General features: G+C 40.0%; 1 protein-coding gene across 2 annotated transcripts; it reads left to right on the top strand.

The window, feature by feature from the left end:
- The first annotated feature begins 31748 nt into the window (after positions 1–31748).
- On the top strand, positions 31749–40987 carry TGIF1 (TGFB induced factor homeobox 1). 2 transcript variants are annotated; one of them, XM_036742314.1, is made up of 4 exons: positions 31749–31840; positions 32622–32997; positions 38972–39198; positions 39914–40987. In XM_036742314.1, exons 2-4 carry the CDS (start codon positions 32982–32984, stop codon positions 40487–40489), a joined length of 819 nt encoding a protein of 272 aa, XP_036598209.1. In that variant the 5' UTR covers positions 31749–31840; positions 32622–32981; the 3' UTR covers positions 40490–40987. The 2 variants fall into 2 exon arrangements, with proteins under 2 accessions (XP_036598209.1, XP_036598208.1); XM_036742313.1 differs by having other exon boundaries at positions 31794–31964.
- The last annotated feature ends 31102 nt before the right edge of the window (positions 40988–72089 follow it).

Here is a 72089-nt window from a genome sequence, read left to right as displayed (position 1 = left end):
CCAATTGCCTCAAAAATTATAAATAAATAAAAGAAAAAAAAGAAAAATGCTAATGAAGAGTGTCTACCTTAGTGTTCCTGGAAAGCTCCATCCTTGCTAACAAAAAGCCATAGTGTAGTAGAAAGAACACTAGATTTGGAGCAAATGGACCTGGATTTGCATCCCAGCTCTTCTACTTGCTACTTGCATGCAACCTTCTTATTAGAGACTTTCATATCACGCAAAGGACCTGGGCACACTACAGGAAATCTAGTTTTTCTGGTCCATTGTCCCCACTCAGAAAGTATGAGAACTTTATGATCTGGCACCATCCAGTGTATATTGTCATCAATTCCCCTTGTGAGCACATATTCACAAAACTCAGAGAATGAAAATGAGCATATGCCCCAAGAATTCATGGCCAAAAAAAGGGTAAGACCCTCCTCCCTCCCCTCCAATAGATGTCTCAATTGTGCCTCCTCCATATCTCCTACTACAGTTTCCCAAAGCTCCAGCAGGTGGCATCTGTGAGTGCTTCCTGTCACGATTCTCTGGGATCCAATTGGTTCTCCCTCTGATTGAAGGTAGTCACAACTGGCACCTAAAATCCTCCCCCTGAGCTTTCCTGGTGATGACGACCCAGTACTGAAGCACTTCAGATGCAGTCTCCCCTCAGGAGCCCATACCATAGTTGTGGAAAAGAAGAGGAAGAAATACTCCAGAGAGATTCTTTTCTTTGATCAGAGACACTTGTTTGAATCTAGCTCTAACATATGACCTAATATGAGATCCCACTCACTTCTTCCCTATACTTCGGTTCCTGTTGACTCTGGCCTCACAAAAACTTGCCAATAATCAGGAATACCCCAATCTTCTAATCTTCCAAACAAATCTTTGTTCCCCAAACCAGATCAGGTCAGGGTGACTTTCACAGTCTAATGCCTTTCCCTCCTATATCCCCAACTTGTCACCCACTTGTGTCGGCACCTACCATGGGTCTAGAACAGGAGTTCTTATCCTGGGGTCCAAGAACTTAAAAACTTTTTTGATAACTGAATTTTAATACAATTGGTTTCCTTTATAATCCTCTGTATTTTATTTTATGCTTTTAAAAAACATTCTAAGAAAGAGTTCCACAGGATTTGCCAGACTGGTGAAGGAATCCATAACACAAAAAGCCTTGAGAACCCTTGGCCTAGAGACTTGGCAGTGTCCCCAAATCCCTCCCTACTACCCACAGCCTAATTCTCCTTTGGTCCCATGCATCCCTCTAATGCCAACTGGGTGATATTTTTCAAATTACCTCAGGCTGCTTTCCTTGATATCTAGGACAGGAATGGGACTGCTTGGTGGGCAAGGGAGGGGAGCCAAGTATATAATCAGCCTTCCAGCATCACTCCACAACAGGTAGATGAAACATTTTACTTTTCTTATTAATGTATGACCTTGGCCAAATCTCTCTCTTTAGACCTTTAGAAGAAGAAGCTTACACCACATGATCTCTAAGGTCACTTGCGGCTCTAAATTCTAGGATTCTTTGAACCACTTGTAGCTCTATAGACAGCAAAGCCAAAGAAATAATAATAATAATAATAATAATCACGATAGATAGCATTTACTTTACTTATCTTGTTTGATTGAATAAGTGACTTCAGGGGCCCAAAAGCCAATGACTGGCCTGTGACAGATATAGCCAATATGGTTAGGTTCTCAAAGTATATAATTCCTATCAAAGATGCTAATTATAACATATGAACTTCTAGGGATCTGGAAATAAAAATGTAAGACAAAATTTATTAGGTTCTAATGAAAATCCTTTTTTAAAAAAAAACAGCAAAGAGTAGGGTTTTTGAAACTTAAATAATCCAGTTTAAAAGACAATATATCTGACTAAATATATGTTTTATAGTTTGGTTTATAGACTAGTTATTTTTAAAAAATAATTTCAGAAGGCTGCCACCTTTCTTCCTCCAATGAGGGAATCTAGTGTTCAGCTTATAGACACTGATTGGTGCTTGCTCTCTCATCATGATGATTGTTATCAGTGTTGTTATTAAGAATAATGGCTGAGATTTCTATAGCACTTCATGTCTACAGGGCACTTTACATTCATGACCTCATTTGGTCCATACTACAACTCTAAAATAGGTGCCATATATGAAGATGAATATGCCACATAAAGTTAGTTTCTCTAGCTTCAAATTCCATAAGATTTGAGAAACTCTTCTGACGTAAGTCAAATTTGTACATTCTTTGAATATTGGATTTATAACATCCCTTAACAGAAATTATTTCAGATATCAACAGTTGGTTCTTTTGCATTATACTTAAAAATTCTTATGTACAGCTAGATCTCTAGGCAGATTTGCGTGGGACTTCATTAGACTGATGACTCTTCTCAAGGCAGGTACTCCTGGTGATTCTGTACATCATTGCCTTCCCATCTTGTGTGACTCTTTTCCATGTCTATAAACCCTTCACAGGAGGTGGAACCAAACATGCTGGGGGCCTTCCCCTGGATCTCTTCACATTAATGGGACCAATACAGCCCATGTGCTATCCATCTGTTATCTCTAACTCTTCCTACACTACCAACCCACCTCCTTTTCCGGCCATACATCTCTTTGATGATATCTCTTGCACTGCCTTTTGCATGCAACTCGTCATTATTAATATACTACAATTTATTTATACTGACCATATGTGTCTCCTTTGTTCTTCACATAATCTATAATTTTGATTCTTCAGAGATTGTGGTATTACATGACTCGTGGCTATAGAACATCACCAAAGATGAGCAGGGAGAAATCTGGCATCACTGAAAGCCCTGCTCAGTTTCCCAAATGCAATCCAGCCTGCTCATTTTCTCTTTTTAAATTCTAGGCCCTAATTATTATCCATATTTTGCATCTGTTCGAGATATATGTGATGATGGACCAGCTCAATGGGTTTTCTATCCAACAGTACATGATAATCTGGACCCTAATTAGTCTTCATCCACTTGGTTTTGCCTTTGTGGGTTTGTAGGCCAAACTCCTTTGGGCATTTGGGATTTTGTTTAAGAGGTTCTGTGGTTTTCTTGGACTTGATACAATTAACAAAATGATGTTCAACAAAAAGAACATCTAAAGACTCTCACATCTAAAGGGAATTACTCTTATATTTGGATTCTATGCTGGACATATTCTAAGGCAGTGGCAAATAACTTTGGTAAATATATGCCTTCCTGTTCATGCCTCATTAAACACTAATCAGAGGATAATCAACTAAAGCTACCTCTGTTGTACCTAGTCAGCTACGATCTTACTGGATGCATGAAAGACACCTTTTAGAAGGAGAGCCTTTAAGAAGGCATTTTGTTCAACCAAATCAGATGCTTTTTATAGTCAACAAATATTAAGCACAGTGGAATCTTGTATTTTCTGTACCCTTCAGCCAGTTGCATGACTGTTATAAGATACTGTTAACAAAGCCATCTCATATTTTCTTCAAGGATGTTCTGGATATGTCAAATCAACAAGTATTTATTAAGTGCCTTCTATGTGCCAGGTAGCGTGCTAAGCACTGGGAATATAAAGAAAGGCAAAAACAATCTCTGTTGTCCCTTGCTTACAATCCAATGAGGGAAACAACAGATAAACAATTATGTACCAAAAAAGATATGTACAGGATAAATGGGAGATAATCTCAGAGGGAAGGCGCTGTTAAAGAGGATTAGAAATGGCCTCTTTCAGAAAGTACAATTTTACCTGGGACTTAAAAGCAGACAGGAAGGCCAGGAGGCAGAAATGAGGATGGAGTGAATTCCAGACATGGGGATGACCACTAATAATGCAGAGAGTCTGAAGATAGAGGGTCTTGTGTAAGGAACAGCATGGAAACAAGTGTCACTCAATGGTACAGTAGGTAGAGGAGAGTAAGGTATAAGAAGACTGGGAAGGGGAGGGGAGCCAAGTTATGAAGGGCTTTAAAAGTCAAAATGCCTGGTTGTGATGGCGAGTGTCTGTAATCACTACTACTGAAGGAGTCTGTACATTTTTTTTTTGACAGCCAATGTGGAAATTTGTCTCAACTGTCTTTATGACACTTTTTTTTGCAAATGCTTTTCCTAAACCCTGCAAGACAAAATGACAAAAGGTTCCATGAAATCTTTTTTGTTGCAATATGATGAAACCAAGTCCCTCCCATCCTTTATTTACCTCTTCAAGGAGAACCTGTGAATCATCCTTCCATCCAGCTGCAACTTCCTTACATCTTCTGGTTTTACTTATTTATACTGAGAATGTCAAGATGGAAGTGGGTCACTTCCTCAAGGAGTATGTCAACTTCTTGCCTGGAGGATAAAGACAACTCATTTAGCATTAAATCAGTGGTATAGGCAGTCTAAAAACTTTGTGATTCTTAATAGCTTCTATCTTCATTACCATCACTCAGTCTTTGACACTACAGGAGCAAAAAGACACATGGGACTGAGGGTCAATGTGTGTCTTTGTTTCATTGGTTGCTGTGGACAAATAATCCCAGCTTACTGGTGGTGAGTCTCCTCATGCTTATCTAGAGAATAGACACAGCCTGATTGCTGAGACCATGACGCTTAACTTGCATTTCACTCACATAGTGTTTAAGAAGCCACAGTCAACTCTATACCATGATGAGGTATAGTAGCAATTAGATTTGAAGATCTTCCCCACCCATTAATAGGCCATGTGACCTGCTTATGTCACAGGAAGCCTAAGACACATATGTTGGGAGGAGCTTCCTGACAGGAAAAGGAAGTTATGTCACAGAAAATGGTGTGAGAGAGAGAGAGAGAGAGAGAGAGAGAGAGAGAGAGAGAGAAAGATGTTATGGCTGCTGGTGGCTGCTAATGGTTGCCCTCATTATTGTTAGAACTGAACAGGCTGACTTAGCTGTACTGTGAGTTTGTTTTGGGGGGGACCCCAGCAGGGGGTCAGAGAGGTTTTGAGATGTTGAGGCTCCATGTTGTGATATTCTGTATTGAATGTTTTGGGTTCCTTGCTGTTATGATGAAGTGGACTGACTGGCTGTGGAAGCTGAGCATTTGGTTATGGGATCTGGTTCTCTGGTGTCTGAATAAATGGTTTACTTCTTCTAACTTCTATGTGGAGAGTCTGATATACTTTGCGACATAGAACTACATAGGCATTTTGACAATTATCATCTACATTGTTATTACTGCCTTACTGTTTCATTTGGCAACTAGGAGGATGGTATCGCAAGGTATAGGATCTCTATTTAGAGGTAGAAGGGCTTTAGAAGAAGAAATGGTTGTCCCAGGATGGGAGGATGTAACTTATTGCTCCCTTGCAAAGGAATGGTCTAAGGGCACTGGTCTCTGTGAGGACTGGAAGCAGAAGCTACAGGGTGGAGGACCCATAGATTTGGAGTTATGTCTCAGAAAGGTTACTGTTGAGACAGGAATGGGGATCCCAAGAGCGATCTCTAGATGAGGCTGGATTTTACTCACAGCTTATCATATTGTATGTGAACACAGAGACAGATTATCAGGAGAGAGAGTTCAGGCTCAAACATTCTGAAATGTCTGAAAATACTCAGCCTATACCACAGCAAAATGGAGAAACTCAGATGGCAGAACAGCAGGAAGCTAACACCCTTGTAAATTCAGCTAGGAGGCAGAGGGAGCTAAGGAGGTCAAGAGTGCACCTCAGCTCAGCTAAGATTGAGCCTAGCAGTCAGTCTGGTTACCATGGTAACAGGGGCAGAGAAGCTAGACAGGAAGATACAATGTCAAAACCTCTGGTACAAAGCAATACTTTGTTGCATGCTACTTCTCACAGAGACAATGAGACGGTATTACACCAGACTTCCCAAAGAGAAGTGGGCTCCATAGAGCAGAGGAGATAGGAAACAGAAGGCAATACTACTCAATTTAGACTGGTTTTCAAGGATTTTACACAGCAGGAAATCACAGGTATCTTGAGTAGGTTCACCCAGAGAATGGGAGAATCATTAATATCTTGGATGGTGAGAATCAGCGAGGAAGAGGCCCCAGGAGTATCTGTAGATTCTGTGGATTGTATAAGATTCTTAAGTATTAGTCAGAACTCTTTCGTACAGCAAGCTTTTAGAGATTATTATTTGAAAAGAACTAATCAAGCAACCAATTTGTTGGCTTTAGCTGTGACAGGCTGTAAAGAGGAATATCTTGCTGATACCATGGCCTACTCTGGATAGACCCTGGTATTCAATTAGGGACTGTACAAGAAAGTTAAAGGAGGAGGTGATGAAGACTGCTTTTATACTGGGGAACACTGAAGTTTATTATGAAACTTCCTTTGGAGTCTCTCATAGGAATTTGATAGTTAAAATGGCACCCCACACTTATAAACATGTGATTCTGACTCTGCTGATTGCAGAAGTAGGGAACCCTCTTTCAGAGATGCTGGATAAGATTTCATAGTTAAGTGACTTAGGAGACTGGGGAAGAGATAAGTTTCCTTGGGGAAGAAGGGTACGTAGCCAACGGATTGAATATCCAATGAATAGAGTAACAAGGAAAGAAATGTTTACTACTCTACTGAAAGCAGGGGTAGATTTTAGAAGACTAGATAGTATTCCAACTAATGAGCTATACAAAATGTACCAAGATAAGGGGCTTACCAGCAAATGGAATAGAGAAGTAAGAACTGCCCCTACAAATCCTACAGATCTTGAATCCTTGTATCCAAGTGAGCCACACCTTCAAGGAGACTAGGGAATAGGCTGAGTCCCAGTTCAGATTAAAGAAACACACAGACGGGATTACACACCCCATATTAATCTGACTATATATTGGAAGAATGGATCAAATACTGTAACTACAGCATTGATTGACACTGGGGCAGAGGCCAGCTTGATTTATGGAAATCCTGACAAATTTAAGCATGGAACTCCTATTACCATTACAGGACTAGGAGGGGCTGAAATATCGACCAAACAAGGGAAACTGATGATGGAAATTGGACAATTACCTAAGAAAGAATATATTGTGGTCACTGTACCCATTCCTGAATATATCATTGGAATAGATGTATTGAAAGGCATGACTCTGAATTTGCCTGAGGGGACATATCAATTTTCAGTAAGGAAGATAGGAATTAATACAGTTTTAGTGGGAAAAAGTAAATATGGACCCAATCACTTTACCTGAACCTTCTAAAGTAATTACTTTGAAGCAGTATCATGTGTCAGGTGGGCAAGATGAAATTGCCAATACTATAAAGAAATATGTTGAAGCAGGAGTGTTAATACCTACAACCACTCAATGGAATAATCCTGTACGGCCAGTATGAAAATCAGATGGAAGGTGGAGAATGACAGTGGATTACAGACAATTGAATAAAGTGACTCCTCCCTTGTATGCTGCTGTTCTGGTTACTGTTACCTTAATAGAAAGGATCCAGAAATATGATGGGACTTGGTATGCAGTTATTGATTTGGCCAATGCTTTCTTTACCATCCCAATAGACTCTAAACAATGGATGGGCGGGGCCAACAATATACCTTTACATGATTGCCACAAGGATATTTGCACAGTCCAATTATTTGTCATAGGATTGTGACTGAACATTTATTTAGATGAATTGAAGTTACCTGGTATACAGCTTACCCACTACATAGATGATATTTTGATACAGGGAGAAACTGTAAAAGAAGTGGAGAAGAGTTTGATACTTTTAATTGAGCATATGAAAAGCAAAGGATGGGAAATTAACCCTGCAAAGATTCAAGGACCAGCTCAAACTGTAAAGTTTTGGGGTATGCAGTAGAATAAAGGACTGCAAGGAATTCTCCCACAAGCTTGACAGAAGATATGAGATTTTCCTATCCCCACCAACAAGAAAGAGGCACAAAAGTTCATAGGACTGTTTGGATATTGAAGGCATCACATACCACATCTTGGACAAATTTTGAAACCTTTATATAAAGTTACCAGGAAAAAATATGAATTTGATCAGGGACTTGAACAGAGTAAAGCTTTTGAAGAAGCTAAAACTTCTATAAAATTGGCTCTGGTTTATGGCCTATGCAAAGTGGACCAGTGGAATTACAAGTGACTGTATAACATGACTATGTGAATTGTAGTTTATGGCAGAAACAACAAAGCTGAAATGTACCCTTAGGATTTTGGTCAAGGAAACTACCTTCATCTGGATTACAATATACACCTTTTGAAAAGCAATTGTTAGCTACATATTGGGCTTTGGTAGAGACTGAACAACTGACTCTGGGCCATGAAGTGATATTAAGACCTGGAATCCTGATTATGACTTGGGTAATAAGTACCTCAGCATCCCACAGAATTGGACATGTGCAAGAGGCTAGCATAATTAAATGGAAATGGTATATTCAGAATAGATCAAAAACAGGCAAAAGTGGAGTTTCTGCTCTACATGAATCTATTGCAAGCATTGACATTGATGGAAGAGACAAAACCCCTGAACCAAGGCAACAGTTGGTACAATCGTCATTTTACCAATGGAATGATGGATATAATGGACTAACTGAAGAAGAGAAGAAACATGCATGGTTTACTGATAGGACAGCAAAATATTTGGGACATAAAAGACACTGGAAAGCAGTAGCTTATAACCCATATACTAAGAGAACTTTGCAAAGTACTGGGATAGGTGGAAGTAGTCAATATTCTGAAATTATGGCAGTACATCAAGCTATTAAAACAGAGAAAGGAAGACAGTGTCATATATTCACTGATTCATGGGCAGTAGCTAATGGGTTAGCTACGTGGATACCAATGTGGAAAAATAAAAATTGGGAAATTCATGGTAAACAAGTTTGGAGCAAAGAACTATGGGAAGATATATGGGACATGTCTTTGGTTATTAATTTGTCAATTTTTCATGTAGATGCTCATGTGCCCCTCACCATGCCAGAACATGAGTACAATGCACACACTGATTGACTAGCAAAGATTGCTACTGAACATATTGTCCCTACTCTGACACCAACTGATGATCCAGTACTAGCAAAATGGGTCCATCAAACAGATGGACACTTAGGAGATCAGGCCACACACCGGTGGACACAAGATCAAGGTATTAGTATCTCTTATTCATTGTTAAAGCAAGTAACAGAGAAATGTTATATATGTCAATTGGAAAAGGAACAAACTGTTCCTCCGGTAGTAACTGGAGAAATAGCAAGGGGAAAAGTTCCAGCCCAGTTATGGCAGATAGATTATATTGGACCACCACCCTAAGATAAAGGATGCAAATTTATATGTACTTGTGTTGACACCTATTCAGGTGTACTAGTGGCTTGTCCTTATAAGAATGCAACCCAGAAAACACCTGTAAAACTCTAGATATTATAAGTCTATACTATGGAACCCCAATGCAGATTCAAAGTAACAATGGGTCACATTTCAAAGGTAATGAAATGAAGAGATATTGTGTATTGAACAATACAGAATGGATATACCATATTCCATATTATCCACAAGCATCTGGATTGATAGAAAGAATCAATGAATTGTTGAAAGAACAGTTAAGAAAGTTAAGTTCTAATAATTCATATCAACATTGGAAGGATAGTTTGTTCACTGCTTTGTGTAATTTGAGTAATAGACCATTAGGAGGAAGTACACTTCTAGCCAGAATGATGATCCCGAATCTGCAAATTAGAAAACAACAAACACATAAGATCCAAAATACTGAGTATTGGTCTGTGAAGGAAGATGTCCCACCACCATATCCAGGAATACCTGGTTCGGCAGGATATGTTTAGAGAACTTTTGGATAGAAAAGAGATAGGAAAAATGTCTACTGGGATATGTATGAGAATCCCTAAGAATCATTTTGGACAGATATTACCTAAATCAAGATTAGCAGCTCAAGGAATACATGTATTGGCTGGAGTGATAGATTCTAGTTATCAAGGAGAAATTGACACTTCAGAATTTAGGTGAAGAACCTATACAGTTGTGTAAAACTGACAGAATAATTCAATTGATTATTATTCCTTGTGAAACAATACCCCTGATGAAAACTGACCATCCTTCCAAAATAATTGTCAGAGGAAAGGAAGGATTTGGTTCTACTGACAGAATAAAATAGGAGCTAAAGTACGGGTAAAGCGGAAGCCAGACAATGTTCCAAAGGCTGCAGAAATTATAGCACATGGGAAAGACAATACTGTAACAGTAGCCTACCCAGGAGAAAATGGTTATGAAACTGTATCTTTGACTCATGTATTCTATCATGAACGAAGCTATGATAGTCTCTTTGTTTCTTTTTGGCTTCTATTAAATTTTTTGTGAGATTTGTTTCCTGCAGGCTTAGTGCCATCCACCTGGAGATGCCTGATTGCTTAAGCCAGATGTCACCTTCCAATGTGTTCAGATGTCACCTCTGGACCTGTCCATGACTGTGATGTGTCATCCCTGGACCTGGCGTCAACTGAGTTCCAGATGCCAGCTTGCTAAAGAACTGACCTCTCGAATAGGACTCTTAATCTCTTGGGGCAGGGACAGCTCTATGTCCAATTTCAGCAGGAAGAAGCTTTGGAGGATGAGACCTTTGCTCCTTACCCCAAGATTTTGAGACCCATTCATTCAAGTGGGGAATGATGACATTGTTTTATATACTTATCTTGTGTTATCCCTGTTATATTGTTGTGTAAAGTTTTGTTGACACCACTCATCCCAGAATTCCCATTGCCCTATGTAATGGGTAAGAAAAATCTCGGGGCCAATTTGAAGATCTTTCCCACCCATTAATAGTCCATGTGACCTGCTTATGTCACAGGAAGCCTAAGACACATATGTTCGGAGGAGCTTCCTGACAAGAAAAGGAAGTTATGTCACAGAAAATGCTGAGAGAGAGAAAGATGTTATGGCTGCTGGTGGCTGCTAATGGCTGCCCTCATTATTGTTAGAACTGAACAGGCTGACTTAGCTGTATTGTGAGTTTGTTTTGGGGAAGACCCCAGCAGGAGGTTAGAGAGTTTTGGGGAGGTTGGCTCCATGTTGTGATATTGTTGTGATATTCTGTATTGAATGTTTTGGGTTCCTTGCTGTTATGATGAAGTGGACTGACTGGCTGTTATGGGATATGGTTCTCTGGTGTCTGAATAAGTGGTTTACTTCTTCTAACTTCTATGTGGAGAGTCTGATATACTTTGCAATATAGAATTACATAGGCATTTTGACAATTATCATCTGCATTGTTATTATTACCTTACTGCTTCATTAGGCAATAGATTTGTACAGAAAAAAGTGAAATCAAAATAAAATTATTGATGGAAATATGGATAAAAGTTCTTTTGTGTGTTATATGTTTGTTACATGAGAGACAGCATGGAATAACAAATAGAGAATCTGCCTTGGAGACAGGAAGACCTTGGTTCAGATTCTCCCTCTGACATATACAAGCTATATGATTCTGGGCAAGTTACTTAACCTCTCAGTGCCCCAAGCAAATCTGAGATTATAAATTGTAGAGCCTATACTGATAAGCATTGGAAGGGAGTAAGTACATTTAAAAATGTTCATTGTGACAGCATACATACAACACCTAGTACTGTTCCCAAATAGCTAGACCCATGTATCTACCTAGGTGTTCATAGTACCTCAAACTCAACTTCTCAGAGAGAATTATGGGATAGTGGAAAGAGTACTTGCTTTAGAATTAGAGGACCAAATCCTGCCTCTGCCATTTACCATCTGTTTGGCCTTTGGCAAGTAACTTACCTCTTCGAGCCTGTTTCTTCATTTGCAAAACAGATGAGAGGGCAAGGGAAATGAGAGGCCATCTAACTCTAATCTATGATCCTATGATTCTGTGATCCTGAGGCAGACAAGTGGTATAATTAATAGAAAACAGGAAGTTAGGAAGAGCTGAGTTTGAATCCTGTCTCAGACACATACTAGCTGTGTGACTGGGCAAATCAATGAACTATTCTTGGCCTCAATTTCCTCATCTGGACAACAGGGATAGTAATAGCACCTACCCCACAGAGTTGTTGCAAAAACTGAATGAGACAAGGCTTTGCAAACCTTAATATCTTACATAAATGTTAATATTATTATTACTATCCTATGAAAAATGAGCTTCTCAACTAATTTAATCAAATTCAGCAATTATTTGGGTTTTTTTAATTATATCTGTGCAGATGGCTACACTACGTGCTTAGTTAGATCAAACAGGGAACCACTGAATGATGTTGAGTGACATGATCAGAATTTTGCATAAAGAAAATTAATCTGGCAATAGAGTACAGGATGAATTGGAGCTTAGGAAAGAAGGGAGGCGAGGGGACATACTGTACAATGCTACTATCATAGTCCAGAAGAATGTGTAATAGGGTGATGGCAGTTTGAATATAGAGAAGTGGTTGGACAGGAACATGGAATCAATAACTGAATGGATGTGGGAGGCAAGCCTATGTTTGAATGGGTAAATAGTGGCACTATTAACATAAACAGGAAAGGGTAACTGGGAGATTAGTGTTCCCACTAGGAGAAATAAAATAGACCACTCAGGAGGAAAAGTATATTTGGAGGCACAGTAACAAGTTCAGTTTTGAACACAGTAAGTCAGAGATGCCAATGAGATATTGAGGTGGAGATAGACAGAAGGACTTCCAGGCTCAGCAGGACATATTGTTGTTGTTAAGTCATTTCTTCATGTGTCCAGCTCTTCATGACCCTATTTGGGGTTTTTTTTTTGGCAAAGATACTGAAGTGGTTTTACAGATGAGGAATTGAGGCAAACAGGGTTAAGTGACTTGCCCAGGGCACACAGCTATTAAGTGTCTGAGGCCATATTTAAACTCACTTAGATGAGTCTTCCTGACTCCAGGCCAGGCACTCTATCTACTGTGCCACGTATCAGGACATATGCCTCCTAATTAATTTCTGCCTCTACTAATGGTATTAGAATCAGAATCACACCATCTCAAAATTTCTGTGTTGGAAGAAACCCCAGTGGCATTCTATTCCAATTCATATTTGAAAATGAATCCCTTCGGTACACCTGACAAATCCATCCTTGACCTGAAGTCTTCCAATGAAAGAGAATCCCTGAGGCAGCTCAGCTCACTTTTAAGTGATCCATATTGTTAGGAAATATTTCCTTATATCAAGTCTTAATTTGCCTCTTTGCAACTCCCGTTCCCCATTCCTAGTTCTTCCGTAAGACAGAAAGCAGAACACCTCAAATGGCTCCTTCAGAAATTTCCCAAGTTATTCTTCCTTTTCTCTGGCCCACCACATTCTTTCAGACACCAAGTCCCATCAGTTCTTCCTTTTCAAGTATCTCTTGGATTTGTCCCTTCTTTTCCATTCATATCATCACTATTGTAGGGCAACCCTTTCCCCATATTTCTTTATATCTAGGAAATTCTTATAGCCTACCAGGGGTGGGGAATCTGTGACCTCAAGACCACATGTGACCCTCTAGGTCCTCAAGTGCAACCCTTTGATGGAATCCAAACTTCACTCTGTGTGCCACACTTGAGGATCTAGAGGGCCACATGTGGGCTTGAGGCTGCAAGTTCCCCACCCCTGGAACTGATCTCCAAGCCTCCAATCTCTTCTTCCAATTCAAACTACCTCTCATGCTTCCTACCTGTGTGACCTTGGACATGCTAACTGAACCTCCTTGGGCCTCATTTTCCTTACATGTAAGATTAGGAGGATGGATTACAGAGATCTCCTCTAGCTCTAGAGCCAGGATTCTATGATCCTACACCTACATGTGAGACTAATCTTCTCAGAGCACTGCTTTAAACCCTTCAACACCACTCAAAACCCTTCAAAGGCTCCCCATTGCCTAGTAAATGAACTCTTTAATTTGGTATTTCAAGGTCCATCAAAATGTTTTAACACCATGCATAGTCTTTTCAATAGCACATAGGGAAAGTGGTTCCCAACCACTCACAGAAACCATCAGAATATGGTAGCCCTTTGGGAGAGGAGACATCCCTTCTGTTGCAAACCCTGTCACCCAGTCTTTTCCACATATAGACTCTGGAGACTATAAATGACCCTGTGATAACAAGTGCTATAACATTTGGGGGAAAACCATTTATAGCCATTTTTCCTACATGTTAGGAGTTGCCTTTTGCTGACAATCAACTGCATCATGGAAAATATTTATTAAATGTTAAAAAGCCCTTTGTTCTTGGGTAAAGTTGGGTGGGGGATCCTTTAGGTAAGGGGAGGGGTCCTTTGACAACACGGAATGGAATATGCCATCCATGGTTACATTCTAAAGGTAAGTGAGGGTATGATTGCATTTACTGTGACCGATTTTTAGGTCTGAGCCATTGTTTGCATAATATATAAGACCTATGGCATATATGAAGGTTCCCTGGATATGACTATTTTGGTTTCCTAAAGATCACAGATTTCACACCAGGAGACATTTGTGCCTAAGTTAGTATAGACCCTGGAGAAGTCTAAGATTTGCTAGTGTATACCAATTAAGTCATTTCAACTCTCACTAGGAGAATTTGTACATGGATTCAACAATAGGAGATGATAGGTTTTTTTTTTTTCCTGAGATAATTTACCACAGCTAGAAGGTATTGGTCAGATTCTTAGGTGGCGAGTGATAGTCAGATTAATGTGATTGTGTGGAGCATCTGTTAGTCATGTAGAAGGACCCACAGAGCCCCAGTTGTAGGTGATAACAGGGAGATAGAAGTGAATCATTTTTGTGGCCCCAAAACTTAGCCGGATATGGAGGTGTGGCAGCAAGCTTACAATTCAACATGTGGATAAAGGAGGTGATTTAGGACACCTTTACTACAGTCATGGAAGTAAATAAAATCTAATGTGTCCCTCCAGCGGGGTTGGGGGCAGTTTTTCCTCTGGAACCCTTTGATGAGGATACCATCACCTGATTGAAGATCATAAGGGGGATCTACCTCATGGAGAGGAGAGGTTTCTTTGACTTATGTAGAGATAGAGTTCAAAATCGAGTTCTTGCCATGTGTTGCTATTGTAGACAGCTGGTCAGACCCAAGACATCATCTGAGATTGTAAATCTCAGAAGAAGTGTAAGATATTCCATAACAATTTCCAAAAGTATAAGCTGAAATGGTCTAGGAGGTGTTTTGGATATGTATTTTTTAATTACATTTTTGGGGGATTACATTTTAAGTTCTCAGTTATCTCCCTCCCTCCCCACCCCACATTAGAGAAGGTCACCATTTAACACAGATTTATGTAAAACCGTACTATGCATACTTCTATTTATCAGTTCTTTCTCTGGAGGTAGATAGTATCTTCCTTCATAGGACTTTTGCAGTTGATTTGAGTATTTATAATACTCAGAATAGCTTAATAATTCACAGTTATTCTTTGAATGACATTTTTTAGGGTATATTCTTATTTAGTTATTTAGTTAGTTATGTTTTAGGTTCCAAACTGTCTTCCTCCCTCCATCCCTATCCACCTCGCATGAAAGAAGGCCACCAATTGGACACAGATTATAAACATATGTAAAACCATACTATGCGTACTTCTATTTATCAGTTCTTTCTCTGGAGGTGGATAGCATCTTCCTTCAAAGGTCTTTTATATTTGATTTGAGTATTTCTAGTACTCTGAATAACTTAGCTGTTCACAATTATTCTTCCAACAACATTGCTGTTACTGTATACAGTGTTCTCTTGGTTCTGCTCATTTCACTCTTCATCATTTCATGCAAGCCTTTCCATGTTTTTCTAAAATCAACCACCTCATCATTTCTTACAATGCAGTAGTATTCCATCACAACCATATCCCACAACTTGTTCAGCCGTTCCCCAATGGATGGGCATCCCTTCAATTTCTGGTTCTTTGCCACCATAAAGAGAGCTGCTATAAATATTTCCCTGACCACCTTGGGAAATAGACCTAATAGTGGCATTTCTTGGTCAAAGGGCATACGTAGTTTTATAACTCTTTGGACATAATTCCAGATTGCTCTTCTAAATGTTCAGATCCCAACAGTGTATTAATGAACCAATGTTTTGACATCTCCTCTAACATTTGTTATTTTCCCTTCCTAGGATTCTAGCCTATCTGATAGGTGAGAGATGGCATCTTAAAGTTGTTTTAATTTGTACTTCTCTCATCAGTAATGATTTAGAGCATTTTTTCACATGACTATATATAATTTTGATTTTTTCTTTGAAGGATTGTCTGTTCGTATCTTTTGACCAGTTATCAACAGGGGAATGATTTTTAATAAATTTGACAAAGTTCTCTATATATTTGAATTATGAGACCTTTATCTGAGAAACTGTCTATAAAAATTTTTTTTCCCTGATCTTCTGCTTTCCCTCCAATCTTGGCTACATTGGTTTTATTTGTACAAAACCCTTTTTAAGTTAATATAATCAAAATTATCCATTTTACATCTTGCAATTCTCTCTTGTTTATTCATAAATTCTTCTCCTATCTATAAATCTGATAGGTAATGTGTTCCATGTACCTTCTAATTTTCTTATGATATCTCTCTTTATATTTAGGTCATGTATCCATTTTGACCTTATCTTGGTAAATGGTGTAAGGTATTGATCTATACCCAATTTGTGCCAGGCTGCATTCCAGTTTTCCCAATTTTTTTTTTACCAAATGGTATATTCTTATCCCAAAAGCTTCAATCTTTACATTTGTCGAACACAAGGTTACTATAATCATTTACTATGGTGTATTGTATGTCTACTCCATTCTATTGATCCACCTTTCTATTTCTTAGCCAGTATCAGATACTTTTGTTAATTCTGCCTTATAATATAGTTTAAGATCCAGTACTGCTAAACCTCCTTCCTTCGGATATCCATTTCTATCAGGCAGAGTGCATCTGGATGACTTAAGTCTTGTTTTTGTGTATACTGTGGCCAGTCTATTTTTTTTTACTCTGGTTGGTTTTCTCAACTTTGCTACTGTTCTGTGAGTGGTATAATGTATATAACCTTTAAGGGATACACAGAGCACCACACACTTTTTTAGAATATTTAACCCACAAAATGGGACCCCATTCACTATTTCTTTAACCAAATTCAAAGCATGGAATGATTCTATGGAACATAGCAAAGTACCATCTATTTTCTGGCAAGGAAAAATTTCTAGACACTGATTAAAGAAGAAGGCCATAACTAGTACTTATTTGTATCCTTGATCCAGGAATCAATCAATAGAATCTATTCGGAGGTGGGGAAAGGGCCAAGGACCCTTGATAAAATATGATTCTACGGAAACAGATTTCCTAGGGCTGGGCTATTGACAGCTGTGGAAAACAGCAAATTTTTGCTGTGAGGGAAGAAAAACCTTGGGCAAACCAAGAGTTTTAATGTCACAGAGCATTCCTGATTTGGTAGTATATACAACATAGTGACCAGTAACTGCCAAAGTGGGAAGGGCTGAATGATACGCCAGTTGGAAACCGAGATTTTCAGAAGGAATCTGATTAAAGGGTAGTGCTCAATTTGGACCAAAGTTCTTTCCTGGTCTCAGGTGCATCATCCTGGAGGAAGGGTTGAGAAAAAAGGGAAAGGGAAGGCAAAGAGGATAATGGGGACCAAAAAGTCACAGCAGCTTTTGCCACAGCGTTAGCACATGCATTCATTTTCAGTGGTGACACTGTCAATGCCAGTGGTATGGGCTTGGCATCAAGTAACTGAAATGGCAGAAGGCAAGAGATGAACAGAAAGTTGTTCATTCATGAGAAGAACATAGAAGAGAGAAATCCCTCCAGCTATAAGAAGCCTCATTGTTTCTAGATATGGCAGACACCAAAGGCATAATGGCTATCAGTATAGATTACAGTTAACCAGAGGCCCTTCAGGGTGCAAGTACAGGGTAATGCAAAAATTTCTGTGGCTTGGGCACTGATAGTAGGAATGCAGTAGGACTTAGCAACAGTGTGTGGGGAGAAAACAGTATAAGCACTAATCAGGGTCCCAAATAGGTCAAATTTGTAAGACCCGTAAAAAAAAAGAGACATTAGCAAGGCGAGTATCAGTGAGGTGAAGGTAACTGGAGAAGGAGGCACACAATGAGACACCCCAATCTTGGAAGTAAGGAGTCATGAACTATTTTGATACTAGGGTGTACAAGAAGGCATTTTTTATCTCTAGATAGTCATGAGGTAAAAAAGTGCTGAATCCTCTTACGGTTTGAGAGACAGTGCATGAGGAACTACCATATACAAAGGTTATCTAAGACTAGATATCTACCGTTTTGTCTGCAAGCAAAGTTATAACTGCAACATCTAAAAGACATGGAGATCCAGCAGCACTGGATCCAGGAGTAGACTAAAATAAGCAATCAATTAAGGGGATTCCTACAAGGACTGTGTTCCTCTGAGGCATGAACCAGGTGTCTATGACTAAAAAAAAATGTAAGAGGCTTCTTTAACTCATACACGGACAAAACAAGCACAGAGGAGATATGAGTCATAAGGGAGACAAAGGACTCCTTGTGTATATCAAGCAACAATATAGGGTCAAAGAAATCAAATCTGTGAGTGGTCTAGTAAGGACTAAAACGTTAGGGAACTCATTGCCTAAAGTAGCTCAGAGTTTCCCAGAACATGAGTAACTGGTTTTTGTTTTGAAGCCTACGCACACATACGATCTATGGCTAGGATCTTAAGACCTTCCAAAATAACACTGAACAGTGTAGACAATTTGAGTTTGGCAGAACTGAAGTTTGGATTTGGAGGCCTTATGTCCCAAACAGACAAGGTGGTCCGTCAGAGAATCACTAGCACAACCTTCGAATGAGAAGCAACAATAATATCTATATACTGCACCATGACAGGTTATCCTATAACAATACAAAGCCTTGCCCAGTACCTGGTTATATACGGAAGGATTTCAGTAGAACTCCTAGGGAAGTCAGGTCCAAGTTAGAAAAAAGGAACCAAACTGGAAGGCAAAGAGATACTGAAAGTCTTAATGAACAGGCACAGGGGGAAAAAAAGACATTAGATAGGTCCAGGTAAATGAAATACTTGGTAGTTTGAGATAGAAAAGAGAGAATTATGGCTGGGTTCTGAACTGTTACGTGGCTGTAAATAACAAAATTAGTAATATCACAGAAGTCTTGGACAAATCTATCAACGGAACTGTCAGCATGACTTAGCTGTTCTCACTACAGGCAGAATAGAAGTATTACACAGTGACAGTAGAAAGATGTCTTGGACCCTAAGTTCATTAATGACAATCCCAATATCATCCAGAGACTGTCAGAAAGGAAGATATTGGGCAAAAGAGGTAGGGGATATCCCAGGTTTGGAAGAAATACGGTTTGCATTTTTCAAAAGGCCTGAACCCACAGGTGCTTTTAAGCAAAATGACTCTAGGACCTGGCTCAGCTAAGTCTGTTACAACAACGGAGGGCTATCGTACAAGTATACTGAGAGTAACATGGCCATCAAGGTAAATCAAGGAAGACCTTTTCAGAATTGTACATTATCATAACATTTAATTTGTATAAGAGGTCTCCTCCCAATAAATTCAGGCCAGCATGATCAGAGAAGAGAAAAGCATTTTTATTTACAAAGAGATCCACTTGTACTGAGACAGGACAAGAGAAAGGACATGTGAAAATCTTGCCTTCATCATCCACAGCCCATACCTTGTCTGCTATGATGGGGACCCAGGAATGAAAATCAGAGGAAAGTATAAAATGAGCCACCCTAATATCTCTAAGGAAATTTCCATGTATCCCAGGTATAACAGCAGATATGTAGGACCAAGAAAGAGTGCCAAAAAAAAAGGCAAAAGACCAAGTGGGTCCCAGATTCCAAAATAAATGTGCACTGGGTCATTGCAGGAAGAAAGGAACTCAATTTTCCAGTGGCTAGGTTGTTTTCAGTAGTTCCATGCATCACATTTATAATGATGGTGGGCTTTTAGAATTATGACTGGGTTGGGAAAGATTTCCTCGTACAAAGTTTTTCAGTTTGAATTGGCAGAGCCAATTGTGCCTTGTCCTGTGTTGAACTTTTTACTTGTTTGTTGTAAAAGTACGCTGTTGCCACCACGACCTTGGCAATGCCTTTCGCTTCCCATCATGTAAGAGCACTCTGAATAGCCTGGGAAACAGTCTTTTAGAGCCCAGTGACAAAGCTTTGCAACAGTATTGGTTCTAATGAATTCTCTGGGTCTGGACTATTGAAAAGTGTTGTTGTTTTTGAATGGTAAGCATTCTACCGTAGTAAGTCAGATGGATATTGTGCTTTTGTTTACAGCCTGCTATCTGGTCCTGATCAATTGGGGAAAGAGACTAGATACAATAAGACTGTGTCAAGGAGAGGTTGGCATGTATCTTGAAGACCCTGATCAGCATCATTGTGTAGTACTTGGCCAATTTGCAGTCATGCTGAGGTCTAAGAGTTGTTCTCTGGGCAGCAAGCCTGACAGCAATTGTTTTATATCTTCCAAGGTGGGTTGGCACACTGCAAAAAATTATTCTAACCTTTTTCTAAATGCACCTGTGTTTTCAGATTACAGGAAACTGGAATAGGTGATGATATCTGAAAGTGACCAAGACACATGGACTAAAGCAACCCCTCCCCACCTTTAACCTGTCATTGAGGGTTTGGACAATGTCAGAGAAGCGCTTGGATTGGCTGGGTTGATCCTTGTCAAAGTAGTCATCAGGAGCACTGAATGACCTTGGCTTCTTGTGGGGTAGCTCATTTTCTTATTGTTAATTTCAATGGGGTGCCCCAGGAGTCATAGTTCCATTGATTACCTCCAAGCTTTGTGCTTCTCTGCAGTCAGGGTCATATCAATTGGTGAAAAAGTCCTATTCCAGTTTGGCTTGGCTTAGCTCCTAGGTATATAGCCATTGGACATACAAAAAACAGGCAGAGAATCTGGGGTCCAAATCCAAAAGCTTCTCATTAGGCATAGCAGAGGCTAATGCGAGAGGTTTTAGGGAGTTATGGATATATGAAGCTCTGATAAGATAGACTGGGAAGTGGCAACTTTTGGATCTTTGTTCTTAATTTCTCTTCATTATCTTGAAGGCTGACAATAATCCTTTGCTGCTTTCATTTCTCTGATTCAGCCTCTCAGAAAACCCACATCTTCATGTCTGGAGTGATGTATTTCCAAATATTTATGGAGGTGTTTAAAGATTTCAAGATTTCAAGGGGGAAACTGCACTGGGGATATGTTAAGTATAAAAATTCTATTTCATTAAAAATCTAGTGGATTGGGGCCCATAATGATTATACAATCAATTTTGAGGGGTCCCCTTTGGGCAATCCCGATCCAATAAACTGGAAAAACTTCCTCCCTTACTTAACAGGGACCCTAAAAGGGGAAGCTATTATGTTGTTCTTGATAAATCTAACAGATAGAGGTTTTCATAGGACTGGAAGAATCAATTGGAATTATAGTACAAAAGCATGCTCACCAGCGTTCTGTCTCCTGGGGTCCTGTCATTGCTCTCACTTCTGATACCTAGATAAGGAAATAGGACTTGATCTAATACCAGGAACAATTCAGAAATCAGGGAATTGTGTCAGCAATAAGCTTTACTACCTACACAGAGAGAACCAGAATACTGAGTCTTTCTTTGATTAAGGGAGTACAGACTTTTTAAATAGAAAAAGTTAGACATATGCAATGGAAAACTACTGATTAAAAATGGCTACATGTTAGTAAATTCCTAGCTAGATAAGTTTGTTGACTGAGCAGTTCTTCAGTTGCAGAAGCCTCCTGAGATTTATAATGGTCTGCTCTGGGTGTCCTGATTAGTTTTATCTATGTAGACAAGAATAAGACTTTTTTTTTTCAAAAATAAATTTTTTTAACTTTGATAACACCCAAAAGGGACACACAGGAAATTCTGTCTGAAATCATGACTCTCCATGCCATACTGCTTGCTAAAAAAATCTATCATATATATCATAATTTATGAAACTGAAGGTGCAAAGAAGATAAAAGATAATAATGATGTGACATGGGCTCTCTTCTCAAGCATCTTACATTTTTTTCGGTGCCAACAAATCCTTTTATTTTATTTAGCATCTTACATTCTTAAAGGGTTAAAGACATATACATAACTATGATTCAAGGAACAGTAAGATAAGTGTAAAGGAGAGGGTCAGACAAAGTGCTATGAGAAGGGGAGATAACTTTCATTAAGGAAATGGGAGTAGGGGTGGGAGGGATAACAGAGAAAGCTTCAAGGAGGAGGTGGCACTTGAAATGGGCTTTGAGGAAAAGGACTGACTTTATAGATGAAGCTGGATTAGGAGGAAGGGTTCATCCTAGGTATGAGTGATGGTATGAGCAAAAGCACAGAGACAGGAGAAGACAGCTTGGGGACAGTAAACAGAATATAAGTCCAGTTTGGCTTGAACACATTAAACAGGAAGGGAAGTAGTATGAGATAAAACTGGAAATCTTAGGTTGAAGTTGGATTGTGGACTGCCTTGATTACCAGCATCAGAAGTTTCGGCTTTATTCTGAAGGCAAAAGGGAACTATGGGGAAAGCAGGATTTTTAATAGAGGAATGAGATGATCGGTTTGGTGTATTATTAGGTTACTTCTCAAAGAACAGATTTGGAGAATAGAATAAAGACAGACATACTAATCAGGTAGCTTTTTCTAGTACTTTAAGGGGAAAAAAAGAGATCAGGACCTGAAGAGTAAGAAGTGAAAATTAAGGCTGGATGGAAGATAGAGAGGTAGAATTCAAAGGATTTAGCACTTGGTTAGGGGAAAAGGAAGAGGGAAAGAGAACAGTTTAAGATGACCCCAAGGCTATTAGCCTGGATAACTGAAAACCTGTAATGAAGTTAAGAGGAGGTTAGACAGGTTTTAGGGAGAATACAAATTCAGTTTGGGGAATATTGTTTGAGTTTCAGCAGAGAATTATCTAGCAGACAGAGATATGGATGGAGCTCTGGGGAGAGGCTGGAGCAGAGAGATTTGATAGTAATCTTTATGTTAATAGATTTTTTTTTTGGACTGGATTTTGACATCATCCTTGTAGGGAGGTTCTGGTGAAGAAATTTCTTCTACTCATCCTAATCAGCACTTGCTCTATAACTTCTAGTTATATCAAGTTGTCTGAGGGCACTAAGAGGGTGCAGAGTCACACAGCTAGCATGTATCAGAGGCAGATAGTGAATCTAGGTCATTCTGACTCCAAGGTAAGCTCTTCATTCACTTGTGCTATGGCTTCCTCTCAATAAGTAGGAATTGATATAGTATAAATTGAATACAAAGATATGACTTTAATACTTCAAAATTTCTGTGATTTTATCCAAAATATACTTCCTCCAGAGATGGACATCACAACTCCTCTGGACTTAATAGACGATTTTCATGAGATGCTATGGTCCCATGACAATTATCACCGGTATCTGACTTGGAGCAACAGGCTTCCCCAAATTTCACTCCTGGTCCTTGCGAAGCACTTTGCTGACTTACGATCAAAGTTCTTTTTAGTTTGGTAGGAAGGTTTTTCTGGCCAGAGCTGGAACTAGGGCAGGGAAACCACTAGTCCCAGTATTGTCTCAAAGGAGAGAAATGTCCCCCAAGACAGGAAATTTATAGGGTTTTTGACAGTGTGTATCCTCTTCTAAGGAAAAAGAGAAGTACTTGGGTGGGGAGGGAAGGAATTGTACTATTTGTCCCTATGAACAGAATGGTGAAAGTAGTGGCTCCTTCTGGGAGAGCAACTTGACTGCATCTTATTCTCCAGAGGCTGCTGGGGAAGTAGGGTGAGACATTGTTGAGAAGGGGAAATTATTTCCAATGTAGCTTGAAGTGCATGATATTTTAGCAAGGCCTTGAAGGATGGATAGGAATTAGAAAAGTAGAATTAAAGGAAAGAAAGTGTCTTGAGGGGATGAAGGCCAAGTGAAATTCAGAAAGATTAAAAAAAAAAAGAACTAGAACAGTGTAGCATAATCCACAGGAAGAGAGTTTCAAGAATGTAGTAGTGGGCAACGGGGTCCAATGTTTCAAAGAAATAAAGAACAAAGACCGAGGAATTGGACTTTACAATTGTTGACCTTCCACAGTACAGCATTAGTAGAGCGATGGGGGTGGAAGCCAAACTGCAAAAGGTTAAGCAGTAAGTGATGGTGAATTAGATTTGAAGTTAGGATATGAATTTGAATCTCCCCTCAGCTACTCATTACTTATATTACCTTGGGCAAATCATTTCATCTCCATGGGCTTCAATCTCCTTATCTGTAAAACGAAGGGATTGGTTTCAATGATTCCTTTGAGATGAATGTATATATGAAACGGACATACAATTCAAGAGAGATCAGCTCTTCTTCTCCACCTCCTTTGGGTCCCAGCTAACATCCCACCTTTTTTAGGAAAGCTTTCCCGATCCTGCTTTGTGCTAGTAACATCCTCTGTCTATTGTCTCCAGTTTAACCTGTCCAGGTCTTATTTGTATGCTGCTGTCTGCATGTTGTCTCCTCCTTGGTTTGGTTTTGGTTGATCTTCTTTGCATCCCCAGGACTTAGCACTGTGCCTGGCACAGTGCTTAATAAGTGCTTATTGACTTGACACTGTACTTTCCCCCATGCCTAATAGTCTCTGTAATAATAATGATTAAAATAGCTAGCATTTGAGGCCTGTAAATTGTTTTATAAGTTGTTATCTCATTTGATCCTCATAACAACCTCAAGAGGTAGGCATTATTACATCTGCTAACTGAGGACAATGGAACTGAGGGATTAAGTGACTTGCCCAGGGTTGAACAGCTAGTGACTGAGGCAGGATTCAAATTCATGTCTTCCTGGTTCCAAGCACAACACTCTAACCAAGGTGTGGCCACCCACATGTAAAAAGCAAAGAATTAGTTTAGATCAGGAATTCTTAACCGTGTCATAGTGAAACCTGAATGTAAATATAAAATAAAATATATAGGATTATAAATGAAACCAATTATATTGAAAAAGTTAGCAAGGTATTTTAAAAGACAAACTCACCTATACCAATTTAAGAATCCCTAACCTAGATAATCCCTAAAATCCCTTTCAGTTTTAATACCTTGGCAAAAAAAAATATTGAGGAGGGGAAGACTTTAAAGCCCTCTTTCAGCTCCCTCCCTTAAAACATGTTTAAAGTATTACAATCTGATAGGATAGGGCAAAGATTTGTTTTCTTTTCTCCTTTTTTAAATCTCTTGTGTCTAGCACACAGTAGGCTTAATAAACAGTCATGGATTGATTGTTTTATCACTCCACTCCTGCCTCATAATAACCAAACTTCTCAGATGTCAGGTGTAAGCAAATAATTGCCCCTAGCACCTGCTTATCCAGAATCATTACTTAAAATATGGTCATATTAACTAATGCAGGCAACCAGAATGGGGGAGGTAGCATTCTCCCTGATGGAGCCTCTCGGTTTGAACCTCTCCCCCATCATGCCAACTCCAAAATTTGTGATGCTAGATCTAGGTGCAAAAAATCCTGAGTACAGCTCTGCTTCCGGCATAGCCTGAAAGAACTGAGAACCCTTGCTAACTGATGATAGTGAAAAACATGTATTTAAGTGTATAATGTATGCTGAGGCAGGAGACACAAATAGAAAACGTGAGACAATAACTAATGGAATTAATAGAGTACAAAGGCACTGAGTATTGGAATAGAAATCAAGAATCTGATTGTCTAAAGCATGGAAATCCTGTAGCACAGTCAAGTCCTTGTCACAGGTTATTATGTATGAGAGGAAATCAGTTCCCAGAGAGAGAATGGTTATAATTCAATACCTATCAGCATATAAACTTCCTGAAGGCTGCTCCTAGGTAGGGAAGAGATATAATTGGGCTGACTAAAATTAATTTTTCAAATTAGCATTTAGTTTTTTCTTCCCCAAATGAAAAAAAAACCAAACAAAAAGCCCCTACAAAAATATGTATGGCTAAATAAAACAAATTCACACATTGGCCATGTCCAAAAATACGCCTCCTTCTACATGTTATTCCATCACCTCGTTTTTGGAAGGTGGACAGTATTCTTCATTATCAGACTTAGAATCATGGCTGATCAGAGCTCCTAAGTCTTTAAAAACTCTTTTGTTTTTGAAATATTGTTGTTATAGTACAAATTCTTCATCTGGTTATGCTTATTTCATTCTACATTAGTTCTTTCAAGTCTTCCCAGGTTTCTCTGAAACCATCTCATCATCTCTTACAGCATAATAGTGTTCTACTGCATTCATATGCAATAATTCGTTTAGCTTTTTCCTAATAGATGGGCATCCCATTAATTACCAGCTCTTTGCCACTACAAAAGGAACTACAATAAATATTTTTGTATGTATAGGACCTTTTCATCTTTCTTTCATCTCTTTGGATTACAAGCCTAATATCAGTCTTGAGGAGTGAAAGGGTATGCACAGGTTAGTAACTTTTGGGGCACAGTTCCAAATTGCTTTCCAGAATGGCTGCACCAATTCACAGCTCTACCATCACTGCAATGATGTGCCTGTTTTCTCACAGCTCCTCCAACATGTCATTTTCCATTTTTGTTACCTTTTCCAATCTGAGAGGTATGAAGTTGACACTTCAGAATTGCTTTGATTTGAAGTACTCTAACTATGACTAATTTGGAGCATTTTTTTCACATGGCTATAGAAAGCCTGGATTTCCTTTGGGAAGATTTTAAAAAGAATAGCTAAATGGACGGGGCAGGTAACAGCGATCAAATGTCCAGGCAACAAGTATACTTTTTTCTGGTAGCCAGGAGCATAAAGGGCAATTGCCCTTCAATACTATTTACAACTTCACAGGAGTAAGTTTTGCTTAAATTTATAAAATTTTAGAGCTACAGAAATCTTTATTCCTTAGAGATCATCTGATCCAACCCTCTTCTTTTATTTTAAATTTTTAAACATTTATAAATATTGTTTTGATAAAGAAGATACTCCCCAAAAAACATTCAAGTTAGTTCTCTTTCAAGGGAAAGAAGTCAGTCCTCCAACTCTGAAAGACTTATGATGAAAAATGCTATGCATCCCCAGAGAAAGAACTGATGGTGTCTGAATCCAGATTGAAGTGTACTTTTTTTTTACTTTATTTTTCTTGAGTCTTTTTTTCTTGTCTATGTTTTCTTTCACAACATGACTATTATGGATATGTTTTGCCTAACTACACATGTATAACCTATATTGAATTGCTTGTCTTCTTAATGGGGGAGGGCGGTGGGAAGGGAGCAAGGAAGAGAATTTGGAACTCAAAGTTTTACAAACAAATGTTAAAAATTGTTTTCACATGTAACTGGGGGAAATTTTTTAAAAAGAAAAATAAGTCAGTCCTCAGAGGATGCAGTCCTTGAAAGAGTTAAGTTTATAAATTGTTGACAGAAAGTAAGTTTGTCTCCTTTAACTTTGACGGTATAATGCGAACAATGACTGTTGTATTTGACTAAAGTGTTGTTGCCTGCCTGTGATGACTGTATGTATTTGTGTATATTGCTCTCTTAGTCATTGTGTATATTACTTTCTTTGGTTTTCCTCAAAGCTTCACTTCATAAAGGTTCCCATGTTTCATATTTGTCATTGCTCAATATTGCAGTGATATTCCATCACACTCACACACAATCATGTGTTCAGTCATTCCTCAATCACTGGGCACACGCTTTGAGGCTTTTTATCACAATGATGCTATGAATATTTTTGCAATTATGAGTCTTGATGTTGATAAGCAAATTTGAGTAGAGATCCAATATAAATGGAGAGAATCTAACAGGCCACTAGGGGGCGCAGTGAATAATTGAGGGCTAGACTTGAGTCAGGAAGACCTGAGTTTGAATTCTACCTCAGATGCTTATTATTAATGTTTTGTGACCCAGGACTAGTTTCCTCATCTCTAAAATAGGGATAATAATAGCATCTGCCTCACAAGATTGTTATAAGTTTCAAATGAAATAACATATGTAATGCACTTAAAAAGCCTTAGTTAATATGCTAGCTATCATTATAATCTCTGGGCCAAGGGGTCTGAACAATTTAAAAACACGGACAATTCCAAATTGCTTTCCCAAAAGTCAACTCCATAACATTAGAGGCAAGGAAACTGAGGCTGAGTGATTGGCCTATGGCCATACAGCCATTCCAAGTAAATCTGACTAAAACTCAGCTCTTGACTTCAACCTAACCCACTACTCCAAATATCAAGATATCCCTTTTCTGTTAATTAGGGCCCTCAGAATTCAAATTAGGCCTCTGGGTTATGAAAGGTTATTACAAATGAACCTACTCTAGGCACTGTAACCTTGCCCGGTTCAGTCCTGCTCTATTCCTAACACCCACACTTCACTTTTAGATCCCTTTATTCAGGACGGCTATCAGAGAATAACAACTTTGATCTCAATTTAATTCAATTCAATTGAACAAGCAGTCTCACATGAGACTAAACTACAGGCAGGCAGGCCGGAACAGAAACTATTGAAAGACTGTGAGAAGGGGTGACTCTAATTTCAAAGAGCTGAGGAGGCAGTGGTTTCAATTATTCTGCATCTCTTCTGAGGGAATAAATATGCTGTATCTCTCCATGCCCCACATATCCTCCCAGCTGCCCTCCTCTGTCTTCTCTCCACCCTTAGAAAAAGCTTATAAGCAGCTGATATTGCTCAATACGTTATCATATCCTAAATATGTCTCTAGGTCTCCCAAGGGAACGAGAAAATGTGATCATTGGGGAAAGGAAGATTTAAATAGACCTGGTAATAGAGGGAGGGGCAGATTAGGGACCGGTGATGATGACGAGGGAACAAACACTATTTAGTACAAGAAGTAGAAAGACAATTCCAATTGATAGTGCTGAAGAAAAATTTTGCTAAGTAAACTCATCTCCACTCTCTCAATTATCCACATTTGCCTTCTGGGCCTCGCCACCCTAACCAGCTCTAATAAAGTAAGGATTTCCTAGAGCACCTTTGGTCCACTCCCCTCAGAGACAGATTCTGTAGGGACTCCCTTAGAAGCTGGGCATCACTCCAGGGCACAGAATCACAGAGGGGATCTGAGCTGGAAGGAATTTTGGGGGTCATCTAGTTCAATTCACCATTTTATGCTTTGTGTTGGAATACTTCTCTAACTTGGAATTCCAAAAAAGAAAACTTTTAATAATTCATCAGTAAGTGTTTTTCCAGGTCTTTCACCCTCTTACAGAAAAACTCCCAGAGTGGCTTATCTATACCTATTTCTATTTATCTGCCTTTCCAAGTTTACCTCTCTGAGTTTTCAGTTATTAAAGACTGGAAAGCACTGTAGTAACTCAAGTTTTAAACAACTGTTTCTTTTCTTGGCCTTGAGGCAGCAACAGTAGATAAGTAGAAATATATGTGCCTGGGGGAAAAGAAATAACGGTAAGAGCACAGAATTAAGCATTTATCAACCACTTCCTCCAATACGCTCTACATCAGTCCAATTTTTAAATAACATCTCTAAAACTACTTACTGGGAAAAGGACAATTGTTTGGCGGTCATTAAGAAGCCACACAATATTCAGAAGTAACCTCCCGTTAGGTAAATTACTACACTTTTCCACACACTCCTTCCCCAACATCCCTTAAAGGTGCCCAATAGATTTTTAAATTCCAGTTATTTGGTGACCCCCCCCCCCCATTTAGCTTTACCTTTTCTTTCCCAAGGGTCTAGTTTCATTTGCCCTAGGCAACTCCTAAAAGTGCACTAACAAACCAATTCTGTCCCAGAGTTAGACTCCCATATTTTGGGCACAAACCTCTTTAGGCTGTAGGATTTGGGGAAAGAGAACAGACTTAGATGGGCTTGGGCCAAGGCAGCGAGGCCTACCATATTTCTAAGCTTTTCTCTTCCCCAGCATTTCCTCTGATTTAATTATCAACTAGACTTGATTACCTAGAGAAAAGCAGGCTCACCCAGTACAATGGTTAAGAGTGGGTTGAAAACCCCCCCAGCAAAGGTTAAGTACTAAAGACTGACTTTTTTTTTTCCATCTTAGTTTGAAGGAGTTCCTTCGCCCCCTCCCTCTACTCCCTCTACACAGGCTATATACATAGGGCCTTTCGGTTTTTTTCTTTGCTTTCAAGCTTGGGCAGATCTAGAAACTCAGTTCTACTTTCCCAGCAGCTACTGGAGAGGGAGAACCAGCGATTAAAAAATCTTAAGGAATATGAAAAAAGATAGCTGGGTGAAAATAATGGGAACCACCCTGTGGCTAAAGCAATGTTTGCTAGGTTCTTTTTTGTCGTAGGCAGGGAGGGTCTAGAGAGGGTTAAAGGAGCCCGAAGAACTATTTTGTTTGGTAACTTCGAAAGCTGCCCAGGGCAGCCGAAGCAGCTTTCGAAGTTACAAAACAAAACATCTCCTCAGTAACAACTGTACAAGCCAAGGCCTCCCTGCCATTCAGACTGTTGAGTCAGTATGTCTGGCTGGGCAGGGCCTCACGTCACTGCTCACTGCCTGCCTCCTCCTCCTTTCTCTTTCTTTCCTCCACCCCTCCTCCTCAACCCGTCCCCATGCGCTCAGCACTCCTAGCCGGATATGAGCCACCAATCCCAGCAACAAACAACCCTTTAAATTAAATAAAAAAGAAAACCACTAACAGAGGCAAGCAAAATGCGCCAGCGACTGGTTAACTTGCATTATTCTACACCCCCACCTTCCCGCCCCACATCTGTCCCTCATTCAAGATACAACAGCTGTTTTATCTCTAGCCAGGGCAATGGAAGGAACTCTACTACATAAAGAGTTACAATGTAGCTTCCACGTTGTGTGTTGGGTTTTCTTTTTTTTAAGACCTTGTTGTTTTCCCCTTGTGCCGCTTTGGTTGTGAGTGTTCCCTTATGTGCTCAGCAGTCTGGAGCCCACAGGAAAGAGGGGGGGAAAAGGTTCCTGACTTCTGAAGAGTGAAGCTTTGCTTGTTCATTTAAAGTCCTGTAATTGAAAAGCCACCCTTGATTTTTAAACTCTGTCCTTAACACATCCTCGAGCTCTCTCCCTTTGCCTAAGGGTGGGTACTGTCTTTAATTTATACACCAAATCTAAAACAGAGGTTACGCTTTTTTTTTTTTGCTTGCATGAGACCTCCACGGACTTAACCTTATTTTCACGGAGCGTGTGCAGCCAGCATCCTAGTGGGCCTAACCCCAAAAACACCCCAGTGCTTTAAACCGGAGGCGGATCTGGACAGCTTACGTCTCTACTGGGCGATTTATTTGCGTATTTGTTTAAGCAATGGGGAAAGTATTACTATGACATGTGACATGTTTGCTTCAGAAGAAAAGCGGAACATATGCATATAATATATATTAGGGAAAACTAAATCATGAGGAAGGGGGGAGGGGAGAAGAGTGGGTGGGCATGCATTTCTTGAAATCAGCAAAAACAGCATCTGGTATTTAAAAGGGTAATTTCATCAAGGACCTCCTGTTGGAGTCCTCATAACTCTCAACCAAAATAAACTCGCAGGAACATGTGTTTACTTAATGGCTAGTTTCTGTTTGAAATACCGGGAGAGAAGGAGGGGGTACCCAAACAGGGTTGTAAGTCCTAAAAGTAGGAACTGTTTACCGAACCAGATGAGCAGCCACGATGTTTTCGCCCGTTTCCCATAAAGGCAGCAGCTGCCTCGGGGGGTGGGGTGGGGAGGGCTGGCGAAGGTTGGTGGGGGGGAGGAAGACTCAGCGCCTCTGCTGCTGCGGCAGCTACTGCGGCCGAGTTGAATCAGGACATGCAAAGCGCGCGCGCGCGCACACAAACATACACACGCAGAGACGTTTAAAGAGCATGTGGGCATGACAGAGTGTCTGTCTCCAGCGTGCTCGGGATTTCGAAACTGCCTTGCAATCCTTGTCCAGCGCTAGCAACCACGCAGGACGGACGGGAGGTGATCGCTCTTTGGTGTGTGGTTCTCCTCTTATCTACTTCCCCAAAGTAGTGTAGTTTTGTTGGAAGAGCACTGATGGAGAGAAAAAGGAGAAGCGGCGGGAGCCCAGGACGGGGGTAGAGGGTAAAAGCTGATTCAGTAAGCAAGCAGTGCGTCCTCACCCTGCTGCATACTTTCCCTTCTCTCCTCCCACCCCCACCCCATTCACAGTCAGCCTAGCGTAGATCTCAGTCCGCTGCCACTGGGAAAGCTAAGTTAAAGGTAGCTGTCAAAAAAAAAAGTCTTTTCCTTCAAGGCGAGGAAAGAGGAAGGGGCATCCTTTAAAAAAAAAAACACCCTCTTCCAGTTTAATGATCAAACGGGAGGTTGCCTAAGGAAGAAAGGCCAAAAAAAGTGGGGGAGGGTTCCTCTCCTGACTGGCTGCTTGGTCACCATCGCCACGGTGCCAGTGATGCGGGTCCTAGAAACTGAACAAGCGGGGAAGGGTTTGGTTTCTTTTCTTTCCTCCCCTCCCCTTTTACTCCTGTGCCCTCCCCCCCTTCCCCTCCCCCTCCTTTCTCTTGTATCTATCTGTCAGAGTGACAGCAGCTAGGGAGGAGGGAAGAGGCAGCGAGTGCTGGGGCGGTCGGGGCTGCTGCTCTCGCTTACTCTCACTTACTCATTGCTGGAAGGTGCGGGTGTGTGTGTGGGGGGGGTAGAGAGTAAAGGGGGGGGTGTGAGCTGTTGAGGGGGAGAAGTTGGGGGTGGAGGAAGGACCTCCTGTACCTTCTCCCCTTTCCTTTCTCACTCTGACAGGCTGGGGCTTAAGGCGCTGTGGAGCACCGAAGCAGGAGGGAAAGAACAAAGGACGAAAGTAGGGAGGGGAAGCCGGATTGGGAAGGGGACGAGCCCCCGACCCGACTTCTAGGGATCAGGGAGGCTCAAAGTGTCAGTTGAATCCCCTCCAACTCCAAGGCGCTTGGGATTGTAGCGCCTTGTGTAGTCCTAACGGCCGGAGCAATCCCCCACCAGCACCTTCTGCAAGTTAAGGGGGAGACAGTTCTGAAGGAGGCAGAAGGAAAAAAGAGAAAAAGAAAAGAAATCCCACCCCTGGCTCCTCTTTCCTGGGCATTCAGAAAGAGAATTATTTCCGCCTGGTGGAAGTAGAAATCAAGAATGAAAACTAAGAAAGGTAAGTGTAGCATGCGTCCGTCCCCCCGTGTGGTTGTGTATGCATGATTGTGTGGATGTTTGTTCATATCCCCATCCAAATGTATGTGGTTCACTTTTTCGGGGGGTGGGGGGAAGGACGTGCTTGGGCAGTTAGTGCTGTGTGGACTAGTAATAAGCTAGCTGCCTGGACTTTTGGGTTACTTTATCTTTTTCCCCTAAAAGTGCCCCACCACCACCACCACTCTATCCCATCCCAGGAGTCCTGGATCCTTTTTTTTCTTTGTTGAGGTCCGGTTTACAATGGCAGTTGGTTGATGTTTCACTTCTAGACACAACATGAGGGGCTGTTGTTTAGAGACTGGTTTCTCCATGCTGCTGGCACGTTGTCAAGAAGCACGCTCAACTGCCTTGTTTGTGCTCCTCAAAGTTTCATTGTCTGCCCCACCACCCCCATGCTTTTTTGAAAACACGAGTCGAAGCTTTCTTCCCCCCCCCCGCCATTCGCGACCCCTTCCTTTAGCCTTTCCGAGGCAAACTTCACCCCGTTTCTTAACCCGTGATGAGACTTTTATTTCCTAACTTTCAAAACGAGAGGCTCCAACCAAACAAAGTCGTCTCTGTTTGGAGTGGGAGCACCCTGGATGGCAGGATCCACTGAGTCTTTGTTTGAAACTTAGGCTTGAAGGGCTCTCACTCAGAGCTTGGGTTTGGACTATTCTCTCCACCTCCCCCCTCAGTGAAATGTGATATTTCTTTTCTGTAATTATACAAACTTCTGTATACCGTATATACTGTATATTAACTACCCCCCTCATTGAAATGTAATATTTCTTTTTGTCATTATGCCAACTTATGTATACTATACACTAACTTCTTCCCCTCATTGAAATGTGATATTTCTTTTTTGTTATTATGCTAACTTTGCATACTACGTACTATATATAATCCCCCCCCCAAAAAAAAAAACTTCCTGGCATGAAATGTTGGACTTTTTTTTTAAAAAGCTTCCCAATTTGGGGGTGGGCGCATTTTTAAGGGGTTAAATTGGAGAACGGAAGAATTTTTTAATGTCATAAAACTGCCCCCCTCCCCTTTTTTAAAGAATGTTTTAGACTGCTGACTTTCATTTTGACAGGCAAGTCTGCTTGTAAGTGCCAGTTGGGGTCTGTGATTGTTTCTATAAAAGCGCCCTGAAGTTTTTAAAAACTGCAACTTGGCATCAACCTGTCTTTAGAAAACACCCAACTTTGAAATTCGTTGGTGGGGGAGATGGGGAGGAGTTAATGGTTCCCCCTTTAGTCCTGGAGGAACGCAAAAAAAAGCTTGGCTCTCGGCTTGCTGAAGCTAGAGTTGAATTTTCCGTTGTGATTTATGTGAGAGGGGTTCAAAACATAAGTTAATCGGGTCCTGCAGCAAATGTTCCAAAGCGAGGTGGGAAGCCTTCTACTGCGCATGCTCACCAACTTCCTCGAGGGATGGCTTTTTTTTTTTTAACTCCACATTCTTTCAGACTGGTAATGCCCAGAGAGAGATTGAGGCAGCCTCCCCCCAGGGGTGGAGGGCGCGTAATATACGTTATGAGATAGAATATTGTTGGAATGGAATGCCACGAGGCGTTGGGTTCTTCCTACCGAACCCCCTACGCGAGGGTTCTCCTAGTTTGATTCAGAGACTTTGAAACCCTTGGTGAAGGTCGCTCCCTACTCCTCCCCCCTCCCAAACTTTTCCCTGGAAGCTTGGAGGGAATTTACAGTCCAAGATTAGGTTAAAAGCGGCTTGGGTCACCTTTCGTCCCCTCCCCTCTCCAGGTTACGGCATTCATAAGGTGGTTCATTGAATTCATTGATTAGTGATAACGCGGCAATTTCCCTACGCACGCCCTGGGAATGGCGTCTGAAATAGTCCCCGAAGTGAAAAAAAGTCTCCCCCTTGGGTGGGCTTGGCGGTGCCTGGCAATTTCTGTGGGGGCAGTTTGTCCATTTAGGCGGAATTGACTACAGTTAGGGGTTGTTGTCCCCCCCCCCCTTTTTTTGTTCCTTTAAATGACCCATTCGTGTTCCCTTCCTCTCTTCGAGTAGATTTCCGCCTTCTGCCCGTCCCATTGTTCGGGCTGCGCCTCGGGGTAGGGACTGTCGAAATACCCAACTTTGCTGGAAACTTGTAACTGCCTCCCTGCGTCTTCCCCCTGCCCCCGCATTCTTCCCCCCGGTTCCCGCATTCTTCCTGGTCCCTCCCCCTTCCTCCTCTCCACTTATAATAAAGAATTGAGTGTGTGAAAATGCTGATATGATTAGTGTGAGCGTTTGGTAATCAGTCTTGTGAGCCGAAGTTCTGGTTATTCAGCATCGAAATAATGCAAACAATGAAAGGTGCCATGGTGGAGGGGGAAACTTTGAGATTATAGGAAGAAGGTCACTGGTTTAGAGTTCATGTGGGGGAGATGAGACTATTGATGGTTGACGTTAGGACAAAGGTTTTCTTTTTTTTGAAGGTTTGGTTGGCAGATTGCATTTGCGGGACACTTCACTGTTTCAGTTCTTCGTATCTTTTCTGGTTTCTTGTAATCTAAAATTCTTTTGAATTCTCTTTGAGTTGTGGTAAATTTTACTGCTTTGGGGGATGATTAAAGTTCAGGCAGTGGAACACAGGAACAAAAGCTAGATTGCTTGCTTCCCTCCCTCTCTCCTGCCCCTCCCTTCTCTTCCTCCTCTTCTCTCCTGCCTCCTCCCTCTTTCCCTTTGTAAAAACTACCTTTGAGGGATGAAACGGTTTTCGTATTCTGTGTTACTGGAAGATTTAAGGATCTCTCGGGCCAACTGTTGCCAATGACGTGGTCTGTGGGATGGGTTTGTGGTCGTTTTAATGTAAAAGTTATGTGTCAAATATTTTTAAAGCTCACTTTAATAAAAGCAACTTGGACCAAATCACAGAGAACTGGACTATTATAAATTGATTTGCAAATTAGAGGATTGTACTTATGAAAAATTGCAGACTGTTACAAAAGAATCCTTTTTAAAGTGGTTGAAAAGCAAACAGGTAGATGGTCGGATTAGAAAAGTTCCAGTAGTTCTTTTAATCTTCTTGCCTTTTGACAGTGTTATGTTCTTGCTTGAGAGATTCTGTTGTTTGGGCCAGCCAAGCCCAGTTCAGTTTGGATGACTCAAGTGTTAAGATTCCCATTGTGTCTCCAGGGACACCATCTTAACAGGAAACTTTTCCTATCCAAATTTTTGCTTAATTAAATTATTGGTTAACCTATTTTCCCTTTAGTTTTATCACTATCATGTCTAGATTCTTTGCCTTCGGCTCCTTTAGTTTTAGTTCAACTGACAAGTTTTTTGGGTTTTTTTTTTCATTTGTTGTCATGCTACTGATCTGGAGAGTCTTAAGTATTCTAAGAGCTAATCTTGCCTCTTTGGGCCCCGTTATCAAATACTAAGTAACAGTCCTGACCCTTTGAGAATAAGGAAGTAGGTAGAGTAAAAGCAATCTGTTCCTTTGTACTAACATGACCTATGAATTCATATTTGGGAAACAAGTCATCTCTGGGAAACTTTTCCAGATCTGTTACAAAAGGAAATGACTAACAAAGAAAAATAAAATAGATCTGAGCCATAATCAATAGGCATGGTTTCAATGAAAACAGTCTTGACAGCAGCAAACGTGGTTATGCGGCACTGAACATATCAGCTGGTATAGTCAGGGAACTCCAGTCCCAACTTCCTGTTACTGAAGCTTTTGTGCACATATTGGAAATATTTGTTAAGTTCAGAGGCCTGTCATTCATTTATTTAAATGAACTCGGGATAGAGGAAAGTCTTTCAGGGCAGTTTGGTGTTGCTTAACTGAAACTTGCTTTTGTGTCAGTGTCACTAACGTATTGGGAAGGGATCAAGCTTCTTGTCAAACTGAGTAAGATCAAAGGGCAAGCTTTTTTCCCTTTGCCCTTTGTTATGACCAAGTTACAGTTAGGAACCAACTGCTCTAAAAGCAGATTTTCACACTTCATGGCTGGTTTCTTAGGAAAAAGGCAATAAGTGATAAGCCCCAAAGACTGCCTTTTCAGATTTGGGGGGTATTTAAAGCAATTGCTTTATTCACATTTTTCAGTTGCTGACATATCTTTCTCAAATTGACTTTGTGTGTTTAAAAAAATGCTAATTGCCAGGGCTGAATACCAAGTATAGTTTTCCTCATTAATATGAAATTTCTAGCCTAAACAAGGAGCTTGCTTTATTATTCTTAATCTATTTTTTTTTAACGGAAGTAGACTTCCTAAAAGTTTGTTTTTCCAAAGTTTCCATTCTTAGCTATTTAATAAAAGTCTGTAACTTTGATGCATCTCTGAAAAGCAACTTACTTAAATTCTACTGTTAATAGGGCCACAAAAGGGTATAACATAGTTATGGAGTTTATAACTGTTGGCTAAACTTTGAGTCTCTCCTAAAATGTATGTATTTGCATAATCACAGTTCTTTTTCTTTGTTAGAGCTTTCATTACTTTGACTGTCTCCTGAGGTCTCTGGCTCTTCCCTGGATACCATTTTTCTTTTTCTCTTCTCAACACCTCCTGCCCCCTGCAGTCCAAATCTAAATATGTGTGTCAAAGTAAAGCAGTGGTCAATTAACTGAGAAAGGCATTAAGTGGAATCTCATAAACAAATCTTTTAAAAATAGTGAGTAGCTTTCTTGTTTTATTATGCTAAAATATTTAATTATATTCATCTGTGGGGGGAAAACAAGTTAACAAGTTAACTAACTTTGAGAAGAACTCTGTCCTTGTTATCGAATTGTAAAACATTTTCATTAGGTCCTGTGTTTTTGAAAAGAGTAGTTTTTCTCTTTCAGACTGGGACAAAATTAACAACTATAGTGATCCAGAGAAACACTGAAATTGTAGGGATGGAGTTGTTTAAAGAAAATGATTGTGGGGGGGGGGAACTTATGTTCATAAATAGAAGTGCCATTTAATGAGTTGTGTTAATTGAAGCCAGTCCTATCTGTGGTTTGGATTTTACAGTGTGTGTGAATTCCTAAAATTGCTGTTGGGATTAAAGTATTTAAAACCAAAGTAGATTTTTCTTTGGGAATTATATTGTTTAGTTTACATTGTCCTAGGACAAGTTTCAGGCTGAACATGGTGGCCAAATAAAAATATTTTATGGTGTTGGTTTAATGTATAGAATGTACTAGCTCCCAATGACCAGGGATCTGCTTTGCCAAATTAATTATATGTGACTGCCAGAGATGGAGTGGGGAGGAGGAAGTGATTTTTTAAATATTTTCAGGAACCAAAAATGTATATTGAAACCAGTTCTCATAGCTAATCATATTTAGAAGATGCTATTAATTTGGTATAGTGACTTAACTTTATGTGAATATAGAGTGGGGGAACAATAAAATATCTCTTAGAATAAAATTGAAATGCTATGCCTTCTTAGGGTATGTAAAGCATTTCTAGTTCTTTTAATCTTCACTCAAGCACCAATAGAGTATTTAGGGATGACTCACTATCATTTAAAACTGATGCAATCAAAGGGGGTGAGAGAGTAATGTGCTAGCATTTTAAAATGTATTTTAGAACACCTATTAGATTTACACTCCACCGCCAGAACTTGCCTCACACACCTTCCTTATTTAAGTGTCCTTTAAAAAAAAAAGTTGTTAGCCACGTACCGTTATAGTACCCTTCCTGTGCAACATGTGGCATGATATTTACTTTAGATGCAATTTGTCTGGACTGCCACAGCAGATGAAAGGTTTTTCTGGGCACCAGTTAAAAGGAATGTGTGAAGTAAAATCTTCATAGGAAGAAGGTCCTGGTATTAATGACCTGTTAGTCAGTGGGAGGACTATCCTTAGTTCATTTGACTCATATCATGGTCGGCAGCACAGCCCTTCTGGTAGCTGGAAGAAAAAAAACTCTTGCTACAGTTGATCTTCTTGAACTGAATTAATTGGACTACTGACTTTTGACTTCAATGTTTTCATAGGTGTTGTTCCAGTATCAGGCAGCGAGACTGAGGATGATGACAATATGGATATTCCCCTGGACCTTTCCTCTTCAGCAGGCTCAGGCAAGCGGAGAAGACGGGGTAATCTACCCAAAGAATCTGTACAAATTCTCCGGGACTGGCTATATGAACATCGATTCAATGCTTATCCTTCAGAACAAGAAAAGGCTTTACTATCCCAGCAAACACACCTATCTACACTACAGGTAAAAAAAAAATAACAAAAACAAAACCTCGCTAAGTTAAGTTTATTGAAATAGTTTTTTTCCCCCCAAAGGTATTTTGAAGAGTTCTTATGTGATGATTTATGTATACATAGGCCTTTTCTCTTTTCTCTCCCCTCCTCTTTCAAAATTAAAGAAGTTTTACAGTATTGAAAGGTAATCTGATTATTTAGACATCATCTTATCAGATAACAATTTCTTTAATGATATATTTTAAAAGAACACTACTTATACAGCAAATATGAAAAGGAGGTTAGACCTTCCTCTATTGCCCAGGAAACTAGTTTGATATTTAAACAGGGACAGATTTCAGTGAGGTAATTCATGTTGTGTCTGTTGACATAGTCATTTGAACAAGGAAAAATCAGTAACTGTGGGGAGGAGTGGCTCTTTTCATAGAGGAAAGACTTTCCTGTTGTTTATTAACCTAAATGCAGGAACAATAGGTAATAGGTTAATATACAGGAGAGTTAAAAGGTAAACTTCTTTCTATAAAAAAAAAATTTCAGACACCCGGCAACTTTTGTTTCTTCTTTTTGAAGAACGGTGAAAGTTTTTGGTTTGTTTTTTTTACTCTGGAAGAATCACTCTTAGCTAGGGTCTGCTCACTTGAAACAGTTTTTAAATCTAAATAGACCATTTCATACCTTTCAAAAGAAAAGTAAAAAACATTAAAAGGTGGTGTTATATTCCCCAGGTCTGCAACTGGTTCATCAATGCACGCCGCAGGCTCCTCCCTGACATGCTGAGAAAAGATGGCAAGGATCCAAATCACTACACTATTTCCCGCCGAGGGGCCAAGATTTCTGAAGCTAACTCTGTGGAGTCTGCCATGGGCATCAAAAACTTCATTCCAGCTTTAGATGAGAGCTCATTTCATGCCTGTACAACTGGACCAAACCAGACCTTAGGAAGACCACTGTCTCCTAAGCCCCCATCCCCAGGATCGATTTTGGCCCGGCCCTCAGTGATTTGCCATACCACAGTGACTGCATTGAAAGATACCCCTTTCCATCTGTGCCCGTCAGTCAGTGTCGGACAGAACACAGATATGCAGCAGATACCAGCCAACGGTTTCACAGACACCTCTCTCCTGTACTCAGAGGACACGGGTAAATCTGGACCAAGTGCAAATACCCAGAGTGGGCTTTTCAACACTCCCCCCCCAACCCCACCAGACCTCAACCAAGATTTTAGTGGATTTCAGCTCTTAGTGGATGTTGCCCTCAAAAGGGCAGCTGAGATGGAGCTTCAGGCAAAACTGATGGCCTAACCCTTTTTTCAAGCAGCAGAATTCTCAGAAAATGTTTGTTATGGTTGTCTGGGTGATGTCAAAAGACTAATGACTGCATTATTTTATATATGTTTTTTTTATTAATATTTGCACAAAGGATTGCTGAAATGAAGCTTCCTGTTACTGAGATGTCTTCAATGGAATATAGTCATTCCAAGAACTGTAAACTTAAAAGCTACTGTAGAAACAAAGGGTTTTCTTTTTAAAATGTTTCTTGGTAGATTATTCATAATGTGAGATGTTTCCCAAGATCATGTGATTCTTTTTTTCTTATTCCCACATTCTCCCTTTATTTTTGTTGGTATTTCTTTCAGACTGTGCAATACTTAGTAAAGCTATAGTCTTCTTCTCATTCCCATGTGGAACAGGATGCTGACATACTGTCTACTAAAGAAATTTTCAATTTTTTTAAGCAAGTATGAACCTAGTTGATTGGTGTTGCCTTTTTCATGATGTAATAAAATATTTTCTTTAAAAGTGATGCACTGCAGAGTATTTTGTTGAGGAGGCACTTCCTAACAATAAGTAGGAACTTGGATATCATTGAACTATAGAGTATCCCATGTGAACAGGAATAGGGAAATGTAGATGTATCATTTTTCACTCTTTGAAGGACCTGGGACCACACCAGAGTACGTAAACAGATAAGGATGAGTCTTAAAACTTCTGTTGACAATCATTTTGTTAACCTCTAGCATCCTAACTAATTTCCTGCCATTCAAATACTAGTCTAGTGCTCAGCCATGAACATTTTTACACATTTCAAATTGTTCTGGGAACATTTAAAAAAAAAAAAGCACTGTGTATCACCTGGTTGTGACTTAGGCTGTGAGTTTGCAAGTTCACTTCTCCTGCTGTCTTCTCTACCTGCCTCTTGTGATTTAAAATATACTGTACTTATTGATTAGTGCCCGTCAGTACAATGCTTGCAGATGGAACTCGGTATAAAACTAGAACTCATAGAAAAATGAACTGAAATACCTTTAAAACTGTTTCTTAAGGCAATAAAAGAAGCATTGAGGTTCTAGCTGCATTAGGACTATTAATATATCCTATAATCCTATCTTATCTATCTTCAAAGGTTAAGATTACCGTACATTGTTACGTTGCCATCAGCTTTGTGATGGGAAACTTAGGACAGCTAAAGGGCATCTCTAATGGCATTTTCACTTACGTACTCCATCATCACCAAAAACCCATTCTTTATAGTCATAAATAACACGGGGCTGTTTGGTCATGTAAATGCTTGACTATATCCCTCCCATCCCTAGCATGAGTTAACTTAGGATAGATGGATGGATTTCGGGAGGTCTGTAAGCTTGGATGAGGGTGGGGGGGGTTACATCTTTATTTTCACTAACCTGTAACTGAAATTTAGCATTTCCATCGATTAGGGATGTTGGCAACAAAACATTCTGACAAAGGGATCCATAGATCACCAGAGCGCCAAAGCACGGGATCATGATATAAAAAAAGTTTTAAGAAGCCCAGAATTACAACCTACTCTGGGGCTCTTCTTGAGCCGTTAGATTCTAAAATGAATTTGGCCAAAGAGAAGATAGCTGAGTGATATAATTTCCTTCTTTCTTTTGGTTACTGATTGTCATGTTGCAAAATAATGTGGATTCTTTTGAAAAATAAAAAAAGAACTTAGAATGCATAAGAACATAGTCAACTCTCAGGATTGTGACTTCTCGCCAGTATTGCAAGTGTTTGAGGACATCTCATTTGATCTTCATAACAACCTCTGGGTTAGACAGGATTGGTATTTTCCCATTTTGCAGATGAAAAACAGGTTCTAAGGTGCCCAAGGTTCCCACTCTAGGCAAATAAGCTTGTAGTAGGCACTTGATTTCTTAGAATCCTGATATCCAATGCTTTCTTTGTACTATTATCACAGGATCCTCTGCTTTTTGGATTATCTTTGTTGCTATGCAGATTATCAAAAGTCAATTTTTCATTCCCAGCTTGATGCTCTGTCACCTAGGTGGCACATGTAAGTTAATTTAAATATTAACTTAAAGTAAAACATAATTCCTTTACTAAAGGCCTACTCTCTCATTTTAGCTTGCCATATGACCCTGTGTTCTCCAAGCCTGTGCCAGTCCAGTATGAGATCTGTCAGGTCCTACCTATGGAAATAAAAAGGGGTCAGCCATCATCCAATCTAGCCTTAGAGATATAAATTCAGAGTGGCTGGCCACCAACCAATGGATTCTTGGGGTTATAACACTTCATGAACCCTCTGTAGTGTGGAGGGGTTGAGATCTGTAGACGAAATGACAGATCTTTAAAGTATTGAAATATAAAATGTAAAGTGACCCAAGATTCCTTTCAGCTCACAGTTTATGTTCCTGTGATATAGACAATAAAAAGAACTTTTGAATTAATTCCTTTTTTTCCATATCCCAGATATTCCCATCCTCACCCTCTCTACTTTACAAATAGCTCTTGTGTTTAGGTATTAGATAATTTGTAGTGTTATTGAAAAGCTCATTTAATTTGTTGATTTAAAGCAGTTTGTAATATCATCTAGGTAAAACTTGATTAGTGTTTGAAGTTTCTGGTCTAAAATTTTAAAGTTTTACTTTAACTTTGACTCTGGATCAGTTTGAAGCCAAGGCACTAATGAGTAAGCTCTAAAGGATCTTAGGGAATTGGTAATTACTCATTTCTGTCAGAACAAAGTGAAGTTTACCTCTGGAAACTAGCCAGGGAGTAAAAAACAATGTTCAGAAACTGGAGTTTGAGGAACAGTAAGGACATTTTTGATGGTGGGTAACTGGTTGTTAAGCTAATTAACAAGAGGATGTGGCAAGCTTTGACCTAAAGTGAACTAAAATTGAAATACCCAATACATTGCCTTTTGGGCTAAGCTTAGGATGCCAGGTCTAAAAGCTAAAGATGCAATAAATGCTATGTGGCTGAATGGAAAACAGTGATTTGTGATAGCTGTAATAGGGCCCATGAGGGAAATTTAGATGAGTATAAAATAGGTAAAACTTTGGTTTGAGCAAATTTCAACAAGACAGCAATTTTTAAAAATCTTGTATTATTTATACCACAACTTGTTCAGCCATTCAGAGCATTTAGAAATGGCACTTCTGAAGGAATGACTGCTTAAATGTTTATCGGCACCAAGTAGAAGGGACAACCTCTAAAAACATATTTGGATGGCCTCCAATTTGGGTGAGGCTTGCTCAGATCTTGTAAGAAGCCTAAGGAGGGGGCAGCCAGGTGGCACAGTGAGTAGAGCACCTGCCCTAGAGTCAGGAGGACCTGAGTTCAAATCTGGCCTCAGACACTTGACATGCTTACTAGCTATGTGACCTTGGGCAAGTCACTTAACCCCAATTGCCCTGCCTTCCCCCCCTCCAAGAGCCAGAAGAAAAAAACATTTAAAAAAAGAAGCCTAAGGAGGATTTTTAACAACAGTATCAAAGTGAGGCTAAAAGGTAGCCTTTGCTCTCACCTTAGTAAAGGTCTCCAGAGGACATATTGGTATTCTCCAACCAGGTCAAGATTGTTTTCATGTTTTCCTTTCTTAAAAAGCTTGTGTTTCCAGATCAGAAGGAACCAAGTTTTTGAAACCTCTGATAACATCCATATTTTGGCACTCTTTCTGATACTGATTGTAAAAATTTCTTAGCAGTTAAACTCTAGTGTATCACCTTTACAATTTGTCATTCAGTTACCAAGCAGAAACAGTTCATGCACATTATACAGATGCAGTTTTATGTATTTTAGCATTTTTTTTTAGTTCTCTTGTTACCTTATCCATTATTTAAGCAGGATTGAAACAAAATTGTAGAATTTTGTTGCCCATTTCAAATATTACCCTTGAAAATATATTTAAGTGAGTCTGTGCAAAACTAGCACATTATTACATTAGTCACCTTGCCCCCCCAAAGCCCCCCACAAGATGGTCGTAAATCTGCACCATCTGGAATAGCACTTTAAAAAATTCTCTGTTCAACATTCTCAGTTTTATGTCATTATCCGGTTTTGCCCATTTCACCTGATCTCTTCTTGTAAATCTAGTGTTTAGGTGAACATGATGAGAAGTTACATTGCTGCATTTTCACAGCTTCTACGACAATAGTAGGACGGAATAGTAGCGATAGAAGGGGCTTCATAGGGGTCATACAGCACCCTGGCCAAAGAAATACAGTACCCGATGGCACACACTAACTAGTAAGTGGGGTAGGCCCAGGCCTAGAAAGCAACCCCTCTAAATCCAGTATCCCTAGACCACCTTCCCCCACAGTTCGCTTTCTAAGTACTAGAATTTCTTCCAGGCCACAAAACCATGATCTCCTATACTCCATTTCAGTTGGGCAAGGGCTGTGTCTATAGGAGGCTTTCAGGATCTGATACACAGTATGCTAGTTTCCTAAATTTTGTGTGACTGCATATTTAGTGACTGAAATAATCTCAGAATCAACCAATACCAAAAAATCAGTTATAGTTTTATGAAGTAAGTATTCACCTATTACTTACACTGCTTTCAATATGTTTCATTTCCCTTTCTAACTCATAATATTCTGACCCCGGGACCTTGTGTTTTTGGTTAGGTCTTACTCCTTTACATCTTGAAACTGGGCTATTTTTAGAATATTATTGTCTCCCAAGCTAGAGTTTTTCCTAGCATTTTAACCCTTCCCTCCCCCCAACCCCATATCAACTGAGTTAATTTACTTATCTCTTAACTAGGTCCGCAGAGGTATTTCAACCAGGATGATGGGCATCTAAAATGGAATTAACCAAACAGAATAGAAAAGTTAGTAATCTTACACTGCCTTCGGTGTCTGGATTGGTTTTCTGACATATCCTAACTCCATTAAAAGCAGCAGATTATAAAAAAAAGTCTTCTTCCTCAATCCATTTCTGTCCTTAAACCTGCTTTATCCTAAAGGAGTCATTATCATTTGTCTGGACCAAAGATAATTAATTGCTTAGGTCGTAGTTTTTTGCTTCATCAGTTAATGATCAGGCCTAAAACAAATAGGACTACTACCCAACAATCAGTCCAAAGGAAGGAAGGCAGCATTTTCCTTGCTGTCATCAGCAACAGGGCCACAACAGCTAGCTGATTTTAGTTTCATAAAAGGGTTGCTACCTTCAAATTTAACTAAAAGATTAACCTTATCAGGTGAAATGTATTGCTATTAGCAGGCAGGTGCTGCTCTGTTTTTCACAGTCTCTCTGTTAATTTGAAGTCTGTTGAGGTACCTTTGATCAGAGCTCCTCAGCCTTTCTCTAAGGCCTTGCCTGTGTCCATAGAGGTTGACTCAGGGAAACATCAAAAGAACTGTAAGCCAGACTCTAATCTCTGTTTCTTCCTGTTTCTCTGTCTGCTCCACTAGGTTCACAGAACAGCCTTTTCCCTTGAAGGCCTGTCCACACTCTCCTCAAGGCCATGAGCTTTAAGTATAATTGGTTATACTGGGAGTGTCAAAATATCCACACTTTTGAGGGATTACTTTCTTTTGTAACTCAAAAGTCCTTGCAAAATGGGGATCATTACTGACAAAGGAGTTAGGAAGATATGGAAATTTATACCTAAAGGCCTGTCCTGGAAGTAACTGTAGAGCAAACCAATTGCTTTTTGAAAGTCCATTAAAACATTTAAGCTCTTAAGGGATATTTTAATGATCCATATAATTTGACATTCATATAGAGGCACATAGATTTTCATTTCAACCTGTGAGAACTGGGTTGTAGGTCACTGTACACTATACCGTAGGTATGGGTCATGCTGTTATGAATGATTTCTACTTTATAGATAAGGAAGTGAAGTTTATGTGGAATATGTGGAAGAAGAATTTGAACCCAAGTCTCCTTAATCCAAAGTGACAGCATTCCATGTACAGTACTGGGATCTGACTGGCAGGCATCTAGATGGGTGAAGCAGACAGAGCACTGAGCCCGGAATCAGGAGGCTCTGAGTTCAAATCTAGACTCAGATACTAGCCATGCGACCTTGGACAAGTCACTTAACTCTGTCTCAGTTGCCTTAATTGTAGAATCAGGATAATAATGGATAATAATGGCAACTACCTCTCAGGGCTGTTGTGAGTATAAAATGAAATATTTATAAACTGCTTAGCACGTGGTAGGAGCTATATAAATGCCAGTTATTACTACTACTGTTACCTCAGAACTGCTTTCCCTATTATGCCCATGGATGTTGTACCTGGGAATGTTCATCTGGACCAGTACATAGCAATCATTGATTAAGCACCTACTCCTTCCAGATATCATGCCAGGGGCTAGAAGTAGAAAGATGAAAATGATAACAATTCTGCCCTCGAGGGGTTTAGACTCCAGTAGGGCAGTAAGACTACACAAATAACTATTATGCAAGTTAAAACATGGTAAGAGCCAAACAGAATGGCACGAGGAAGGAAGATCACTTTGAAAAGGCATGGGGGGAGGGGAGGTCATAGTCAGGTGAGGAGGTGTCACTTGAGCTGTGCTTTTCAAGGAAGAAAATTTGAATAGGTGAAGATTTGGAGGAAATGCATTCTGGGCATGGTAGATGGGTCACATAGAGAAAGGACTGCCTGAGACAAGATTGGGGAACTGTGAACAGTCTGGCTTGACAGGAACATAGAGTGTCCAGAAGGTAGAATGAAATGAGGCAGGAAAAGTCAGTTGGAGGGATGTTGGGGAGAGCTTTGAATTTCAGTCTGTGGTGTTTATATTTTATTCAGTAGGGAATTAGCCATGGAAGGTTTTCAAATGGACATATGACAGGAATAGACTCGCATTAGAAGAATTTCCCTGGCAGGAGTGAGAAGAATGGGATGGAGATGGTAGGGGCAAGGAAACTAGCTAGGGACATCCCAACCAATATTCAGCACCAAAGGGAGACCGTTGCCCAAATGCACGTCCAGAGAGTCCAGATACCATGGGAATCGGTGCAGAACGGGTGAGTGCATAACAACATTAAGTAACCTGCTCAACTGGTTAAAAGGTAGTCACATCTAATAGCTAACTCAAGATGTTTTATCTGATAGATTCCAAGTCCTAGTTCAAAACAAAGTTTAAAAAAAAAAGTAACTGCTACTTTTTAATTTTACAAGAATTTTGGCTGGAGTAGAAACTAAAGTTAGGATTATGTGCACATGCTATATCATTCAGTCTATATGTATTTGAAAGACATTTCTCCTACTCACCAGTTTTCTCCCACAGGGGCCTCACCCTTCACTCTTCTCCCTGATTCTCACACATAACCCCAGGGTTGGGGCTATGGCCTCGTTTTTTTCCCTTGGCCTATTTCTTAGCTATGAAGGGACCAGTACTGCTGTTTCCTAGTTCACTCTATGGCTTTTTGGCAGGTGAGTGAGGGGTCTTCTTTAGTGATCATTTTGCTATCACTGCCATTTTCCTGGCCTTTGATACTCAGATGGGGCCCCCACTTCTGCAGGTTTAGTTAGAATTGTACAATCATTACCTTTTAGAGCTGAAAGGGACCTTAAAGATCAGCTAAGGCAATCAGCTTGTTTCATAGATGAGGAAACTGATTTCAGAGACTATGTCTGTCTTTCCTTCACTCCCCAATTCCGTAGTTAGTGGCCTAGCTAGTAAGGATGTCTACATTGCTTGGATGTCTTATTGCTATGGAATTAGATTAAAATGGAATTGGGGGGGGCAGCTAGTTGGTGCAATGAGTAGAGCACCGGCCCTGGAGTCAGGAGGACCCAAGTTCAAATCCGGCCTCAGACATCGACACACTTACTAGCTGTGTGACCTTGGGCAAGTCACTTAACCCCAACTGCCCTGCCTTTCCCCCCTCCAAAAAATTTTTAAAAATGTAATTAGGAAACATTTAATAAAATTGATAAAAATTAAATAAAACATAGCTAATTAGTATGTGTGGTTTCCTAAGTCCATATGTCGTTGGAATTATGTATAATTTAGTGGCCTCATTTCAATTTGAGTTTGAGATCACTGTCATTTTACATCAAATGTATCTCTAACAATTCACTTAGGTTCAATGATGCTAGCTTTGACAGGTGGGGCAGGCCTGACACAGAAGAGTTGGGGTAAGGGGAAGGGCAGGCAGTGATGAGCATCTAAGAAATGCCATTAGTTGAAGGGATCTTAACCTGGCATCCATGAACTTTTGAAATATATATATATTTATAAATTTCTGTATTTCAATATAACTGGTTTACTCTGTAATCCCATATATCGTATTTTATACATTTAAAAACATCATTGAGAGAAGCAGTCCATAGGCTTCACCAGAGGGAAGAAGAGGCCCTTGACACAACAAAAATTAAGAACCCTTGCTCTAGTTGATTATATTCTAACCATGCCTCAAGGGGAAGCAGAATAGTCATCTCTAGCCTCTTCTCCGCTTCCCCCCACTCCCCACCACTGTTGTCCAAGGGAGGATTTATTCCCTGCCAGGAGGAGAAGCAGGAGGTCAAAGCCAGAAGCTTGGCCACTCTGCTCTTCTCAGACAGAGAGGGCAAGGTGTGGGACTAGATCTGCTCCATTAAATATTGTTAGTCTAGGAGATGTTGTTTTCAGATTCAAGTTAACTTCTGATTGCTGTTTTTTTTTTTAATTGAAAGAAGCAAGACCCTAAGGTTTATATCTAAGGCTTAACTCCTTTCCCACAAATAAGAAGTCCACAATGAACACATTTAGGAAGTAGCAAAGAAGCCCATTTATCCAAGTTAATAGCAAAACAGAAATCATAGAAGGTATACATAGGAGAATATATACCACATAGTACAGAGTGAAGGAGCTCTTCCATGGAGAGTGAGGTAACATCTTATCCAAGAGAGAATCCCAAATCTCACCAAAGGGGAAACTCCCAAAAGTCTCTATAGTAAACTGGTATAGGGACACGATGGAGATGGCCAGCTTCTTAGGATTTTTTTTCCTTCAACCACCTGAAGTGGAGTTGGTGTTCTCTGTTGAAACTGGAAGCCAGAAGCACCTGAAGCCCGAAGAAAATGAAGAGACTTAAAGAGACTGAAACTCTTGACTACCCTGCTCCTCATATACTGATCTTCACTCCTGAGAGTCCCAAACCAATAAACTTTGGGAGATACATACATACATGGACATTGTGTGCAAAACATACATACACATGTACACACATATGTATGTTTTCTGTATTATATACATACACTATTTATATATAACCTCTTGTGTATATGCGTGTGTATACACATGTGTATATATGTATATGTGCTCATAATGGAACAATAATAATAGCTGATATACTTTTATATAGTGCTTTAAGTTTGTGAAGCTTATTTATATGCCTTATCTCTTTTGGTCATTTGATCAATAATAATAATTATCATTTAAATAGGCTTTTCTCTTTACAAAGTACTTTACTTATAATGCTTCATTTGATCCTCTCAACAACCCTGCAAAGTAAATAATGCAAATATTATTCTCTGTGTTTCATAGGTGAGAGATTAAGTGATGTCCTCCAGAAAACTGCAGTACCAGGACTTCAGTTCAAGTCTCCTGACTCCAAGTCTAGAGCACAGAAAAAAGAGCATCAAAATCTAGGAAATGGGAAGCTTGAGTCTAGAACAGGCTCTGCCTCTAGTTTGCTAAGTTAACCTAGGACAGATTCCTGAACCTTTCTACGTTGTAGTGTCTTCATCTGTAAAATAAGGGCTTTAGAACTTTGTTTGGGTAGGCCCCAACAGTATATGATTCATGATATACTTAATGGCCTTCAGAACTACACCAAAGGATGATACCATATTTATTATAAACCCATATAAAATGATTTGCCTTATTTTTCTTTTTAAGGAAGTCAAAATGACATTTAAGAAAATAAAGATAAGAAGAGAAACTAAACCAGACTAAATTCATAGGGAAGAAATCTGTGCTGGAGGTGAATTTTGAAAGTATAGAGAGATTGATTTGCAAGATCTTCACCATCTAAAAAGGGCAAGAGTTTGAGGATTGGGGGAAAAATCATAGATGTATTAACAAAAAAAGAGATCATTGCCCTCCCTCCCAAACTTCCTACCTATTAAATTATGTTTATTTTATGGCTATTGCTGCTTTTATTGTATCCCTCCAATAGAATATAAGCTCCTTTGAGTAGAGAGTGTTTCATTTTTTGTCTTGTATATTCTCAGTGCCTAGTATGGCACCTGAAACATAGTAGGCTCTGTTGCGTGTTGGTTGGTTGATTGATTGAATCACTGACTCAAAAATCAACGTTCACATTACTATAAAAATACTTTTTATTGTTTTAAAAATAAGTGTCATTAATATTTTTTGTCTCACAGCCTTAGATGCAACCTTTTTTTTTTTAACACCAACGTTCCTCAGATGATGCTATGTGACCATGAGTCATGGAACACCATAATCTCCAATGAATCAAAATTACAGGTGTCTCAAAGGGCATTGGAGAGGCACATGGTAGATACAGAATGGCATATTACCAACAATGATTTGTACAGAAGAAGGAGTATAAAAAGTATTATCAGAGAGGTGTATGACCTGAAGAGGAGGTGGAGTAGTCATGTAGCAGGTATCCAGGATGTGACAGCGAAGTTCCTAAGACTCATAAAACATAATGATGACTACCCATTTCTGGTAGATTCCCGGGAGCAGAAATAATACAGAGTAGATGTCATTGTAAAGGATTACAAAGTCTACAGCAAAATACTGAAAATTTTAGAAGCACAGGTGGTGTTTTCATCACCACCTATGGTAAAGAACTTGTTAGGAAAACGGTATCTATATTCAGGATTTGGATTTGTGAACCACAATTTAAGATATGGGAATGTTGGGCTCATGGCCAGGGATAGACATACTAATACAATGCTTGAAACATAGTAGTTATTTGATAAATATTTGTTAATTGATTGGTAAGGCTGTTTTTACCTGAAGCTTTGTAAATCCAACAAAAAGGGCTTTAGGGAGCCTAACAGAAAACTGCCTACATATATCTATCAACCTAGAGATCACAGGAAGAAGAAAAATAGCATTAAAGATGCCCCCAAATTCAAAGGAGTGTTATACTTGGGTTCAGAAAATTCAACTTCACAAGCAAGGGAGGTGTGGTTAGATAGTAGTAATCTGAAAAAGATTTGGGTGTTTTAGTGAACATCAAGCTGAATATGAGTCAACAGTTTGGCATGGCAGTCCAAAAAGCCAATGTGAGTTCTACTCTCCAGGACTAGGTATGTGACAGACCCACTAGATTTTGCCCTTGTCTGTTCTACATGTCACCTTCAGGAAGGACTTTGATAAACTGGAATGGACTCTAAGCAAGCAGGATTGTGAAAGGTCTTGAGATTGTCATACAAAAACAGTGGAAGGATCCAGAGGAGTTTAGCTTAGGAGAAAAAAAAAACACTTAGCAGGGACAGAATAGGTATTGCCAAGTATTTGAGGGTTGTCATGCAGAAGGATTAGAGTTATTCTTGGCTCCATAAGACTCAGGAGTGATGGGTGGGAGTTGCAAAGGTGCCAATTTAGACATGATGTCAAAGAAACCTTCCTAACAATTAGAGTTGTCCAAAAGCAGAATGCCCATGTCACATCTAGCCAAGGCTAGATGTCCACTGGTCGGGCATGTCATTGAGGGCACTCTTTTTCAGATTTGGGTTGAACTTGATGGCCTCTGGAGTCCCCTCTGATTCTGAGATTCTGTGATTCTGTGGTCCAGAGGAAGGCCTCTAACACACTAGATTCATTATTGAGAACTTATAGGAGGACATGGACAAGTGAACAGGATGAAAAGATGCAAATGGGTGACAATCTGTATCGTTGGAGGGAGTATCTATGTCTGGGAGATCATGCTGCCAATAGAATTATTGAAGCATGAAGATTACCTCCCAAAAATTGTTGTGAGGATCAAATTAATTAATATTTGTAAGGTACTTAGCAAAGCACTACACACACACACACACACATACATGCATGTCATATGTTTACATATATACGTGTGTGTATAAATGCTGGCTGTTACTACTTTTTTTTTTTTCCAAAAAATAAGGAGGCTAAATTGAATGAAAGTCACTGAGAAAGCTGGAATGAAAGTGTCCTTCAAGTTAACTGCTTTTTTCCTGAAAATAAGTTGGACAGAACTTACACACATTCTTATACACTGGAGGCTCACAGGAATCTGACTGGGGCACAAAAACCTACCCTCTACTAGTGTCAGCAGGCATGATTGGTGCTAGCAGCTATATTTGTTCAGTCGTCTTTCTTTGTGACACTGTCTGAGGTTTTCTTGGCAAAGATCCTGGAGTGGTTTGCCGCTTTCTCCTCCAGCTCATTTTACAGATGAGGAAATTAAGGCAAATGGGATGAAGTACTTGCCCAGGGTCACACAGTTAGTGTTTGAGGCCACTGAACTCAGTCTTTCTGACTCCAGGCCAACGCTCTATCCACAGGGTCACCTGGAAAGCAAGTATTTTCTACACATTTAAACCTGATGTTTAGGGACGGAAGGATAGTGGCCCACTTGGTCTGATATTTAGTTGGCCAATTCTAGAAAAAGATGGGCTATCTCTGTACTAGATGACCTTTTGAGCTCTAAAATTCTAGGGTTATTATTTTCACATTGTATTTACCTTTCCAAGGAAATTAATTCTCCATAAGGAATAAAAACGAATTTCATCTTACTCCAAAGGCAAGTGAGAGAAAGGAAAAATCCTTTCTGTGTCTTTTTTTTTAATTGCTGGAGAAAACTTTTACTATTAAAAAGCATTTTAATAAGAATAAAGAATTCAAGAAACATGGCAAGAGGAACAATTCACAATAGAATAATTGAAGGTGATTTTTTTTAAAAAATCACTTTTCACCAGAGAATCCTTCCTCTCTCTCTCTCTCTCTCTCTCTCTCTCTTTCTCTCTCTCTATCTCTCTGTCTTTCTCTGCCAATCAGAATTAAGTGACTTGCCCATGTCACATAGCTAGTAAGTATCTGAAATAGGATTTGAACTCAGATCCATTTGCTTTATCCACTGAGCCACCTAACTGCCCCATCATTTCTCTTAGGGTTTGTCACAATCTAATGAACACAGTCTTGACATTTTGGTAGATATAAATGGTGAACATGGGCTAAAGCACACAGGGATTTCTTTTTTTTTTCTTCTGGTTTTAGTCCTTTCAAATAGTGGTTTGAATTTGTCAGGAGGTGAGGAAGGCATATAGCAAGATTGTTCTGCCATAAATGCTATGGGTTAGATGACTAGGAAATCTCTCCAGGTTCTCCTGTTGTGGGGCCTGACATTGGACTACAGCTAGTAGAAAGAATTTGTTGTTTTTTTTTTTTATTTCAATGAAAACCACACAGCTAATGAACTTCCTCTATAACAGGGAAAGATGCCAGAACATTTCTCAACTTCAGGATTTCTAGGCTATCTAAATTCTTTACTTCTATTCCAAGTGACAGTAATATTTTAATTTCATCCTGGGAATTTGTAGTACCATGGGATGAGAATGCTTCATAGGTTTCTGTTTAAACTAAAAGATTTTTTAAATTGTCCCCTCCTGTGGACTACAAGGGGAGGCAATGACAAAAATGCTAGCATGAGTCAAGACCTGTTAGTAACAACAACAAAGTTCTAGAGTCGTAGATTTTGGACATGGCCACTGTGGGAATTTGCTTTGTTTAAATATGCATAGTTGTATTTGTTTTCTTTTTCCCTTTTTCTGTTCAATGAAAAATTACATTTAAATTTAAAAAATGACTTCACCCATTTCTGGGTTTCTGCCTTTGCTTTGGCCGGTTCCTGAGTGTGACTGGGCACTGAAACAACTCCTGTTCAACCTTTCATTACTCATCAGACATTCCACAATATTTATTGACTGAGGGCTAAGGATGTACTGTAGACCAATGGGAGTATGATCTCAAGATTAGACATAGCTTTTACCCTTGGTGAATTTATTAGATCATGGGGGAGAACAGGAAATGTGGCATCAACAGAAATAGAGTTAATTCTCAGTTATCCATTTGGGTGCTCAACTAACCTTATTCTTGGGACATACTTCCTGGATGAATCCCAGAGCAGTTTCCTTGCCATTGTATACCCTCCGGTAGATAAAGCACTGAATCTGGAGTCAGGAGTTCAAATCCAGCCTCAGACACATATTGGCTGTGTGACCCTGGGAAAGTTGCCCAACCTATGTTTACCTCAGTTCCCTCATCTGTAAAACGGGGATAATAATAGCACCTATTTCCTAGGCTTATCGTAAGGATCAAATGAGATAATACACAATGCCTGGCACACAGTAGGTGCTATATAAATGTTCATTCCATTCCTTTCCCCAATCAGAAAGATCAAAAAGAGAGCTTCAGGTGAACTGAGGGGATGAACCACACTTTTAGGTAGCCTGACTTACCTTGCTAGGGGATAGGTCTTCTGAGTCCTAGGCTCTACTGGGTTACAAACTAATCCGCCTTTTACCTTTACTTGTTGGTTTGGTTTTCTCCCCTGAAAAAAATCTAGGCATGCTAATTCCCCCCTCCAGTGTGGTAATTCCTTCCTCTACCCCATGAATGAAGGAATATAAAAAGCATTATTAACCACCTCTTGAGTGCCTGGCACTGTGCTAAATACTGGGGGATACAAAGAAAGATAAAAGATTGGTGCTTACCTTCTGATGGGAGAGATAATATGCAAACAGCTAAGTACAAATAAGATATATACAGGATGAATTGGAGAAAATCAACAGAGGGAAGGCATTAGCATTAAGGGAGTTCAGGAAAGGCTTCTTGTAGAAGGTGGGATTTTAGCTGGAACTTGAAGGAAGCCAGGGAAGCCAAGAGGCAGAGAGGAGGAGGGAGAGAATTCCAGACATAGGGGACAGTCAATGAAAATTTAGAGTCAAGAGATAGTATCTTGTTCAGGGAAGATCAAGAAGGTCAGTGTCACTGGGTAGTGGAGAGTAAGATGGGAAAAAAAAAACTGGAAAAGGTAAGGGAGGATTTTATATTTGATCCTAGAGGTGATGGGAAACCACTGGAGTTTATTTTAAAAGGTGGTTACATGGTCAGACCTACACTTTAAGAAGATCATATCGACAACTGAACGGAGGCTAGACTGTGGTGGGGAGAGACAAAGCTGGGACACAAACCAGTAGGTTATTGCATTAGTCCAGGAATGAGGTGATAAGGACCTGGACCAGGGCAGTAGCAGTGATGCCTGATAGAAGGAGGCTAGGAGATATTAAGGAAGTAGAAATCACAGGACTTACTAACTGATTGGATCTTGGAGATGAGAGTATGGAATCCATGATAACTAAGAGGATAACTAAGAGGGTATATCTGGGTAACTTAGTTGGTTGTTGTCCTTCATTCTTGAACAGAACCAAAATGACATCACTATGCTAGAGTCGAGTTTCAATGTGTCTGACTGTGGCTGATCAGACCAATCTGAACTCTTCCACAGGTCAGGCACAAATAGTCCCTGTGAACATTTGGGGTGGATACTCCAAACTTGCGCATCCTGCCTTTCCTTTGAGCTATTTCAATCCTGCTTTGCTCATAGAGCGCAGCACCTTCTCTGATGTGGGCACTCCATGCTGAGCAGTCCTGTACCAATGTCTCCCATGTCACACAATCAATTCCAAAGTTCTTGAGAGAGACCTTAAGAGTATCCTTGTATCACTTCTTCTGACCACCATGTGAATGCTTGCTCTGTGAGTTCTCTATAAAATAAGTCTTTTTGGCAAGTGTATGTTTTGCATTTGAACAATGTGGCTAGCCCATCAGGGAGTTGCGCTCTCTGAAGCAGAGTATGAATACTTGGTTCGAGTAAGGACCTCAGTACTTATCCTGCCACGTGATCTTCAGAATCTTCCTAAGACAATTCAAATGGAAGCAATTCAGTTTCCTGGCATGATACTAGTAGACTGTCCAGGTTTCACAGGCATACAACAATGAGGTCAGCACAATGGCTCTGTAGACCTTCAGTTTGGTAGTCAATCTAATACCTCTTCTCTCCCACACTTCCCTTCGGAGCCTCCCAAACACGGAGCTAGCTCTGGCAATGCGTGCATCAACCTCATTATCCATGTGTACATCCCTGGAAAGTACACTACCAAGCTAAATGAATTTATCAACAGCATTTAAAACTTCTCCATTTGCTGTAACTGATAGTTCCAAGTGTGGATGGATGGTGGTACCCTCCACAGTAATGGAGAAGTTAGGAAGAAGGAAGGGTTTTGAGGGAAAGTTGAGTTCAGTTTTGGACATGTTGACTTTAAGAGGTGTATGAATCATCCTGTTCAAGATGTCTAATGGACGGATTGGAGGTGTAAGCCTGGAGGTCAGGAGAGAGGTTAAAGATGAATAGAAAGATTTGAAAATTGTCCAATAAGAGCACATGAGATGATATTTGAATATATTGGAAATTATGAGATCACCAAGTGAAATAGTATTGAGAAGAGAAGACAGCCTGGGACAGAGATCTGCCCTCAAAGATCTTACATTCTAACTCATTCTACTAAGTTCTGTCTCTTGGAGGAAGGAGATTTGAATTTGTGTTGTGCTCTCCTAATCCAGGATCCAAGAGCGAGTCCTTGAATGGATCAGAAGGAGCCTATAAACTGCTTGACCTCACCTCTTCTATATTCTTCTCAGCAGTGAACCATCCTCAGAGTTAATAATAATGGCTTCCATTTATATATCATCTAACATTTGCAGAACACTTTAAAAACATTCCCTTGTTTGTTCCTCACCACCACCCAAAGAGGCAGAGAGATATTATGATTCCCATTTTTGCAGAAGAAGAAACTGAGGCTCACAGAGTTTAAGGGACTTGGCCAGGGTCACACAGGTAGTCGAACCCCTTCTCTTCTGAATACAATTCCAGTGCTCTTTCCTTTATGGCTTCCATCCATCACCCTTTGCTCAGTCAGTCAGTGAGCATTTATGAAGTGCCTACTGTGTGCTGTGCACTGTGCTAAATTCTGAGGATACAAAGAAAGGAAGAAACTGTAGTAGAGGCTACACCTCCTGAGGCTTTAATCATTCTCTGCATTCTTGGATCTGGTGTTTTCATTAGCCTCTTTCCCCTGTGCTGTCCCAGTTTCTTTCCTTTCCCCCATCTAATACTGGGCTCCCCAGGGGTTCGGCACTGCCAAGGTCTCCCTTCCCTCTGTCCCAGCTGGCTGCCCTAACAGTTCTCAGCAGACCTTGCTCAGCTAGGACTTGGCTGCCCTCTGCTGGTGTCTGCCAAGTTAACCCTTCACCTCTGATGCCCTCCAGCCAGACTTTGCCATCCCCAGAGGTGACTGAATCAGCCTGGTGTTAGCACTGAGGCGTAACCGTGGCACCTTCCAGTGGAAGAATCTACCTATAACTGCTAAGACCTAAAAAGAAACTCGTTGAGCTAAAGTTAACAGAGAGAATAAATTTGTTGAATATATAGAAATTCATTTTATTGTTTGGAGAACATTCATAGATTTAGATTTAGAGATCACCTAGATCTAAAGATGTCAAGTGACTTTTCTAAAGTCACCCTGATTGTGTGCAGCAGAGTCAGGATTTGAACCTGTGTGCCATGACTTGACTACAACAAACTGAATTATTCAGATATTTTCCCCAACATTATAATTTTGTTGTTTTATGTATAGTGATACCTCTCACTCTATATACAGCTGTGTGAGTATACATGCCAAATTTATCTCTCTAGCTAACCAATACAAATTACTCACATCTTGAATTAGAATTCTGTAAACGTTTACCAAGTGCCTACTGGGCTCAAGGCACTTTCTGAATTCTGGGAATACAAAGATAAAAAGGAAAAAAAAAAGGGCACAGTCCCTGCCCTCAAGGAGTTTACAGTCTGATAAGGAGGGATGAGACACATACATAAGCATGACACAAGATAACATGTGATAAAAAGACAAATGAAAGATCCATCCAGAGGACCAGAGGAAATTTGAGAAGGGTCATTTACAACCCGAGGCATAGGTGAAGGTTTTATAAGAGATGAATTGGGCCTTCAAGAAAGAATAGCAATTACGGAAAAAAAAGGAAACGTGGCCTAGAGAATGACGTTCACACATACATGGTGAAGGGAAAGAGCTGGTAGCGATTGGGGAACAACTACCGGTCCAGTTTGGCCGAATTGTAGATTATATGCAGGGGAGTCCCTGTAATAAGGCTAGGAAAACAATATGAAGAGAATTTGAAGAGAACTCTAAATGCCAGCCTAAGGAATTTGAATTTTATCCCATAAGACATCCTGAGGGAGAGACAAGAGGCAACATGTGCAACCAGCACCACCTTGCCCATCGTCTCCTCTCAGACCCTGATGGAGATAATCCAGAATGCTCAACCTAAAGATTTGGGGAATAGCAATACTTTCAGCCTGGTGTTTACGGTCATTATCCTTGTGGCTCTATGACCTGGCAACTGCTTCTGAAAGTGCTATAGCCACAGCTGCTGAAGACCCAGAAAAGAAAGTTCTTTTCGTTAAGGTCTTTGTCAAAATGGTTCAAAGTCAGAAACTGATAATGAGTTTATCGGTGGAATGACACTGAAGAAGAGACATTAACATCTGTTTTGCTATTTTTATTAATATATTCAGATTAAATCCCAGTGTAGGGACCAAGGGGGTATTCCAAATTCTTCAGCTGAGCTGGAAATTTGTCATACTGTTGTTTGGAACCTCAATATCTTTTTGTAATACAATTTTTTTCCTTGATATTTGTTATTGTGAGAGCATAGATTCTGAGCTAGAAGGAACCTTTGAAGTTATCTACATTCAACTCACCATGATAGTAATAACACCTGCTCCTCCACTTACCAGCTATGTGACCTTAGTCAAGTGCTTCACTTAGAATCATTAGACTTAAAATTGGAAAGGACTTTGGAGGTCGTGTAATTTAACCCCCTCCCTCTTTGTTGGTAGATTTGGAAATGGAGACTGAGTGCTTAAGCCATTTGTCCAATATCACGTATGTTCTAAATTCGAGAGCTGAGATTTGAACTCAAGTCTTTGAAATTGACTGGTTTTTTTCCCAACGGAACATGTCTTCTCATCTGTAAAATGTGACTAATGCTTATATTATTGACCTCATCGGGTTGTTTCAAGGATTAACAAACTCAGCAAGCATTTAAGTAAGTTCCTGCTGTGGGCTGGACACTGGAGATATAAAATTAAATTAGTCTCAGTGGGTGAAACAATATGTAGGTATAGTAGTTTATCCAAAATTAAGATGGGGAGGCATAGAAGGGGGTGGAGTGGGGTAGGGATCAGGACAGACATCTTGTAGGAGGAAGAATCCATGCAGCAATCTGAAGGGAAGTAGGGATTGTAAGAGGCAGGGGTCAGAGAGGATAACAGGCAAAGAACTGCAAGAAGGCCGGTTTGTCAGGAGCCAATGGTGTATGAAGGGAAGTAAAGCATAAGTGAGTCATAAGCATAGATTGGAGCCAGCTTCTAAAGGACTTTAAATACCAAATTTGAAAGTCTGTATTTGACCTTAGAGGTAGTAGGGAGACACCGGAGTTTACTGACTACATGGTCAGACCTGTCTTTAAGAGATATGACTTTGGCAGCTAGATGGAAGATGAATTGGAGAGGGGAAAGACAGCAGGCAGGGGGACCAATTATGATGCTATTGCAATAATCCAGGTGGGAGGGAGTGGGGCCCTGACCCTGTGAATGGAGGAGGGGGCTGGGGCTGGACAGATGTAGGAGTTCTAATAAAGACTCAACTGACTTAGATGACAATTGATTGGATGTCCAGGGTGAAACAGAGAGTAAAAATGCCCGAAAGCCCTTATGTGTATGTAAGCTGTTATTTCTATTAAAATAACAGTACTGCAATCTTGAGTGACCTTAAGTCACTGTATGGCCTGAGCCACTAACCCTTTAGCTAAATCAAAAGATATGCATTAGGTAAACATTCAACAATGTTTGTCTTAGGCAACTGTTTAAGAGTGGTTTCTTCTTAAGGCCTTGTAGCTATTTAGAAAAGTTGGCTTATATTGGGCAATTAATGTACCATAGAGCTATAGTTATTCAAATAGAAGAATAGATGCAAATTATTTCCTGTAGAGAAGTATGCTATATATCTATGTGCTACATGTAATATATATTATAGATCTAAGTCTGAGCTTCCTTTTTTGCTGACATATTCTGATAGTCACTCTAAACCAGGGGTGGGAAACTTCACAGAACAAATCCTCTTAATAAAAAGATTTGTTCTGTAAAACTTGGACTCAGTCAAAAGGCCACACCCAAGGACCGAGAAGGCCACATGTGGCCTTGGGGCCGCAGGTTCCCCACCCCTGCTCTAAACTCTAAGCTTACAGAAAGCCTTTAAGTTGCAAAAGGAACAAGAGATTTGCCCCTGGCTGACAGTGGCTGCCCATGACAGCTGGGACTAAATCTGGCATACCCACTTCCTGTCATATGTAAATGCACCTGGGATCTATAAATACCATCAGAGATACGTTCGATTAGCTAGTGTTCTCCAGACAGGTTAAGTACTGACAGCAGTACTTTAGGGACTGAAGGGATCAGCTCTTTCCCATCCAATTGTTCAACAATCCCTGTTTGCATTAACCCTGAAATACAAGAGTTAGACAGAAATATCTGAGCCGCAGCTTCCCAGTAGCACAGTGTAAGATCAAAGTGCAGGCTTTCCTGAGCAGGGGCTGAAACATTAACCAGACCTTGGGAAACTGTCTGTAGTTGCCGGCCTGCTCGCTCAAGTCTATGGGAGTGCTTTTCCAAACACAGAACCAAAAGAGGGTTTGTGTGTGTGTGTGTGTGTGTATGTGTGTGTGACAGAGACAGACAGAGAGATACAGAGAGACAGAGAAGAGAGAACCAGTTCAAAAGGCTTTGCTGAAATGCATTTGGTTTGTCCTCTGTATAGCAACACACAGATGATGGCATCGAGGTGTTCCAGCAGCCAGGAAAAGCCTGTCTTCCTGTCCTTCAGGGCTGCCTGGATATATAGGTCTGCAGCCAAAAAGTGCACTCTCACACTGTCCTTGGGAAAGAAAGGCTCCCGGGTCAGAGATCAAACTTTATTGAAAAGTAAAGACATAGGTACAGCAAGGCAGAGTTCGTTGCAGAAAACAATTTCTTATTTGTCAGGAATCGCCCTGGTTAAAACAAAACAAAACAAAGCCCAACAAGGGGGTGGGGGGTACATTGTTCACTTCCTCATGGAAAAGTCACATTCTTGGATGGAATTCCAAAGGATGTCTGACTTAGAAAAGATTATTTCACTTAATAAGGATATTTTAACTAACACCAAAATGGGGGTGGGGGTGGGGAGTTCTCCTTATTTTTAAAACTTGAATTATAAAAATTATAAAAGCTAGCCACTGCCTCCCCACCCCCACCCCCCAACCAGTCTGAACGTCTATAGTAAGCCTGTAATACTCAACAGACTATCAAAAGGTAGGATTTTCGATCTAAAATATGAGGTCCTTGAAGTCAGGGACTGTTTTTTTCTGGCTTTGTATTAGTGTGTAGCATGACAGCTAGAAAATAGGTGCTTAATAATTGCTTGTCCAGTAGACTGGATTCAAAATTTTGTGAAGGAAGGTTAATCCAGTAGGAAGCCACCAACCTGGATCTGGCTGATACAAATGAGTCAGTTGATTGCTCACAAAGTAGACCATTAGTCAGTCAAGCAGTCAAGCCTCCCCTGGGATTTCTGAGCTGTAGTCAGGTCCCACACTACTACACAGAGCAAGAGAGCGATGAGCCTTCAGTGTGGTAGCTTTTTGAGTTTAGGTGGGGCTTTCTTCAAATGGGGGCCCCAAGCTGAATGCAGAGTGGCAGACAAAAGCCTACCTTTTAAAATACTAACTTGTATCCTGCAGTGCTGTCTGACCAAACAATCTTCAGTGTGCTAGGGTTTTTCTTTTATTCCATTATGGATGGGTATGGCCAATTCAGTCCATTGATGTGGCAAAAGAAAAAAAAAAAGGTACAGCTTCAGCAGATAGGGCCTCTTAGGCCTTTTTTTTTTCTGAGGGTGTGGGCTATGTTTATACACGGATGCACAGAGAACCTGCATTGATGCATGAACCAATCCCCAGCTAGTTGCACAGAAAGCCTGTCCTCCCACACCCTGGGGCTAAGCTTACTCCCTTGTTCAACTTTTGGAATCTTTGTTGTGGGAGTTACATAAAAGATGGGGCTAAAGCTGCCCCCAGGTTTACTCAGGCCTGGGTTTGGCTTGTCTTTTTCAAGCATGAGAGTAGATTGGATGCTCTGAGGCTTTTTTAAAGCATGGCCTAAAAATGTATTTCCCAAAATGCTTTGTTTTCTGGAGCATAATGATAATATAGTTTGTGGTGGCACAAATCTGCACATATAGATTACACCTGTTTTCTAGAGAGAGAAGAGGCTTAGACAGAAACCACAAACACACACAAACTTTCATGTTTTTAGGGATCATTCCTTTGAGCCAGAAGTTTGGATAATTTAAATATATTGAACTTAAAGGGGTGGGAGGATTAGGAAATCAGGAGCGTTGTTTTTTAAGTTAAGAAAAACTACAACTAAAGCCTTACTTTGAGGCTTCACCATGGCATAGGAATCACCCTGGGCTCTAGGGACTATGCCATCCAGATGGATTCTGGCAGGTCCTATCAAGTCAGGAAGGCTTCAGGTAGGTATATGGCTATATTATCAGATAGCTGGCCTAGTTAAACTGGGAGGTACTCATTAGTGCGCAATAATCTTAAAAGCAGAAAGACTTAGGTTCAAATCCAGACTCAGACACTAGCTGACGACCCTGTGAAGAGGTTTGAGGTTGAGGGGTGCTCGACACCCCAAAGTACCGACAAGACGGGTCCTGCCGAAAGAATTCGACTCAAGCCTTCTCAGCCAAGGGAAAAGACAAAGTTTATTAGGGGTTTGCCATAATGGGTTGTCTTAAGAAATCCCACCCTTTGTGACGCCTGTTTCCACAAGCGGGCCAGATTCAATCTACTGAACTAGATTGAACTAGATTGAATCTGAGCACCTTCATGGAGGCAAGATGGAGATTATATACACAAAGAGTGTGGGAGGGATTGAGGGGTGATCTGGGGTGACTAGAGGAGGGCTTTAGGGAGGGACTTGAGGAGTCTAAGGAGGAGCTTGATGGGACTGAGATGAGGTCAGACTCCAGGGTGGGAAATAGCTGAAGGCTACGTGGAGATGACAGACAATAGAGGGCTAGGGTAACAGAGCTAGGGTATAGATATTTTGATCACGATCAAGGGTGGGAAACAGCTGGACAATAGAGGGCTAGGCTAGGCAGAGACTTGGGCCCAATGATAATGCAAGGCCCATGGCCTTAGGGGAAGGCCAGATCCAGTTGGAAGACCCAAGGATAGTTCAAGGGGGCTCCCAGAGACTGTACTCCAGGTTCAAGGGGGTTCCCAGAGACTGTGCCCTCATCATTCCCCCCTCAAACAAATAGGACCCAAATTCTTTTGGGGTCCAAGGGGATTTCCACAGTCTAAATCCCATCACCTGGGCAAGTCACCTGTCTTCTCTGTGTCTCAGTTTCCCTATCTATAAAATGAGGAGATTGGACTGAATGGCCTTCAAGGTCCCTTTCCCATTCCTAAATCTAGGTTTGTTGTTGTTAGGTTGTTTCAGTCTTGCCAATAGTTGGTGACATTTGGAGCAAAGATACTGGATTGGTTTGCCATTTCCTTCTCTGGTTCATTTTATAGATGAGGAATTGAGGCAAGCAAGGTTAAGTGACTTACCCAGGGTCAAACTGCTAGTGTCAAAAGCTGCATTTGAACTCAGGAAGATAAATCTTCCTGACTCCAAGCCCAGCACTCTATCCATTTCATTACCTGGCCGCCTAGAATCTAGGTTGGCTCTTAGCTAAGGAATTCATCTGTCACAATTACACAAAGATTGTGATCTCTCTCTATAAGTGAAGGAAGAACCCTGGCTAATGAAATTGGTTTAAAAAAAAGCATCAAAGGAAAAGGAAAATATTATGTCATCAACAAGCATTTATTAAGTACCTACTATGTGCCAGGCATTGTGCTAAGTGCTGGGGATACAAAGAAAGGCAAAAACATTTCTTGCCCTCAAGAGACACTGGGCATTTCAGCTGGTCCTTTGTTCTCTGTCACTTTACTTAAGGTATTCATGAATGTTACCTACAAACATGTTCAACAAAATTCTAGAAGTCCACTTGTCAAACAAGCCAACTTTACCTTATAGATTATCTGGGTTATGGAATGTTTCTATCAGCCAGTATTGATCCCTGTTAGCTATGTCTGATCTCACTTGGTGAGAGAGTTGGTTTGAAGCAGGGCCAGAGAGAGAGAAGAAAAGCCCAGAAACATGAACCTTCCTTACTGCCTTTGCATGTACAATATAAACTGGGGAGATATGGGTAAGCCATTGCCCAAGGATGGAATGGCTTAGAAGATTCTGCCTAACTTAGGTACCCTTGGTCCTAACCTTCAATGGGGACTTCTTCTCCGCCTCAGACTAGCCCCCATGGAAGAGCCCCAAGACTAGAATCACGTCGGACCCCATCCTAGTCATCTGGTTACTAACATGATGTTATTAAATTATCCATAGATTTCTCTACAATACAATACAGTACAATAAATATTCAATAAGCACCTTCTACATGGTAGGCTCTATGATAAGCACTGGTGATACAAATACGAAAGATGACAGTCCTTGCTCTCAGGGAGATTGCAATCTAATGGCGGGGAGAGACAACACTCAAAAGGAAGCTGAAATCAGGAGTAAAAGGCAGGTGGTATGATATTAGTGGAAGACTAAGCAATCAGTGCAGCTGGTGGGAAATGAAGAATTGGCTGAGCTTCTGAGTTTTCTTTAAAGGAAAGCTTTGGGAGGAGTTTTTGGCTCCACCCAGAGCCTTCCAATCTGAGGGCCAGAGGCATTTGAGGGTATATAAAAGGTAACAAAATAGTGCTTGCAATCAAGATCGAGTGAGTGCTGATGAGGAGGAAAGACAAGCTCAGAATAAAATGACTGGAAGTTTTTGGTGAATTTTTTAAAATGGACAACGTTGTCTAATTATGTAATCACAGTATCTCAGAGCTGAAAGCAGTTTCAGAGACTTTCATCTAGTTCAGTCTAGTCTAACCACTACCTTAATAGGCCCTTGGCAGCATCGGTTACAGGTGATCATTCAGCCTTGCCTAAAAGCTTCCAGTGATGGGGAATCTCCTGCCTCCCAAGCACCCTAGGCTACCTTTAGATGACTCTAGCTGTTGGGATGACTAAATCTGCCTCTCTGGAATTTCCCCCTATTACTCCTATCTGGCCTCTGGAGACAAGGAGAACAAGTCAAGAATCCCTCTTGCACATGATAATCCTTCAACATTTGAAGACCATTTTCCTGTCTCTGCCACCCAAGTTTCTCTCTTCTAGTCCAAGCAACCTTAGTTCTTCCAAATGCTTATCCTATGACATGGTCAAGTACAGACGGGTGTGGAAGGAAAAGTATCCATCAGCTGAGCCTAATTAGAATTCTATCAGAAATAGTTATAGAGCATATAATAATTCTTTGGGGATGGGACACCAGCAGATTCTACCTGGAACACCAGCATGGCCTAATGGGGCAGTGTGTGGTTATGGTACTTGTCTCTCTGTATTTGGGAGTGAATGGGTGCCTTCCCTTCTCCCTTCTTTTTCAGCTTTGGTCCTTGCTGCCTATAACCAGTAACTATTAAGAGATAATATGTGAATGGAGCAGCAGGGAGTTTCCCTTCCCTTATCTGAAATAGAATCTTTTTTAAAAACAGTAATGTTTTATTTACTAACAACTCTAGTTGATTTATCCTGGTTTCCAAGGCAGTTAGTCTATATAACATCTCTTTGCTAGCTCTATAATTAGAGGGTCTTTTGAGGTGTCTTAGTAGCCAAGCCTAACTTTAAACATGCACATACACCCATACATTCAGCCCCTCCCCCCCACCCCCGCCACATACACATACACCTACACGCACAAAACACAACAACCCACCTTCTTCTAATAAATAACCCAAGTTTTCCCTGATGTATCTTTAACTTATTTCTAACATCCTGTGCTTGCTGGCAGAAGAAAATCGGGGGTCCTTGACCTCCCTATGACCTATCTCTGAGTGCTCAATAGTGAAGTCAAGGCTTTATGCATTAGCTAACGAATCTGGACTGTGGAACCTATGCTAAAGAACTCAAATCTCGGAATCTTTATTCCTCAATTCTTTTTTTAATATTTCCCCACAATGTTTTAGGTAAGTGCTTCAGCCTGTCTCCTTAACAATACTTTAAGATTTCACTTATTCCACTTAGTCTTAAAAAAAAATCTCCTTTTCCCCATAACGCCTCCCACTATCTCATCTTCCGTGGAAGACCAATCATTTTTTCACTCTCTCAGAGGGGTTTCATGCTGGAAATCGGATCAATAAAGGGAACTCTGGTGCATCAGCTCAGGGATAGCCAAAAGGAGAAATAACTGACCCCCTCAAATTTTTTTTTAATTCCCTCGATACTTATAATCCCTATTTGTTAAGACTAAAGCAACGATAGCCACAGGTTTTCTAGAGAAGGGGTTTATGGGTGTGGAACATTATTTATACTGTCAGACTCAATAGACGTGTTGGCTAGTGTTTTTAATGCTTTATTTTTTCCTTCTTACCCTTAATAATGATAATAGATAGAGAGACAGCATTTACATAGCACCTACTGTGTACCAGGCACTGTACTAAATACTTCACAAATATCTATTACATATCTTATGTGTTTACCTGGCCAGGCTGGTTCTCAGGGAGCAGACAATCTGGTGTCAAGCCCATAGGCTCTTAAAAACCTGTGCCATTGGGGCTGAACAAGTTGTACTATATGAATATAATGGAATACTATTGTGTTATAAGAAATGATGACTTCAGAAAAACCTGGAAAGACTTGTATGAACTGGTGCTGAGTGAAGTGAACAGAACCAGGAGAACATTGTACAAAGTAACAGCCACAGTGTGTGATGACTGATTTTGATAGACTTAGCTCTTCTCAGCAATGTCAAAAACAATCCCAAAGGACTCATGATGGAAAATGCCATCAACATCCAGAGAAAGAACTACAGAGTCAGAATGCAGAGCGAAGCAGACTATTTTCTTTTTTTGTTTTATTTTATTTTTCTTTCTCACGGTTTCTCCCATTTGTTATAATTCTTTTATACAACATGACTAATGTAAAAATATGTAAAATAGGAAGGTATATGTAGAGCCTATATCATATTGCAGGCCATCTTGGGGAGGAAGGAGGAGGGAGAAGGAAGGAGAAGTGAGTGGGGAGGGGGAGAAAATTTAAAACTTATGGAAGTAAATGTTGAAAACTAAAAATAAATAAACTAAAAAAGAGATATACAGACAAGAAAAAAAGAATACAAAAAAGGGCATAAACAAAGGATTATATTTGAATAAAAACAGAGTACAAAACAGTGAAAAAAACCAAACAAACTTGTGCCATTGGGACGCAAGCTCTCTGTACCAAGCTGGACAAACAGACAAACTTGACAATAGATTGTCTGCTCTATGAGAATCAGCCTGGCCAGGTATGGAAAGGATCATCACCAGGAAGATGACTTTTTTTGCCATGTAGACCCATGAAACAGATATTTTAAAAAGCCCTCAGTACTGTGGGGCTCCTTTCTACTTCCACAGTGATGGTTCTGGAGAAGCAGAAAAGTGACCAAGGATGCTAAAAATCATACAGTCCTCAAATCATCTACAAACAATTTCACTGTTGCTAGGTTGCACAGTGGTTTGAGCCCAGAGTCAGGAAGATTCATCTTCCTGAGTTCAAATCTGGCCTCAGTCACTTGGTAGCTGTGTGACCCTGGGCAAGTCATTAACCCTGATTGCTTTAGTTTCCTCATCTGTAAAATGAGCTTCAGAAGAAAATGGGAAACCGTTCCAGTATCTTTGCCAAGAAAACCCCAAATGGGGTCACAAAGAGTCAGACATGACTAAAACAACTGAACAAAAAACTCAATGCAACTTCTTTGTTGGAGCAACTGAACCATATCCATAATGACATTCTGGCTCTAAATGACTCCAGAAAACCTAAAAGAGTTAAAGTAAAAAATGACTCACAGGTTCTCCCTGGAGAAGCAAATAAAAGAGTTGGCCCAGTGGGCTTCATTATGTGGCTAAAGGCAACTTGGTCATTTCACCTTGCAGTGCTCATGATGAGTGTCAGTCAATAAAACCCAATGAGGAAATCACAACTTATGTACCAACATCTGTATAGGGTAAAGGTTCATGACTTTTTTTGGTCATGAACCCCTTGGGCAGTCTGGTGCAGCCTGTAGACCCTTTCTCAGAATAATGTCTTTAAATTCATAAAATAAAATCTATAGGATTACAAGGAAACCAACTATATTGAAATTCAATTATCAAAATATTTTAAAAAACAAAACAAATTCACAGACCTCGGGTTAGAACCCTCGTAGTGGATGAAGAAAGAGAGAATTTCTATGTAAAACTTGAAAAATCCTCCAATCTAAGTCAATTACATATATTCATACTCTGTGAGCATATGGGTGCATGGCAAAAACTACATCTGAAAATAATTGGTCAGATCAAGAAATGGAAGAGGTTGAAGGACTATGATTCAGAAGGCCCACATCTATATATGCGAATACTTTTTTTGACAGCAAGGACTGCACATCCTGCACCCCTCCCACCCCACCTTACCTCCCAAAAGGGAAATGACCAGTTATTGGCTGGTCATTTCAGAAATTGATGACCCTGATTCTGGGCCATCAGATCATCACCCAATTAGAAGAAATATCAAAATCCATACCAAGTTATAAGAAAGGCTAAAGATGCAAGATATTATAGGTAATTATAGCAGCTCTAACCCAACCTATTGGGGAAAGTAGCATGGAAAAATGAGGACATCGACTGTGACTATTATTATTTTTAAGGTGAGTTTAACTTATACAAAAACAAGGAGGCCAAAAAGCCTCAGAAACTAACTGAACTTTATAAATACTTGATTTTCTTGCTAAACTGCAAGACATGGCATCCAGGGTCAGTAATGATTTACAGTGGAAGCTCATTTGTAAAGTAGAAAATTATCTTAGAAGATTACAAAAAAAAATAGCACCTTAACGAAAAATGAAAAAGCAATTATGGGGGAAAGAATTTGCAGAGAACTTTGTGACCTCCAACTAAACCATACTTCCTCAAGGGAATAATAAATAAATAATAAAATAAGCACTTAATTTTATTTTATTATGGAGTTAACTCCAGGAAATATGTGGAATGTTAAATGGAATAAATATGTAAATAACATTATATGTAATATAAAATATACAAAATTTATTTTACATATATGTAGAGGAAGAACATATACCAAAACGATGAAAAAGAAGTGAAAAGTAACATATCTATGAGTGTTTTTACAGTTATCAATTTTCATCAGCAATAATCATGAGACTGACACATGTTTATTCTCTCTTAGTATGATATACATGTAAGGTCATGGTAATGACACTCAAAAAAGATGAAACTGAGAATGATGACTAGACCTGAGCACATAAGAAGAAATATTTACTGGAGGTAACATAAAATTTAGAGTTTTCAGATAGATTTTCAAGATATCTCAAAGAGGGAAGGATTGTAAAAGAATGAAAAAGATCATTGATAGGATACTTTTAACAAAGAAGGGAAGGAAAGGGAAAGGAAGAGGAGGGAAAGGAAAGGAAGAGAAGAGAAAAGAAGAGGACAGGACAGGAGAGGAGAGGAGAGAGGAGGGGAGGGGAGGGGAAGGGATGAGACCCAGAATAAGTTTATATATCTACTTTATCATTCATATAAAATCTTTATGGGAATGGTCTATGCATGCTTTGCTATGCATGCTATTTCATGCTTAATGAAAATGTGAGAAGGAAATAGATATTCATAAATGTTTTATTCAAAGCAGACCACATGTTCATAGTCACATAATTGACTGAAAGGCATAAAGAATATAAGAACCCTTTGTGTTTATTTTCCTTTGATTTTTAAAAACTCTATTTTAGTAGAATGCAATTCAGCTATAAAGGTTTTCTTTAAATGAAGTTTCTCCCATACATATGTTTAAGTCTTACAAGATTTTATGAAGCAATCACAGAAAGAAAAAGTTCTTTCATTCAATCATTCTATAAGTATCTTTATTAAGCAAGCAAGCAATGCAGAAGACAGGGAGGCATATGTTCCCCTGAAGATTTTATCAGTTTCTTGCACAAAGTCCAACTAGAAATGGGATTCCCTATTGTTGTAAGGTTCTCCAAAAACTCCTCTTCTCATATGACATTTTGTTCATTTAAGTGAGTCCCAGAATCCTCAGATGCCTTGCTTATGAGTTCTGTAGTCATTTGGATGATATTAGCCAAACAAAATCAATTGTGTGAAAAATGCTTATAATGTAGTTTGATGGTCAGTCCATTGAGTTAGTCCATCAATAATATATCTTGGACAGGCACTGAAGACGGGCAATGAGCTATATACAAGAGAAGTATATCAGACTAGATTATGTTTGGTAAATACAGTAATACTTTCTATTATCCCTAGCTACTCTGCCACAAAGGCCCACCTTTATTTTTTTTTTTTTTGGAAATAACAATACACATTCCATCATATTTTCAGAAGAATTAAAATTATAGGTGACCAAGAAGTCAATGGAAAGATAATAGAAGGAGTGGAAGTTAAAAAAAAATGAACAAAAACCAGGCAAATTAAAAACCATGGATGGCTAGTGCATAGATAGAAGTTATAGCATATTGTCAATGGATATGTGCATATGAAATGTAGCATAAAAGAAAACATGCTATATATTTTGACTAGGAAAGGATGGATCATAAAGCAATAATAATAAACAACTTCTAGTACTGAACTGTTTACCCCCAAATGTTAAGAGAAGCTATGTGATAGAGTGGAAAAGGACTGAATTTAGAGCCAGAATGGATTTGATTCCCAGATCTGCTACTGATTACCCCTGTGACCCTGGGCAAGTCAGTTCACTTGTCTGGGCCTTAGACAGGCCCTGCCCCCATAAGGGGGTTGGATTAATCATCTCCAGGGTTTCTGACTGTTCTAAATCCTATGATCCCCCCAAAGAACCAGAGGCATTAGAAGGATCCTCCATGGAAGATTTAAAGAAAGACACAGATGGGAATCACACAGGATGAGAAGGCATAGATGGATTATGAGTGGTCTGCACTGTCCAGAGGGAGTATGCACACTGAAGAATCAAAGTAATATGTGGAAAAGTAACATGTCTGCTCCCTTCTATTTTGTCTAAAAATATTCCTCAGCTAGAAAATCAGTGTACTAACCTCCCTGCAATGTGTGTCGCTGTGCAAACCACTAAAGCAGCCTCACTGACACAAAATGTCATTTCACAAGATTTCCCCTCTCTTTCCTCACACTTAGCAATTCTGGTGTGAATATGCATCTGATTGTAAGGGGCAGGGTCAGCCTAAGGAGCTCCCATCCTAGAACAAAGGTCTGGATTCTCTGTTTTCCTTATGGTTTTTCTATGCTTATAACCTAGTTTTGGGGCAGCTAGGTGGCCCAATGGATAGAGTGCTGAGCCTGGAATCAAGAAGACTCATCTTCC

The sequence above is a fragment of the Trichosurus vulpecula genome, chromosome 1 (genome assembly GCF_011100635.1).
Source record: "Trichosurus vulpecula isolate mTriVul1 chromosome 1, mTriVul1.pri, whole genome shotgun sequence".
Classification (NCBI taxonomy): Eukaryota; Metazoa; Chordata; class Mammalia; order Diprotodontia; family Phalangeridae; genus Trichosurus; species Trichosurus vulpecula.
This window is presented reverse-complemented; position numbering and strand designations above follow the sequence as displayed.

Bases quoted from the DNA above. Each gene is read 5' to 3' on its own strand.
- TGIF1 (XM_036742314.1), top strand. The intron at 39,199-39,913 runs GTAAAAAAAAAA...TATATTCCCCAG, and splicing joins CACACCTATCTACACTACAG to GTCTGCAACTGGTTCATCAA.